This window comes from Amblyraja radiata, chromosome 7, assembly GCF_010909765.2.
Source record: "Amblyraja radiata isolate CabotCenter1 chromosome 7, sAmbRad1.1.pri, whole genome shotgun sequence".
In the NCBI taxonomy this organism is placed as follows: domain Eukaryota; kingdom Metazoa; phylum Chordata; class Chondrichthyes; order Rajiformes; family Rajidae; genus Amblyraja; species Amblyraja radiata.
The window spans coordinates 34,878,706-34,935,016 of record NC_045962.1 but is presented as its reverse complement, the minus strand read 5'-3'; the positions used below and the strand labels follow the sequence as shown (position 1 = coordinate 34,935,016).

General features: G+C 44.6%; 1 protein-coding gene across 2 annotated transcripts; it reads right to left on the bottom strand.

Moving 5' to 3' along the window:
* Window positions 1–10,950: 10,950 nt before the first annotated feature.
* Window positions 10,951–52,759, bottom strand: tank (TRAF family member associated NFKB activator). 2 transcript variants are annotated; one of them, XM_033024144.1, is made up of 11 exons: window positions 52,195–52,759; window positions 48,808–48,810; window positions 45,327–45,456; window positions 44,673–44,757; window positions 43,183–43,337; window positions 39,502–39,684; window positions 33,269–33,345; window positions 26,129–26,244; window positions 22,978–23,528; window positions 19,965–20,030; window positions 10,951–11,491 (listed from the first exon to the last, which is right to left on the bottom strand). In XM_033024144.1, exons 3-11 carry the CDS (start codon window positions 45,423–45,425, stop codon window positions 11,300–11,302), a joined length of 1,524 nt encoding a protein of 507 aa, XP_032880035.1. In that variant the 5' UTR covers window positions 45,426–45,456; window positions 48,808–48,810; window positions 52,195–52,759; the 3' UTR covers window positions 10,951–11,299. The 2 variants fall into 2 exon arrangements, with proteins under 2 accessions (XP_032880035.1, XP_032880036.1); XM_033024145.1 differs by lacking the exon at window positions 19,965–20,030 and having other exon boundaries at window positions 52,195–52,757.
* Window positions 52,760–56,311: the final 3,552 nt, after the last annotated feature.

Sequence of the window (56,311 nt, the reverse complement as noted above, 5' to 3'; positions counted from 1 at the left end):
CTATAAAAGTCTCATCTTGTGTGTGTGGTGTGTGTCTGAGGGATGATTGTGTTGAATGCCGAACTGAAGTCAATAAATAGCATTCTAGCGTGGGTGTTTGTTTTCTTGTCTATGTGTGGGAGGACTGCGTGGAGGGTGGAGGAGATGGTGTCTTCTGTGGAGCGGTTAGGGCGGTATGCGAACTGGTGGGGGTCTAGTGAGGTGGGGAGGCTATTCTTGATGTGTCCCATGACTAACCGTTCGAAGCACTTCATCACGATGGGGGTCAGTGCCACGGGATGTCAGCCATTGAGGCGGGACACAGATTACTTTATTGGCACTGGGACGATGGTGGCGGCTTTGAAGCAGGTGGGAACGGTAACCTGGCTCAGGGAGATGTTGAAAATGTCTGTGAGGACGTCCGCCAGCTGGTTAGCACATTCCTTGAGCACATGACCAGGTATGTTGTCTGGTCCTGGGGCTTCCCGTGGGTCGACTCTGGTTAGGGCTCTCCACACGTCGGCTGAATCCAGGATTATTATCTGCTCCTCGGTGGTACGGATGGACTTCCTCCCAGGCTGTTAAGCACCTCAAAGCGCGTATAAAAGTCATTTAACCTTTCTGGAAGTGAGGCATCGCTGTTGTTGCAATGTGATGCTTCTTTATAGTCTCTGATGGACCGGATACCCTGCCACTTACATCTGCTGTCCCTGGTGTCACACAAGTGGCCATGGATTTTCTGCGCGTAGGCCCGCTTTGCTCTCTTGATGGTCCGGGAGAGTTCGGTTTTTGCAGGCCTGAGGGCTGCCTTTTCCCCATTCAGAAGGCAGCGTCCCGGGTCTTCAGCTGCTTACCACGGATATTTTTAATAACAGTGACGCCCTTTATGCATTTATTGATGTAGCTGGTCACAGAGTCGGCATATTCTCCAATGTCAGTGTGGGTGTCATATGTGGCTGCTTCCCTGAATATGTCCCAATCTGTGGTTTGAAAGCAGTCTTGTTGTGCTGTAGTAGATCCTGCCTGCCACACTCTGATCTGTCTATGTGTTGCTTCTGCCCGTTTATGTAGTGGTTTGTATGAGAGGGCGAGCATGATGGTGATGTGATCTGAGTATCCAAGGTGGGGGAGGGGGGAAGCCTCATATGCTTCCTGAATGTTTGAGTAAACCAGGTCTAGTTTGTGGCTAGGGTGAAGCACTTCCCTCTGGAATGTGACTCCAGATCGTCAAAGCTGCCACAGCCAGATATAAAAACTGCTTTTTTTCACGAGCAGTAGCTCTACTCAATAACCAAAAGTCTGTAGCCTCCTTTTGCTCTGGTATTTTATTTCATTCACATGTTTAAAATATAATGTTTTATTCTTAATGTTTTATTCTTAATTGTTTAATGTATGTCATGTTGTTACTTGCGAGCGGAGCACCAAGGCAAACTCCTTTTATGTGTACACACTTGGCCAATAAACTTATTCATTCATTCATTCATTCATTCATTCATTCATTCATTCATTCTCCCATCTGGTTGCAAAGTTGATGTATTGGTGGAATTTGGGTAGTACAGTTCGTCAAAGATCCTAGAGCATGATTGCGATGGGCTGATATGTAAATAATTAGGCATGTTAGCAGGATTTTATTCTTTATTGCTGGGCGATTGAAAGTGTGGGGATCATGTTGTATGGAACATCAGTGGGACTTCACTTGGCGAACCAGGCACAGTACTCATCTCATTGTGGAAGGAAGTATATTAATGCAATATATACTGATTTATTAGGAACAGCTTAAGGGGCGACCTAATCTGCGAGTTTAGAAGAGTTTGCTCTCGGCTCAAACTCGCAGCATGTTCGACACGTGGTCCTAGGAAGTCCTATGAGGTCACTGGAACTCTCCTTCATACTCGATGGAAGTTCCCGCCTACTTGCGACCTCAGCTAGGTCGCAGAAATTTTTTCAGCATGTTGAAAATTTTTCCGTGAGTAAAAATTGGTCGGCATGGTTCTTTTGAACTCGTAGTGCAGTGGAGTGGGGTCGGTATTTAGTTACAGGCAGTCAAGGGCAGCCGCAGGCAAGCTCCTTCGCTGACCATTTTGATTGGCCCATTGGAGTTTTCAGGACCCAGGAAAACCGACCGTTAGGTTAAATGCCCGCTTAACTTAATTATGCTTAAGTGTCTCCCCTCCTTCTCCCCCCCCTCTCTCTTCCCCCCCCCCCCCCCCCCCATTTCGCGCTCTCTAAAGGACTTACTGTATACTGTGGCAGCCGTCTTTCACCTTCCTCTTCATCGTGGGTGTGAATTTCAGACAGCGCTCCCCCACTTTCCCTGGCCCCCGCCTTTGCACTGTGTGTGTGTGTGTGTGTGTGTGTGTGGTCGGTCGATCCAGCTCGCGGTTGTTCAGGCGAGTGCCCTCGAGCTTGAAGGTCGGAGACACTCTTCTGAACTTGCGGATTAGGTCGCCGCAGTGGGCCAGCCCATTTAGAGATGTTCTGCAGGACTGATACCTGAAATAGGCAAGTTAATGTATACGGATAGATACAAAAGGCCAGAATAAATCAGCAGGTCAGGCAGCATCCCTGGAGAACATGGCAAGGTGACCTTAGAAGAATGTACAAACTCCCTGCATACAGCACCTGAGGTCAGGATCGATCCCGGATCTCTGACGGAGTGAGGCAGGAACCCTACCGCTGCACCACTGTGTCACCCTTACAATAATAAAGCAATACTGATTCATATTCTGCTGGGAATGTGCTGGAACTTCATATATCTGGAGAAATATGGATGAGCAACATAGTATAATCTAGACATCTCAAAGAAACACTTGAGACAACGCGTTGGCGAGGCCACCTTTGGAGTATTGTGTTCAGTTTTGGTCAGCCTGCTGTAGGAAAGATGTCATTAAGCTGGACAGAGTGCAGAGAAGATTCACGAGGATGTTGCCAAGCCTCAACGTCCTGAGCTATGTGATGAGGTTGGGCAGGCTAGGTCTTTGTTCCTTGGAGTGCAGGAGGCCGAGTGATGATGCGGATAGGTCATGTTACCTATCCATTTTCTCCAGAGATGCTGTCTGACCCGCTGTTAAACTGGCATTTTGAGTCTTTCCTTGGTGTAAACCAGTATCTGCATTTCCTTTCTATTACATTAATGTACAAGGGTATGTTAGACAGTTCAGGCTTGTATACTCTGAAGTTTGGAGAACCCCCCCACAGTGCCTCCCCCAGAGCCTCCCTCCACCGTTTTCCCTCTCTGACCCCCGCCCTCACCCCTGTCGTGTTTTCACCATCCCCCCTGATCTCAATATTACAGATGCAGAACTTTCATGAGAGGCCTTACCTTGAAAACCTCTCCATGTTCTCCAGGGGTGTTGCCTGACCTAATACGTCCATCACCAATTTTCTGGCACCCTTGGTTCCAGAGCCTTTCTGGATTATCCATTTTGCTGGACCAACAGCCTCCGAAAGGAATGTAACGGTACTGGAACGATCAGCCTAGGCTGCCGAGGAGCCGTGATTCCGTTCACAAAGAATTCTTGCGCAAAAAATTATTTTGAGAGCTGAGACTCTTTGAGGCTCTCTTCCTCAAAGGACAATGGAAGCAAATTTAAACTTTTAGACTTTAGAGATACAGCGCATAAACAGGCCCTTCGGCTCACCAAGTCCGCGCCGAACAGCAATCACCCCCCGTACACACTAGCACTATCCAGCACAACTTACCAAAACCAATTAACCTACAAACCTGCACCTTTGGAGTGTGGGAGAAAATCCAGTCACCGGGAGAATGTACTAACTCCATACAGGCAACCCTGTCGTCAGGATTGAACCCAGGTGTCTGGTACAGTGAGGCAGCAATTCTACTGCCATGCCACTGTGCTGCCCCATTCATTGAGCATTTTTAAAGCACATTAAAATAGATGTTTGCAAAACAAGGGCGCTGAACGTTGTGGAGACAAAAAAATGCATATGCAGGAATCTTGAGCAAACACAAAGTGCTGGAGGAACTTAACGGATCAGGCAGCACATCTGGAGGAAATGGACAGACGATGTTCGGGCTTGGACCGTTCTTCATTGGCAGACAAGACTTGCAGGGTTGAGGTTAATAATCAGTTAAGCCATAATCTTAATAAAAGGCAGAGCAAGCTTGAGGGACAGAGTTCCTACTCTGAATTCATACAGACTGGTTTAAGCGGAAGCCTTACCCCACTACTCAAACCTCACGTCAAAAACATCGGCGTGATATTTGACTCAGCACTGAAATTTGACAAACAAGTCAATGCCGTGGTAAAAGCTAGCTTCTTTCAGCTTCGGACGATAGCTAAAATAAAACAATTCCTCCACTTTGATGACCTCGAAAAGATCAACCACACATTTATCTCCTCCTGCCTAGATTACTGCAACTCTCTTTACACTGGCATCAGCCAATCTTCCCTGTCCCGCCTGCAACTGGTCCAAAACGCCGCAGCGAGACTCTTGACGGGCACCCGAAAAAGGGACCACTTCACCCCGATCCTGGCCTCTCTCCACTGGCTCCCTGTGCGGTTCCGTATACATTTCAAGACCCTCCTCTATGTCTACAAAGCCCTCAATGGGCTTGCCCCCTCCTACATTAAAAGTCTTCTCACCCACCACTCCACCTCCAGGTCCCTCAGATCGGCCGACTTGGGGCTGCTGAATATCCCGCAGTCTAGGCATAAGCTTAGGGGCGACCGCGCCTTTGCGGTAGCAGCTCCTAGACTATGGAACAGCATCCCCCTTCCCATCAGAACTGCCCCCTCCATCGACTCCTTTAAGTCAAGACTAAAATCTTATCTATACTCCCAAGCCTTTCCTGACGTCCACTGAGCGAGGGCTATATGTATATAGTTTGTTTGTTTATACTATTCTTATAACAAATGTAAAGCACTTTGGCCAACGATAGTTGTTTTTTTAAATGTGCTATATAAATAAATGTGACTTGACTAAGCGAGTGCTATAACTAGAGACAATTTAAGTTGGGTCAAATGAGCTAGTCGAAAAGGTAAATGATTTATTTTACAAAACTTAAAAATTACAGCTAGATTCCAATCTTATTTTCTGTTGGTGCTGGGAAGAAGAACTAATTCAAACTCAACTTTCAGATACTTTGGGGTGGGCACAGTGGCACAACAATAGAGTTGCTGCTTCACAGCACCCGAGTCCCAGGTTTGATCCTGACTACGGGTGTTGTCTGTACATAGTTTGTATGGTCTCCCTGTGACCACGTGGGGTTTTCTCTAGGTGCTACAGTTTCCTCCCACATCCCAAAGACGTACACGTTTTTAGGTTAGTTGGCTTTGGTAAGATGTAAAAATTGTCCCTAGCGTGTGCAGGTGTACGGGATGATCATTGGTCGGCGCGGACTCGGTTGGCCGAAGGGCCTGTTTCCATGCTGTATCTCCAAAATAGGTTTAGAACACATTTTTGGAATATCAGATACAATATTCCTTCCATCTTAGGTCACAGGCTAGAGCATTGCGATAAATATCGCTTTTTAATGATTTATTTTAAAGACTCTCAATCGTATAAAACTTCAGCAAACTCTTCACAATTTTTTTTCCACTGGCATTAAATTGGAAAATTCGTACAACTTCAAATAGATGCAGAAATTGTCACAAGTGGACAAAAGCTTTGGAGGTTCGTTTAGGCATGTTGTGCAAGTATAGTAAACCCTAATAACGGACCATGGGGGAGGGGAGGGAGGGGAATGGTGTTCGTTATTGGTGACTGTTCGCTATAACCAAGTAAGGGGTTATCATTGTGCAAGTAGTAGAAACAAAGAACTGCAGAAGCTGGTTAATGCACAAAAGTGCTAGAGTAGCTCGTCAGGTCAAGCAGTACCTCTGGAGAAAATGGATAGGTGATGTTTTGGATCAAGACCCTTCTTCAGACTGTCGATCAGGAACTGGGCCTGGAATCCAGGTGAGTTGACAGCCTCGGCCTGCTGGGGCTGGGTGAGAGGCGAGGATCGGCGGAGTCAATGGTCACGGCCCACGGGCGACTGGAGTGCAGGTAAGGGTTGATGGTGGCGGCAGGTGCGGCCTGGGAAGCTGTGTGGGCCGGCGGTGGCGACAGCTTCCCACACAGGAAGCGGCCGTGGAGGCGGTGCAGCTTGGGAGTGGCGTTGGCAGCCTGGCCTGGCGATGAAGGTTGATAGGTCCATCTGCTATAACCAATATCCATTATAAAGAGGTCCGTAATAACGAGGGTTTACTGTATTGTGAAAGTGTGAAGTTGACACTCGATGTCAAACTGTGAAAGGCAGCCAGACCTGAACAGCATGTTTCATTTATTTGAGCCTTTGGCTCAGCAATAAAATCCCAAACACTTCACAGAAGCGCTATCAAACAAAACATCGATGCTGAGCTACATACAGAGATATTACAGTGGCAGACCATAGCTTCTATAAAGCGGCAGGTTTGAAGGGGTACAGGAATAGGGGAGAGGTGCAATGTATATGGAGGGCACAGTTCAGAGGGGGAATTCATCAGCTGAGAACGGATATGGGAGCAGTGATTATATGGGTCGGGAGAATGGTGAATTAAGAGGCTAGATTTAAAGGGGCTATCGGTATCTCTGAGGGTGGTTGAGATTCCGAAAGAGGGAAGACATGGGGTAGGGGTGGGGGTGGGAAAAAGCTTGGGCGAGGTACTGTGGGAGATGATGGCGGCTGAGAGGGGAGGGTGGTGTGAGGGGCAGTGCAATGGTGGAGAATCTCCTCAACATCTGAAATGGTTCAGTAGAAACCTCACAGATTTTCCAAACTTCAGATTACACAAGCCTGACATGTCCAACATATCCATAAGTCATTGGAGCAGTATTAGATCCTTCGGTCCATCGAGTCTACTCCACCATTCAATCGTGGCTGATCTATCTTTACCTCTCAACCCCATTTTCCTGCCTTCTCCCCATAACAGGTGGAATAATGGGGGGGGGGGGGGAGGGGGGGGAGTGGGGAGAATTCTCCTGACATGAAGTAGAGCACAAACAACAATTTTGGATGACGTGAAACTTAGTATACGTTGGAACAATTCCACCGAGAGGTATTGGAAGAAGCATGTTCCGGAAGTGGACAAGCATGGACAGTGGAGAAGACAGGTATTTATCTGGGTGGAAAAAGGACACCACAAATATCCCCATTCATGGATAGTTCAAGAACCAGGGAGAAAAGATTTAAAACTTTGGGCAAGAAATACAGGGAGGCGAGAGGATTTTTTTTCAAACTCTGAACAGTTACGATCCAGAAATCACTGCCTACTAAAGTGGTGGAAACAAAATGAATCAGTCCCTTTAAAAGAGATTTGTGTAGGCATCAGGAAAATAGGCACACATTGAAACTTGCGGAATAGTGAAATGCCTGGATAGAGTGGATGTGGAGAGGTTGTTTCCACTGGTGGGAGAGTCTAGGACCAGAGGAATAAAAGGATGTAATTTTAGAATGGAGATGAGGAGGAATATCTTTAGCCAGAGGGTGCTGAATCTATGGAATTCATTGCCACAGACGGCTGTGGAGGCCAAGTCATTGGATATTCTTAAAGCAGAGATTGACAGGTTCTTGATTAGTAAGGGGTTCAAAGGATATGGGGAAAAAGGCATGAGAATGGGATTGAGAGGGAAAAATAGATCAGCCACGATTTAACAGTGGAGTAGACTCGATGGGCCAAATGGCCTACTTCTGCTCCTATGACATGAAGTCAAAAATGACAACACCAATATTATGAATAGTGCAAATCAATTTCCAAGAGTAGCCAGGAAGATGGCAGCAGTGACTGAGGAACGATGCTTGCGATAGGGATTGAAGACTAAGGGTATTGGGGTGGAACATATTTTTTCTCACTCAGTGCAATTTGTCATATTAACGGTCTGACAATGTTTGTGACAGTGCAACTTTCAGAGGGGGGGGGGGGCGTGAGGTTCAGTTGAACAGTGTTAACTTGCATGTAGAAACCTGCGCTTCCTGGAGGCAGTTCCTGGATGAAATAAAGGCTGAGTGCCTGGAATATATCCGGAGCAAGAGTCCAGATATTGGACAGGAAAATCAGTAGCTGAAAATGGAGAGGAAAGAAGGGAAGCAATTCAAGGGGATTCTACCCAGCTCTGCACCACCTGCAACACCACTTTCCTTGAAAGTAGCATCACGGGGAGATGGGGTGGTCAAAAAGGCTTTCAGCACTTTGGCATTCATCAGTCAGAGTATTGAGTACAGACGTTGTGGGGGGGGGGGGGGGGGGAGTCATGTTGTAGCTATATAAGACGATGATGAGACCACATTTGGATGCTGTCAAACTGGAAAGAGAAGATTTACGAGGATGTTGCAAGGACCAAGGGCCCGAGCTATAGAGAGAGATTAAGCAGGTCAGGATTCTATTCCCCGGACTGCAGGAGGATGAGAGGTGATCTTATACAGTGCCCTCCATGATGTTTGGGACAAAGACCCATCATTTATTTCTTTGCCTCTGTACTCCACAATTTGAGATTTGTAATGGAAAAGATCACATGTGGTTAAAGTGCACATTGTCAGATTTTATTAAAGGCCATTTTTATACATTTTGGTCTCACCATGTAGAAATTACAGCTGTGTTTATACATAGTCCCCCCATTTCAGGGCACCATCATGTTTGGGACACAAGGCTTCACAGGTGTTTGTAATTGCTCAGGTGTGTTTAATTGCCTCCTTAATGCAGGTATAAGAGAGCTCTCAGCACCTAGTCTTTCCTCCAGTCTTTCCATCACCATTGGAAACTTTTATTGCTGTTTATCAACATGAGGACCAAAGTTGTGCCAATGAAAGTCAAATAAGCCATTATGAGACTGAGAAACAATAATAAAACTGTTAGAGACATCAACCAAACCATAGGCTTACCAAAATCAACTGTTTGGAACGTCATTAAGAAGAAAGAGAGCACTGGTGAGCTTACTAATCGCAAAGGGACTGGCAGGCCAAGGGAGACCTCCACAGCTGATGACAGAAGAATTCTCTCTATAACAAAGAAAAATCCCCAAACACCTGTCCGACAGATCAGAAACACTCTTCGGGAGTCAGGTGTGGATTTGTCAATGACCACTGTCAGCAGAAGACTTCATGAACAGAAATACAGAGGCTACACTGCAAGATGCAAACCACTGGTTAGCCGCAAAAATAGGATGGCCAGGTTACAGTTTGCCAAGAAGTACTTAAAAGAGCAACCACAGTTCTGGAAAAAAGGTCTTGTGGACAGATGAGACGAAGATGAACTTATATCAGAGTGATGGCAAGAGCAAAGTATAGAGGAGCGAAGGAACTGCAAAAGATCCAAAGCATACCACCTCATCTGTGAAACACGGTGGTGGGGGTGTTATGGCCTGGGCATGTATGGCTGCTGAAAGTACTGGCTCACTTATCTTCATTGATGATACAACTGCTGATGGTCGTAGCATAATGAATTCTGAAGTGTATAGACACATCCTATCTGCTCAAGTTCAAACAAATGCCTCAAAACCCATTGGCCGGCGGTTCATTCTACAGCAAGACAATGATCCCAAACATACTGCTAAAGCAACAAAGGAGTTTTTCAAAGCTAAACAAGGGTCAATTCTTCAGTGGCCAAGTCAAATCACTCGATCTGAACCCAATTGAGCATGCCTTTTATATGCTGAAGAGAAAAGTGGGTACTAGCCCCCAAAACAAGCACAAGCTAAAGATGGCTGTAATACAGGCCTGGCAGAGTGAAGACACCCAGCAACTGGTGATGTCCATGAATTGCAGACTTCAAGCAGTCATTGCATGCAAAGAATATGCAACAAAATACTAAACATGACTACTTTCATTTACATGACATTGCAGTGTACTAAACATTATGGTGCCCTGAAATGTATAAACACTGCTATAATTTCAACATGGTGAAACCAAAATGTATAAAACTGGCCTTTATTACAATCTGACAATGTGCACTTTAACCAATTTGATTTTTTCTATTACAAATCTCAAATTGTGGAGTACAGTGGCAAATAAATAAATGATTGGTCTTTGTCCCAAACATAATGGAGGGCACTGTAGAAGTGTACACAATTGTGAGGGGAATTGATCAGGTAAATGCAGTCTCTTGCCCAGAGTAGGGGGAAGATTTAAGAGGAATCTGAGGAGTAACTTTTATTACACAAAGGGTGGTGGGTGCATGGAATGAGCTGCCAGAGGAGGTGGTTGAGGCAGGTACTATCACAACATTTAAAAAACATTTAAACAACTACATGGATAGGATAGGTTTAGAGGGATATGGGCAAAGTGGCAAAGGTGGGACTAGTGTAGATGAGGCCTGTTGGTTGGCGTAGGCAAGTTGGGCCAAAGGGGATATTTTTACACTATATGACTCTTTGACCAACTGTATGCAAACAAAGGAATTTTGCTGTGCTTAGGTACACGTGACAAGAAAGTACCACTGAATCATTGGTAGATTTGAACAAAATGGTTCAATAGCCAAAGAGAAAGAACTGAAAATAATGTAAACTAACAAAGGGAAGCAAGATGTCATCACTTTAGTGGGATGTCAGTTAAGGGAATGAAGATGAACAAGATGAGTCAAGAGCGATTGGGGAAACAAAGAAAGATGAACATTTGTGTACAATAGGATTAGGTAATTACCAAGCTCAATGGGTTGGTCACAATTAAAGTATAAACAAAATGACAAAAAGACAAGCTAATAGAAGGACATAGCTTTTGAAAGAAGAGGAGGAATTTCTTTAGTCAGAGGGTGATAAATATGTGGAATTCATTGCCACAGATGGCCGTAGAGGCCAAGTCATTGAGTGCTTTTAAGGCGGAGATTGACAGATTCTTGACTAGTAAGGGTGTCAGGGGTTATGGGAAGAGGGCAGGAGAATGGGGTTGAGAGGGAAAGATAGATCAGACAATATTGAATGGCAGAGTGGTCTCAATGGGCCGAATGGCTTACTGTGACATAACATTGTCTCTAAAAAAAAAGGATAAAGATCACAAAATTTACAAATCACTGTACTTATGCCAGCAGATTCTCTTTCACACCTTGTGCAATAATCTGTGATTTTGCTTTAAATGCTGATTTGGACAAATTACAATTAAATGGCCCAAAAGGACAATTAGTTTCAAATGATCTTGTCAAAGCGTTTCTTTATAAATTATCTGACATTGTTCCAGAGTTAAAAAGTTCCTAAGAGGATAGAAAAATTCTGAAAATATGTTACTGTACCGTCCTTAAAGGATGTCCTTTTGAAATTTATAATCCCACCACTAACAAGAGATATTTTGGACACCATGTTAAGTTCGCATTGCTGGTTTCTTCATCTCAATTGCAGAAAGGTACAAGCATTAAAATCCATTTTTAGTGCCACGCACAAAGTGTGAATTAAGATGCCTGAGGAAGTCTTCCCTGGATGTGGTGCTGGCCGGGAAACGTGCCTGACAGAATTCACAGATTTCGGATTTTCGGTCGGGGTCAGAGTCACTGGATGCTTGAAGCAGCAATTTCCCCTCCTTATTGTGGTAAGGACTCCACACAGGCTGCAGGAGAGAGAGGAAACATTTTTCATTACCAAGCATGCTGTGTAAATGAAAAAACACACCATATGTCTATAAAAGTCAGATTATAATGCAACAGCTTTAGTGGAATAATCAGCCCTTATGGCAGTCTAGAAAAATACATTCTGATCAACCCTTTATATGCTTCAGTGCTGAATATAAAGAGACCAGCTCAAAATGCCCATTTTACAAAATAGATTTTTCTACAACAATGACTCAGCAACAATAAATGCACACATGTACCAAAGATTACTTTAGGCTGATGAAAATTAATCATTTGTTAAATTACAACGTGCAAAATATTCAATAACAGGATCAATAAAAGCGATGCACTGTTATTCAATGGTGACTCCATTTATTCCAAGTCCAGAGATTTCAATAGTTAGCCATTTAAACCTCACGGACTTGAATTTTCATGTAAAACAATAATTTAAAAAGATTAGGGCAGCACAGCGCGCAGCTGGCAGTGGCACAACTGGTAGAACCACTGCTTTACAGCGCCAGAGACCCAGGTTCGATCCTGACCTGGGGCGCTGTCTTTGTGGAGTTTGTAAGTTTTCCCTGTGAACGTGTGCGTTTTCCTCAGGGTGTTACAGTTTCTTCCCACATCCCAAAGGTGTGCGGGTTTGTGGGTTAATTAGGCTCTGTAAATCATCCCTAGTGTGTAGGCAGTGAATGCTAAAATGGGATAACATAGAACTAGTGTGAACGGGTGGTGGGTCGAAGGGCCTGTTTCCATGCTGTATCTTTCAATTACGGTAATTCAGTTCAAACTCCAGAACTTAAGGCGTGTGAACAATTTGATAGGCAGAATGTTTCACTTGCCATCTTGCCATTTTGGAGCTTGAAAATAAAATTTATTAACCATGTGATATCTTCAGTATCGCGATTTGAACTATAAATTTATTCTGTAGCCAAGTACATTCATTCTAACTGCAGAGCTGGGTCACTATCAATGCATATTAATATCCTAATTTTAAGCGTAATGGCACTGCTTCCTGTTGTTAATAAACATTTTGCTTGATGTATGTATCTAGCAGTTGGTGCAAATTGCACATTAAGTCTGCCTAGGTGTAGACAGAACATTTATCTCGAGCTACTGAAACATATGTATTTGCTAAATACTGTAAATTACAGAATATAAAACGCAGATTGTAACAAGTCCCAGGAGGGTGTAATTTATAAAGAGGATCTTGCATTGCAAACAAATAAATGTTAAATGTTAACTGACTTAAGTGGTCTTTCTATTTTACTTTGGCATTGAGATTACACGGTACGTTAGCACATAAAGCAGTAGAAACGCTGGTTGCGCAGATTGCTACTGAGCTAAACGCCTGCACTTTAGTTTTGTACCAGTGGTAATAGTTAATAATGTGGTTTGCCTTTATTTTTGAAAAGAATAAACTTACTATAAAGAAAACTGTGCTGGTAGAAATGAGACACAAGGAACGGCAGATAAAAACAAAGTGCTGGAGTAACTTAGTGCGTCAGGCAGCATCTCTGGAGAAAATGGATAGGTGACATTTCAGGTCGGAACCCTTTTTCAGACTCCTTCACTCTGAAGAAGGATCCTGACCCGAAACATCACCTATCCGTTTTCTCCAGAGATGTTGCCTGAGTCGCTGCGTTTCTCCAGCATTTTGTGTCTATCTTTGGTTTAAACCAACATCTGCAGTTCTTTTTATTATCAGGAACTGCAGATGCTTTTTTTTACCAAAAAAAGATACAAAGTGTTGGGGTAATTCAGTAGGTCAAGAGTCAATAGTGTTTTATTGTCATATGTCCCAGATAGAACAATGAAATTCTTACTCGTTGCAGCATAACAGAATGTAAACATAGCACACTGTAAACAATATGATAAACTAGAGAAAAAAGTTCAGTGAGTATATATACACAGACGTACTCACAAGTATACACACATACACACACACATATGTATATCTGTGTGAGAGACCCGATCTAAAATGTCACCGATCTATGTCCTCCAGAGGTGCTGCCTGACCCTCTGAATTACTCCAGCTCTGTGTCTGATAAAATAGACCCAGATCTAATTTTCTGTCAATTTAGCAGAGCTGAACATCGGGAACAAACTGAACCTTCACCATTCCATATCTAGTGGTATGAGCTTCCTATTCGCGTGATGATTACAAATCACTGAGAGGAAGCTTCATACTGCTGAGAGAGAATCTGCACCAACTACAAGAGCAAATATTGTGCCTAAGATAGACATAAAGTGCTGGAGTAACTCAGCGGGTCAGGTCTAGAGAAAAGGTATAGATGACGATTTGGGTCGGGTATCTTCTTCAGACGAAAAGTAGGGGGCGACTCCTCCTCAAGGAATGCCTACTTTGAAGGCGTTCACTTCCTCTCTTCAACACCCCCTACTTTCAGTCTGACGAAGGGCCTCGACCCGAAATGTCACCCATCCTTTTTCTCCAGAGATGGTGTCTGACCGCTGAGTTACTCCAGCACTTTGTGTCTATCTTTGGTATAAACCAGCATCTGCAATTCCTTTCTACACAAATACCGCGCGTCCTTCATTGGAAAAGCAACCAACAAAAACAATGCAGGAACGGGATCTGGAGTAAAACTGAGAATTACTGGCACTGAGAACTTGTCCAAGGAGGGCACCGTTAGCCAAGACTCTCCTCATCCAGTGACCCCTGTTGGAACACCACATGTGTGCATGCAAGGCAGGGGCTTAATTGGGCTCAGCTGCCACAGCCCTGGTAGCAGAACAGCATCCTTACACTCACTGCAAAACCTAACACCTTTATAATAGCCACTTGCTGATGCATCAGAGCCCCCTGGGACATGTATATCTCTGTCCCAGCAAGGATTCAAACGTCTGTGGCAAAGCAGAGAAGAAATTTGGCGAAATAACATTTTGATTTATTGTAAAATGGGCGAAGCTCGGATTTACACAAAAAACATTCTGAGCGTGGTCGAGTGATTAAAATGGTACAAAGCATATATACAGACATACTTTGTTAAATTTATTATGATCCCAGTTAAATATTTTGAGTATGCAGGCACCTCGCATTTCTTGAAATAACGCACTTGTGCCTTCAATACCGAAGCTTAATCGACACACTGGTATTTTTGGAACAACGCGCTCAAAATTACTGCTGACAGCGTATACGTTTAATTTACTCGTTGTTGAATTATGCGCTGCTTTTCAAGCACGTAGCCCCCGTGTAAAATGTGAGATGCCAGTATTGCAGACCCAAGCAACCAAAATCCATTGTTCTGAATACAATTATGCAATATGGTAAGAATTTTCCTGTATATTGCGTATACTCGGTCGGAAAATCAAACAGATGGTTGGAAACTTAGGAACAGAGAGAAGCAAAAAGCGATGCCACCCCAAACGGAAGGCAACGATGTTAAAGGAATAGTTGATGATGGCAAATGTCGTCTTTTTTTTCCCCATTTAATTTCATTAATTGTCTTGGGGGGAAAAAAAAGTTTTCGGAAATTACAAAGTTAACGAAAGATGGAATGTTTGCTTTTCTGTTGACATCAGTTTCAGAGACATTTACATGACTCTATGTATCTCAATTCACAGAGCAGCAATTTTTATTTTGTACATTTTAAATTCCATATTAAGATGATCAGTGGTATATATCAGCTGCTTCATTAGCTTCTGTACACTTCTGCACTGTATAAAGCAGGGTGCCATTTACTGAAAATAGATACTCTGATAACTAGTAAAAGAACAATCCAATGAGATAATAGAAAAAGGCATTAGTAACAAGTAATGTGATAGAGTGTGTGTGTTTCACAGCTCCACAGGGCTTCTAAGCAATAGAGGAAATAGTGTAATTTGTTTTTGCTAAATCTCTTACAACAGCATTGGTGATAAACATGATGCAAAAGAATTAATATACTGTACGGTTTATACAGCAGGCAACAAAACTTGCGCCTACACGCTAGGAAATCCTACGGGCAATACATTTTACTCCAACAATAAAATTGCATGAATTTCTTTGGTTCTACTGGGTGCTTTGTTGATTTTTATTCACTTCTAAGATTATTTAACGTTGATATCGCAAATTAGAATGTTATACTCCTTGATCTCCTCCTCCAAATACCATTTGCTACATAAAAATACAGTGGCTGCAGTGCCAGAGACCCGGTTTCGATCCTGACCTCGGCTACTATCTGTATGGGGAGTTTGCATGTTCTCTCTGTGACCTCGTGGGTTTCCACCGGGCGCTCTGGTTTCCTCCCACATCCCAAAGACATGCGGGTTTGTAGGTTAATTGGCTTCTGTGAATTGCCTGTAGTGTATAGGGAGTAGATGAGAAAGTGGGATGACATAGAACTAGTGTGAAGGGGTGATTAATGGTCAGCGTGGACTCAGTGGGCCGAAGGGTCGATCTCCTTGTGGTATCTTTCAATCAAAAATGGCAGATCGGTAATCACGAGCGCTATATCTCGGACCCAAACGTGGGCAAAATATACGCTAAAAGGTTGATCACATAGGCAAAGAAATCACGGAACAGTGGCTGTTCCTTTCTCCGTAAAGTTGTAGAAATTGAATGAAACCTGTCATTGCCCCGAAACCAATCTCCATCTCACCTGCTCTCCAACCAATTCCTCCCTCTCTTAAGTATTTATTTCAGATGTCCAGTATCATCCAAGCTTTGTGTGAGGATTACAGTCAAAGTTGGACAACATTTTTTATAGAAATAAATGGGCGGCACAGTGGTAGATTTGCTGCCTTACAGCACCAGATACAATTTGGTGTTCGATCCTGATTTTAGCAGCTCATTCTAGATACGAACTACCCTCCAAGTGAAAAGGTTGTCCCTGAGGACCTGCTTAAAGTGGCACAGTGGTAGAGCTGCTGCCTTATAGTGCCAGAGTCCCAGGTTCGATCCTGACTACATGTGCTGTCTGTACGGAGTTTGTACGTTCTCCGCATGACTGTGTGGGTTTTCTCTGGGTGCTCCGGTTTCCTCCCACTATCCAAAGATGCACAGGTTTATAGGCTAGTTGGCTTCGGTAAAATTGTAATTTGTTCCTAATGTCAAGCATAGGGCTAGTGTAAGAGGTGATCGCTGGTCGACGCGGACACGGTGGGCCGAATGGCCTGCTTACACATTGTACCTCGAAAAAAGAGGAGAGGCAGCGGGGGGGATGACGGAGTAACATGCAAAGAGATTGCTGCAGCAAGAAATAATTTGATTATTCCGTTGTCGGTACATGTAACAATTGAACACTCTTGAAAAAGATTATTTGGGAACAGCTGCAGTGACCACCCTACACCTTCAACCCTGTGCCATCGCCAGGACAACAGGCTAAGACGGTGGGCTGAAGGGTCTCTTCCCACTCTGTTCCTTGAACAGAGGGCGGTGAATCTGTGGAATTCATTGCCACAGATGGCTGTGGAGGCCAAGTCATTGGGTATTTTTAATGCAGAGATTGACAGGGTGTTTACAGATTGATTAGTAAGGATGTCCAGGTTTATGGGGAGAAGGCAGGAGAATGGGGTTGAGAGGGAAAGATAGACCAGCCATGATTGAACGTACAGCTCCAACAGGACCTACTCTCAATATATAATAAAATGGCAGTTACATAGGTTCCTGCCCTTCCTTGTCCACTTAGTCCACTAGCAAGCACAGAAATTAAAAATGACATTATTAAATCAATTAAAGTGGTCTAAAACTACCAACACATCGCTTTATTCTTTGTAAAGACTTTGAGCAGATCCCCCACACTAGTTAGTGGGAAAGATAGGCACAAAGTACTGGAGTAACTCAGCTGTTCAGGTAGTATCTCCGGAGAAAAGGGTTGGGCGACATTTTGGGTTGAGACCCTTCTGAGGTTGCTTTAACTTCATGCTCTGTGAGATACCAAGAACCACAATCAGGATGTTTTGCCCTGCAGTATTCATGCACACACATGCACTCAATTATGCTGGAACTAATTTGGGAAAATGGTTAACCATGAAACCGTTAGATCTTTACTCCAAAATCCGAGTTATTAAGTTGCAGGATTTATGGGTGCATGCTTTCTGTTACTGCTCAGATCCCTCAAATTCCAACACGGTTTACATGGGTCTTAGGTATACAAGTTTGCAAGTCTGAAGAGGAGTTCCGACCCAAAACTTTACCTATTCCATTTCTCCAGAGATGCTGCCTGACCCGCTCAGTTACTCCAGCACTTTGTGTCTATCATCGATGGAAATCAGCATTTGCCATTTCTTCCTGCACATGTTTGCACTCTTGTGGTTAGTCTCCAAGTAAATGTCTTCCATAAGTTGCTCTACTCAACAAGTATGCTGCCTATTATAACATTAACTGTGCAAGGAACAATACTGGACATAAGGAACTATACTATAACATTGAAAGGAAATAGACTGGACAGTTGTTCTGAGTGTCTCGGCAAGCAGTGCTCGCCAAGGACTTGGGATCGCTCGGCACGGACCAAGGACCCGTCTGCTGCGCTCTGCTTGTTGTGGATTGAGGATACCTCGCCGCAGACCAGGGATCCACCTGTTGGCCTGGCTCGCCCACCGTGGACTCCCGGAATCGGCCCCGAATGATCGGCATCGATGGGAGCCGCGCTGCCGAGAGAGAGGAGGGATTGTGAACGAGGCGGATGTCGAGAGCGAGCTGGAACACTGAGAACAATGGAGGGACCTGGCGTGGGGCTGCTGAGAACACTGGGGGAGCCAGTGGGGAGGTGTTGAGAACGAATGGAACGAAGAGCGAATGGAGTACGAATGGAACGAACTGTTGTAACTGTTGACGCCTAAACGTGGCGACACTGGCGTACTGCCTAGGTTGCATGCAAAACAAAGCATTTCAATGTACCAAGATACATGCAACATCAAATATTATTCATTCATTTGTTCAAATTCTGAAATCTATGTCCAATAACAAGCTGACCAGTTCTTATCCTAAGATCTATGGTAAATAAAGTTGCTCAACATAAATCCAACTTCGTATGTAGATTATTGAGAAGCAAATTGAAGAGATTTCTTCTTTCGCATGAATCACATTGACCAGACAACGTTATACACATATAATTGGAAAAGGCACCACTTACACTATAACATTACACTAGATAGCATCCAACAATTTATTCCACTGGAGAATCTTCATTAGTTGGTGAGCAGTCTGACGTTTAAATACTGCTGTAGTACCTGCCTAAACCATCTCCTCTGACCCAGCTCGCCGTGCAAACCAAGTTGCCCCATCAAAGCTGCTCCCAATTGCTACGATAGACACAAAATGCTGGAGTAACTCAGCGGATCAGGCAGCATCTTTAGAAAAATAGGTGACATTTCCATTTACTCCAGAGATGCTGCCTTACCCACTGAGGTACTCCAGCATTTTGTGTCCATCTTTAGTATAAACCTTCTTTAAACTGAATATAAAATAAGGTATTTAAAAGAATAGAAAACCACTTTATGCCTTTGCTGAATCTATATTCAGGTTTAGTTTAGTTTAGTTTAGAGAAAAAGAATGGAAACAGGCCCATCGATCACCTGTTCACACTAGTTCTACGTTATCCCCTTCTCATCCACCTCCCTAAATACTAGGAGCAATTTACAGAGGTCAATTAACCTACAAACCTGCACATCTTTGAGATGTGGGAGGACACCGAGCTGTCTTAAGAGCATGATGGAATTGATGAAGTTTAGTGTACTTCAGTTAATTAAAATGTAATTATCATTTGATTAGTTTAGTTTAGAGCTACAGCGTAGAAGCAGGCCCTTCGGTCCACCGAGTCCATACTGACCAGCGATCACCTGTCCAGTAGTTCTATCCTAAACATTAGGGACAATTTACAGAAGCCAATTAACCTATAAAGTCTGAAGAAGAGTCTCGACCCGAAACGTCACCCATTCCTTCTCTCCAAAGATGCTGCCTGTCCTGCTGAGTTCCTCCAGCAGTTTGTGATCTACATTCAATTTAAACCAGCATCTGCAGTTCTTTTCTACACATAACCTATAAACCAGCTTGTCTTTGGAGTGTGGGAGGAAACCAGAGCACCCCAAGTAATCACAGGGTGCATTTACAGACACTGTACCGACAGCACCTGTAGTCGGGAACTCAGGTCTTTGGTGCCGTAAGGCAGTAACTCTACTGCTGCCCCACTGTTCCACCCCCATACTACCACTGTGATGTTAAATTGTTGTTTAATTAAAAACGCATTCATGATTTTAGTTCGGTATTGAATAATGCACTGTTTTCTAATCACGGAAAAATTCTTTTTTTTTTCCTGTTAAAATAAAAACTAAAATGATAAAGGTCTCTCTGCGGTTTGTTAATGATTGGGGTGGGGTTGCAGATTTATCTGGCAGACACAGGGTAGTCAGGTGGCGTGTGTGTGCTTCACCAACCCTTCCTGGGCAGGTGGCCGAACTGATTTGTCTGATCAACCCCTATTTAAATGCAGAAAGTGAGCTGCCAACGTGCTAATCCTGCTGTTTACTGACAGTTCGCTGTTCGAGGCAGCAGGAAATGATGGCGGCGAAGTGATTCCATGGAGCTTGCAGCAGCACCTGGAACAACAGATAGTTAAAACAAGGTTCAAGTGAGGGGAAGGGGATGTGAGGCAGCAAGAAGCAGCGGCAGAGACAAAAAAGATATATAATCAGGAGCAAAGCAGTAGCAAAGGGATACACATCGGAGATTTAAAAGCTGCAAAAATAATGAGGGGCAGCATCTGAAAAACATGTAGAAACAAAGAAGTGCAGATGCTGGTTCCCAAAAAAGATACACACAAAGTGTTGGAATAATTCAGCGGGTCAGGCAGCATCCCTGGAGAACGGATAGGTGATGTTTCAGGTCGCAACCCTTCTTCAGACTGCTGCTTTGATAGTTTGCTGTTTGAGGCAGCAGGAAGTTATGAACCTCCCACCACCCCAATCAATCTTAAGCAGGGTTCTGACCTGTAACGTAACCTATTCATGGTCTCTCGAGATGTTGCTTGGCCCGCCGAGTTACTCCAGCACTTTATACCCATTATTTATCTGAAAAGCATCTTCCAGTAACATTTCAATGCCACTTGTGATGCCTTCTTGTCATGAGCAAAGACTGGGGTAGCATGGTGGCACAGCGGTAGAGTTGTTGCCTCGCAGCACCAGAGACCCGGGTGCTGTCTGTGCAGAGTTTGTACGTTCTCCCTGTGACCGCGTGTGTGGGTTTTCTCCGGATGCTCTGGTTTCCTCCCACACTCCAGAGACGTACAGATTTGTAGATTAATTGACTTTGGTAAAGATTGTAAATTGTCGCTAGTGTGCAGGATAGTATTAGTGTATGGGGATCGTTGGTTGGCATGGACTCGGTGGGTCAAAGTGCCTATTTCTGCGCTATTTCTCTAAACTAAACTAAAACAACACTACAACAAGCACTACAACAATGAGAATATCTCAAAAATGAAATCGAGTGGATCTCAACAGAACACAGCATTGGGTGATTTCATTGTATAGATCCTAAAATTTCAGATGGGATATGAACTACTAAAATTAAGTAACAATGATGGGCAGCCATCAGTGTTTTTATCAGCTGCAGTTTTCTTCCCAATATCACTCAGTTAATGCTGTGAAGCATGGTTGTTGGAAAATTCTTTGCAAATAACTCTTTACAAATTCAGAACTTAATGGCTCTGGGTTTGCAGTAGTAATGAAACGAGGAGAGTTCATCATCATTACTCCGAGCGACTAACAGCAACTTCAAGATTTTCTCACACATAAAGCATAATGTAGAAATTCCAAGTTTCCATCAGTAACGCAGCACAACTTCACTGGTTGCTCTGTCTAAATACAATCTGTTCAAACTGAAGTACAATAGGTAGAGCAAAGAGAACATACAGAGTGCAGAATATAGTTCTCAGCATTGTAGCGTGTCGGTTCCACAGACAAACTCCAATGACTGCAATGGGGTAGAGGTGAATTGGACAGTACCCTAGCTTATGGCAAGACTGTTCAGAAGCCTGATAACAGAGGGGAAGAATATGTTCCTGAGTCTGGTGGTGTGTACCTTCATGGATCTGTACCTTCTGCCAGACAGGAGTTGAAATGTTCACTCTCTCAACCTCTGGAACTAGAGAGTATGCACTGTTCACAAACTCCAATCATCCTAGGCTACTCCGACACCAGTTCTCAAACCATAAGGGATAAGGACAGAGGCACATGGGAATACAACCATGTTCAGCTTCTCCCAGTCATCCTCTGCCCTTACTTGAAAACAATTGTTCCATCTTTTAAGAAGAGCCCTGATCGGAAAGGTGGCCAGTCCGTTTCCTCCATAGATGCTGCATGGCCCACTGAGTTCCTCCAGCACTTTGTGTTTAGCTCAAGATTCCAGCATCTGCAGATCCTTGTGTTCCTTCATCTTTGTTGGGATCTGATCCAGTATCACCACAAACATTAACACCAACCACCAGGTATAATAGCATCAGTTTGCAGCTCACCACTAACTTCGTAAGATCAATTATGGATGGGGTAATAAATGCTGATCTTATCAGCAACAATTCCTTGATGTACTTCAACTATTTTCACAAGTAGATACAATTGGCAAGTTCAGTCATGACGTGAAAAGGTATCATACATACTTTCACCAACTTCTACAGATGCGCCGGAGAAAGCATTTTATCGGGATTCATCACAGCTCCATCCAAGACCGCAAGAAATTGCAGAGAATTGTGCACGCTGCCCAGACCATCAGGCAAACCAAACTCCCTTCTATTGTCTCCATCTATACTTCACGCTGCTTCGGCAAGGCCACCAGTATTATCAAAGACCAGTCTCATTCCGGTCTCTCCCTTTTCTCTCCTTTCCCATCAGGCAAGAGGTATAGAAGTGTGAAAAAACACAACTCCAGATTCAGAGAGTTTCTTCCCAGCTGTTATCAGGCTACTGAACCATCCTATCAACAACTAGAGAACGGTCCTGAGCTACTATCTACGCACTAGAGACTCTCGGACTATCTTTAATCGAGTCCAACTGTACTGGAACCATTCTCCTAGGCTGCAGGGGAGCCAAGACACTGGCCCACAAAGTCAGCCTCAGAAGTCGGCCGCAGGAACGGATTGTTGACTCTGGGAACAGATCTGCCGGCTCCGACTGGGCTGGAGATCCAGAGCCCCGGCCGCAGGGGGCAAATTTGACCCACCGATCGGCCGCAGAAGTCCCGATGAGGTAGAGATCGGCCGCTTCATCTGGCCTAGGCGCCATATTTTCAGGGGACTTCTGGGGGGGGGGGGGGGGGGGGGGGTGGGATTTCAAGTGTGCTCTCATAATTTTGACCAGATTAAAGGAGGCACTGGACCACCAGTTGCCGGAAAATCAGTGGTGGACCTGTACTATGTAAGCAAAAATAAACACGGCCGCTGTTACTTTGAGACTAAAATCTGACCCAATTGTATATATGAACTATAACACCAAGTAACCAATAATGCAACTGGCATACATTATGCATAGTGCTTGTTTTGTAATGGTGACCTACCTGTTGTGGCCCTCTTATCTCTGTTGATGGAAGCTTAAGGTTAGATTCTTCAACCTTTAGGAAAAGATCTGGAGGTTCATGATCTGAAGGGCTCGAAGGACCTCTAAATGGATTTCTGTCCACTGCGGATGTATTCATATTTGCACCCTTCCCTTGCTCGCCACAGAAAAGATCGGCGGACACTTCATTAGTTGGTTCCTTGTGGCAAATTTCAAACGAAGGCCACTCCTGCTTATTGCATATTTTACTGTCAAGGTCCTGGACATTATCTTTCAACAGCTCCTCTTCAACTGTACAAGTAGGAGCTTCAATAGGAAGCTTCACTTCTGGTTTATCTGGTGTACTGTACAGGAATTCATAGTCATTACCCGAGGGTGGGAACTTGATATCTAGCGCAGACAATGACTCAACATCAGGAAGTTGTCCCTGTTGAGCTCTGTGCCCTTGTGATGCAAAGTCCTTTGTTGCACTTCCATCCTTCACAATGGCATTTACAACATGTTCGTGTTCTCCTTCATCTGTGCATTGTACAGGCATCGAGAAAGGCATGGCTATAATTGGAAAAAAAAAAAAAGCATTTTTGTTATTGGTATTCTTATCACAAATTAGGGACATCATAAACAGATGGCTTTAGTTCATTTTATTGTCACGGTGAAAATCACTGGTTAAGAACTATCCAGGCAGAGGAAAGACCAGACATTATTACAATCGAGCCGTCCACAGTGATACACAGAGATACAGGATAAAGAGAATAACATTTAGTGCTAGATAAAGTTCAGTAAAGTCTAATTAAAGATAGTCTGAAGGTCTCCAATGAGGTAGATGGGAGGTCAGGACCTTTCTCTGGTTGTTGAGAGGATGGCTCAATTGCTTGATAACAGCTGGAAAAAAACTGTTCCTGAATCTGGAGGTGTGCATTTTCACACTTCTGTCCCTCTTGCCTGATGGGAGAGAGGAGAAGAGGGAGTGACCGGGGCTAGACTCATCCTTGATTATGCCGGTGGTCTCGCAGCATGGTATAATATGGAGTCCAGCTCCCAGACCATTGAGCCTGGCCCACCATTCACTACAAAAGTGGCAGGCATTTTAAATCTCAGCAACCCTGATACTGCAGTATGCAGGGAAAATTAAATCCTGTGTTCATTATCTCACTAGCCACTTATCTTACGTCACCAGGATGAAATCTTTCAGGGCCTAGAGATTGGTCAGCCACTAGCTCCAACAATTTGCACAGCATTTTCCCCAAGGTAGAGGAAGTAAGAACCAGAGAACATAAGTTTAAGATGAGACGGGAGAGATTTAATGGGAACCGGAGGGGTAACTTTTTTCACACAGTGGATGGTGGGTATATGGAACGAGCTGCCAGAGGAGGTAGTCGAGACAGGTACAATAACAGCATTTAAAAGACATTTGGACAGGTACATGGATAGGAAAGGTTTAGAGGGTTTAGAGGGATAAGGGCCAAACACGTGCAAATGGAATAAAATGTGTTCAAAAGGAACTGCAGATGCTGGTTTATACCAAAGATAGACACAAAATGCTGGAGTAACTCAGCAGGTTCAACACAAGACAGGTACATGGGTAGGAAAGGTTTAGAGGGATATGGGCCAAAGGCAGGCAAGTGGGACTAACGTAGATGGGGAATCTTGGTTGATGTGGATGAGTTGGGCTGAAGGGTCCGCTTCCGTGCTGTACGACTCAAATTTTGTTGATCACCTTCCAATTCCAAATTCACAATTTGTTTCTGAAAATTTACCTGTATCTTCCATAATGAAGACTGATGCAATATGCCTGTTTAATTTAAGGTTGTCTGGCATTTAAGAAACGTTTGCATGGGCACGTTGTAGGATATGCAGGGAATGGTGAGATGTGCACCACGTACGAACAGATAAGAGTTGGTCTTGGCATCGTATTCAGACATTATGGACCAAAGTTCCTGTTCTGTAGTTTTATGCTCTGTATTTTTTGCATCTCCTTGTTTTCCATTACTAATCTCCCAAACTCACTATCTATATATGAGATTGGGGGATGCTGATAACTTCCTCAAAATTCTATAGATACTTTTATTATTTTTAAATTCTTGATAAATTTAATTATATACTCTACTTATTCCTTTATTAATAGTTTAATCTTTCTCAGCTATAATACCAAACGATAAATGTGGATTGTTTGGACAGAGGGTAGCACAGTGGCGCAGCGGTAGAGTTGCTGCCTTATAGCGCCATAGACCCAGGTTCGATCCTGACTTCGGGTATTGTCTGTACAGAGTTTGCACATTATCCCTGTGAATGCGTGGGTTTTCTTTGAGTACTCTGGTTTCCTCCAACACTCCAAAGATGTGCAGGTTTGTAGGTTAATTGGTTTCTGTAAATTTGTTAATTGTCACTAGCATGTGTCCAGGGTGATCGCTTGTCGACACAGACACAATGGGCCAAACGGCCTGACTTCATGCTGTATCACTAAACTAAAATAAATTAATGTACTAAAATTAAACCAGTGTTTGGCCTATATTTTTGATCATTTATCAAATAACTCTTTTTTGCAAGTTTCTTTAATAATTGAGGTAATTGGGGTAGTTAATAATTAAAATATATTGATGTTTGGTTATTATGAATTAAGAAAGGAAAATTTTACACCCACTTATGGATTTTACACCCATAAATATAATTCTAGCAGCATTTCACCATCATGAAACTTTCGATAATTTAATTTTAACCTGTGTTTTCCTCCCTTTACACGATTTCAAGTATTAGAAATTCATACTTCGAATGCTGAAGTTCTTGATCGTTGCACAGAAGCAGCAGAAGGCTTTAAGAACGAATACAAATTAAAAAGGTGACATTTTTTTTTTTTACACAGCATGGCAAAATCAATAAGCTGTTATCTGAACTGAATTGCAATCTCACCAAGAAAATCTTCAAAATCTCCCTTTGGAATTAAATGTTTGCCCATTGCTTGTGACAAAGGCTCATTACAGTTCAAAAAATGGCAAAAGAAAGGTAAATCGACATAAAGGGTGTCAGATAGCAAAATAAAAAAAAGATTTTCTGTGGAGGTTGTTACAATAAAAATAATCAGGTCTTCAGTTTTACAGAAATGTCATTGATCCCCTAAACAATTGATGTATAATACGAATGTGTACGATACTCACTTATTACTTCTTTGCTGTAGATACATTTACCAAGAAGTTTTGTTTGTTTCTTGGTCAAGGCAGACAGGTGTTTTAATTCTTGATAAACCCCCTGAAAAGCAAACTCCATGGTCTCTCTGTAATACAAGTATAAGTACGTCAAATAAAATGGCTCAATGTTAATATCGCTCAGTATCAGGCACACTACACAACCTTCTTTGGTAAAACAAGGGATAGTTTTGATCTCGGTTGGCCATGACTATAATCAATGCTAATACGTGATTAGCAGACAGAAGGTGTGCTTGTAACAACACAAAACAGCCAATTTTCTACATCTCTTGAACCTGCGATCATCTGGTTGGGAGGAAAGCCACCAGGTGGAGAAGAGAATCATATTTTGAACGAATGGCTTCTTACTTTGTGCAGGTATGAATTCTAACACCCTCTGCTCCAGTTTCGATTGCAGATATAATGACATTTATTGCAGTGTAACCTTTAATATTTTGGATCTACGTATTAGTTTCATGGGAGAAAATCACATTTTGGAACTAATTCCTCAACACAGAAGTTGAATGTTTTATAACCAGTTTATACTGCCAAGTTTGTGTCCAAGTTAATCTGGCATTTACAGAGATCCAGCACTAGATTGGCACTGTAAATCCTGCTGAATTACTGCTCCAAACTTATACCAGCATGGCAAGATAATCACCCCTTCAGGGGTTGGTAACATGCCAGTAGCATTGCAGAGGTACTTCACTGAAAGCGCTGGCAGGAATGCAAACTGGCTTTGTTAATCTGGCATCATATGCACTTATCTGTGAAATATCTATTTTCCATTCAGTATGGTTTACTGCCACTGGTTAATGACCCAATAAAATGACCTGCTCAACTATATCATGTTCCAATTACATATGCAAAATAAAAAGGAATTTAATTTCATTTTTTTTTTCATTTCAATCGTCAATCTCAAGAACAGTTGCAACGGTTTGTATAATTAGCCCAAGAGGGCTTTCTTTCCAATGTACATGTCAATGGACTTATCAAAAGTGATGAAATCATAACAAGATGAATACTCTTAGGGTCATAGAGTCCTTCGGCCCAGTCTGTCCATGCCGACCAAGATGTCCCATCGACACAAGTCCCTCCTGCCCCCATTTGGCCCATATCCATCTAAACCTTTCCTTTCCATGTACCCAAATGCATCTTAAATGTTGCGATTGTATCCACATTGTATCTTAGAGTCATAGAGTGATACAGTGTGGAAACAGGCCCTTCGGTCCAACTTGCCCACACCAGCCAACAACGTCCCAGCTACACTAGTCCCACTTGCCTGCGCTAAGTCCATATCCATCCAAACCTGTCCTATCCATGTACCTGTCTAACTGATTCTTAAATGATGCGATAGTCCCAGCCTCAACTACCTCTTCTGGCAGCTTGTTCCATACACCCACCACCCTTTGTGTGAAAAAGTTACCACTCGGATTCCTTTTAAATCTTTTCCCCTTCACCATGAACCTAAGTTTTCTGGTCCTCGATTCCCCAACTCTGTGTAAGACCGTGCATCTACCGATCTATACCTCTCATCCTCTCATCTTATACCTCCAAATTTTGTCATGGATCATTGGACGGAGGTTTGGGACAAGAATTTGTGATAAGAATTTGGGATATCTTCTTCCAACATGCCAAGAATTCTACTGTAATAGCTTAATTATGCAAAATGAACAAGAAGCTACAAGATGCTGGAATCTGGGGCAACCAATAAACTGTGAGAAGAATCAGCTGGTTAAGCAGAGAAAGAGCTGAACCCAAGATCTGAAAGTCAAGTACATGAAGAATGTAAAAAGGGGATTTTAAATTAAATACTCCAAATGCATGCGCTGCAAGTCAGGAGATTAATTTAGACACAAGGAACTGCAAATGGTGGTTAACAAAAAAAGACACAAAGTGCTAGAGTAACTCAGTAGGTCAGGCAGCATCTCTGGAGAACATAAATAGATAACATTTCAGGTCAGGACCCTCCTTCAGATTGAGTGTTATAGTGGGAAGAAAGCTGGGAGAGAGGTGAGAGAGGGCAGGACAAAGTCTAGTGAGTGATAGGTGGATACAGGCGAGCTTGAGTGGGTTTGATTGGCAGATGATTGGACAAGATCCAGAGATGAAAAGTCAATTGGTGCGAAATCAGGAGACATGTGATAGAAAAGTGGGACTATCGTGTTTGAAGGTAGACAAATCTCCGGGGCCTGATCAGATATATCCGAGGACATTGCGGGAAACTAGAGAGGAAATTGCGGGAGCCCTGGTTGAAATTTATGAGTCATCCTTAAATACAGGAGAGGTGCCAGAGGATTGGAGGGTGGCAAATGTTGTGCCTCTTTTCAAGAAGGGCTGCAGGGAAAATGCTGGAAACTATAGGCCGGTGAGCTAAACATCTGTAGTTGGTAAGTTACTGGAGAGTATTCTGGGGGATAGGATACACAGGCATTTGGATGGGCAAGGGCTAATTAGGGACAGTCAGCATGGTTTTGTATGTGAGAGGTCGTGTCTCACAAATCTGATTGATTTTTTTTGAAGACGTCAGCAAAAAGGTTGATGAAGGCAGAGCTGTAAATGTTATGTACATGGACTTTAGTAAGGCGTTCGGCAAGGTGCCACATGCTCTGGAAGGTTAGATCATGGGATCCAAGGAGAGATAGCTGAATGGATAGCAAATTGGCTCCATGGAAGGAAGCAGAGGGTGATGGTGGAAGGTTGCTTCTCAGAATGGAGGCCTGTGACTAGTGGTGTGCCACAGGGTTCGGTGCTGGGCCCGTTACTGTTGTCATCTACATCAATGATTTGGATGAGAACATACAGGGCAAGATTAGCAAGTTTGCTGATGATGCAAAAGTTAGTGGTTTTGCAGATAGTGAAGATGGTTGTGAACTATTGCAGCAGGATCTGGATCGATTAGCCAGGTGGGCGGAGGAATGATTGATGGAATTTAATACAGAGAAGAGTGAGGTGTTGCATTTTGGGACATCGAACAAGGGCTGGACCTGCAGTAAATGGTAGGCCTCTGGGTAGTGTTGTAGAGCAGAGGGATCTAGGAGTACAAGTACATGGTTTCATGAAGGTCGAGTCGCAGGTAGATAAGGTGGTCAAAAAGGCTTTTGGCACTTTGGCCTTCATCAGTCAGAGTAGAGAAGTTGGGAGGTCATGTTGCAGTTGTATAAGACGTTGGTGAGCGCATTTAGAATATTGTGTTCAGTTCTGAGCACCATGTTATAGGAAACATATTGTCAAGCTTGAAAGGGTTCAGAAAAGATTTACGAGGAGGTTGCCAGCAAAGATCCGATAGCAAGCAAGATAGTGCACTCCTGCTAAAACCAATGAGCTGACGTGTAGTACGCAACGGAGTGGAACGTCAGCCTTTTCGTCGGCCATTTCAGTAAACCCGACCCGACTTTGTATATCCCTCTCGCAGTGTAATCAGCCTTGTGGGGGAACAATTTGTGTGTGTGATATAGTGTTAGATTCATGATTCATAATTCTGTTACTTTTTGTTAATGATTAATATGTTAATAAATTATAATTCTGTTAATTTTCTTTTTTAATGTTTTGGATTCAAAGCCTCGGGATTAGGATCGGACTGTGCAAGGGTAGAGGGGGCACTGAGACTGTGCTCACATGGCAGTGTAAAAGGGGAGACCTTTCCAATCCACGCTTCCCTCTTTCTGTCTCCGCTGTGCCTTTTCAAAATTAGTTGTTTATTTTTTCCGCAAAAAGAGCAGACCGGTCCAGAGTTTGGGAGCCGGACAGCGAGTGTGATGGGGGAAGAAACCGAAGGGCCGTCTGTTCTCAGCTTCGGATCTCATGCCCGCCCTCTTTACCCCCGTCAGTGAGTCTCTTTAACGGGGCAGAGAGAAAATGAGGAGAAGATTTTCACCAAAGATCTTTGATTTTTAAGAGGATGTTTCCGTAACCGGCTTCCGTCTCCGCACTAGTATCTTTGCGCGGACAAAGATGGCGGAGAAGAGATGGCGGAGAAGGAAGCCGGTTACGGAAATGGTGCCGAAGATTACCCATCAACCTACCCATGACCGTACTACGTCTTTTTCGTCGAGTGCTCTATCGTGCTTGCTATAGGATCTTTGGTTGCCTGGACTAGAGGGTGTGAGCTATAGGGAGAGATTGAGTAGGCTGGGTTTCTATTCCATGGAGCGCAAGAGGATGAGGGGGTGATCTTATAGAGGTATACAAAATCATGAGAAGAATAGATCGGGTGGATGCAGTCTTTTACCCAGAGTAGGGAAATCGAGGACCAGAGGACATAGGTTCAAGGTGAAGCGGAAAAGATTTAATAGGAATCTGAGAGGTAACATTTTCCACACAGACGGGGTGGGTGTATGGAACAAGCTGCCAGAGGATGTAGTTGAGGCTGGGTCTATCCCATCGTTTAAGAAAAGTTGGACAGGTACATGGATAGGACAGGTTTGGAGGGTTATGGACCAAGTGCACGCAAGTGGGACTAGGGTAGCTGGGACATTGTTGGCCGGTGTGGGCGAGTTGGACCGATGGGCCTGTTTCCACACTGCATTGATCTATGACTATGAGTTGCAAAATGGTAGGAGTATAGGTGGAAGGAGAAGGAGGGGGGCGGGGGGAAGGAGAAATGGGTGCACATCCAGGTGGGTCACAGGAAAGAGGGGATCCAAGTGGGGCACAGATTAAACTTACTTCTGTTTGGGTCTGACTACAAAGGAAGGAAATGAATGAAATATAGGAAAAGGATTTTAAAAAGGTTGCACATGAGAAAAAAAATTCCAAGATACAAAGCACAAGTGGGCCTCTGGAAACAAACAGTATTGGAAATAGAAAGATAGATTGACTTTGAGAATATTTAAAAAAATCGTATCAAAAACAAAGAACTGTATGTTCAGTTAACCCAGAGCAAAAATAGAACATAAAGCTACACAGCACGGGAACAGACCCTTCGGCCCACAATGTTTGGTTTAGTTTAGAGTTCAGGTCAGTTTAGTTTATTGTCACATGTACCAAAGTACAGTGTAAAGCTTTTGTTGCGTGCTTAGCGGAAAGACAATACATAATTACAATCGAGCCATTTGCAGTGTATATAGATACATGATAAGGGAATAGCGTTTAGTGCAAGGTAAAGCCAGCAAAGTCCGAACAAGGATAGTCCGAGAGATACAGCATGGAAACAGGCCCTTTGGCTGACCGAGTACACGTTGATCAGCGATCCCCGTACGCCAGCACTATCCTACTGTCAGTGCCGAAATTATGCCAGGACCAACAAATGGCAGGCAGAAAGACATTGAATGAACAAATGTGGTCAGGCAGTAAATGAAGTTGCACCCTTTCATGTTGTTTGTTATCTGGGAGATCTTTGCTGTTGCAAATTTCAGCTATTTAACATGCTTGCCTTGTTTACTTATAAAAGCTTGATTTTTCCAACTAGATTTATTATACCTCTTACAGAAATGTGTTATGTAGTACGCAAAGTTCTTAATTATAGATATTTATTTCAAGTTAATTGGGTGAAAACAAAAGGTATTGGTTGATTGTGATGTCGCTGTCTATAATTAGGCTTGCTTTTAGTGCAAATATTAGATACCACACTTCACAACCACAACATGAGGGACAAACTACCTTAAATTTTCAAAATAAATGATACAGAAAGCATATTAGATATGCAATGTTCACAAAAACGAAGTGAAAAAATGAACTAAAATGAGACAGACATTAGCAACCAAAGAATCGTCAGAAAGAAGCGGCACAGTGGTAAAGTTGCTGCCTTACAGCGATGGAACCCGGGTTCGATTCAGACTACGGCTGATGTCTGTGTGGAGTTTGTACATTATCTTTGTGACTGCATGGGTTTTCTCTGGGTGCTCTGGTTACCTCCCACACTCCAAAGATCTTTGCAGGTTAATTGGTTTCGGTAAAATTGTTAATTGTTTCTAGTGTGTGGGATAGTGCTAGTGTACAGGGTGATTGTTGGTTGGCGCAGGCTCAGTGGACCGAAGGGCCCGTTTCCACGCTGTATCTTTAAAGTCTTTATATTGCTTTGTTCATTTACTTCAACTGTCAGGTCCAAACCGTTGTTAAAAACCAATTGTTAAAAGGATTTAAAATTTTTTTTTTTAAATAAACCAACTTGAAACTACACTACATGTTCTTAAAAATATCTTTAGGTTTAGCATTCATTATTGTTACATGTACCGAGGTACAGTGACAAGCTTTATTCTGCATGCTCTCCAAACAGATCAGATATACCACACATTTTCAAGTCAAACTCAAGTACAATAATTAGAACAATGAGCAGTGATTGTTTAGTTTGGAGATACAGCATGGAAACACGCCCTTCAGCCCACTGAGTCCATGCTGACCAACTGTTCGCACCAATTTATGTTATCCCACTTTTTAATCCACTCCCTGCACACTAGGGACAATATATAGAGGGACAATTAATCTATAAAACTACCACTTCTTTGGGATGTGGGAGGAAACCAGAGCACTTCAGTTTCAGCAGGTGGCAAGTTTCCTCTCACTCCACATAATTTCATGTTGCATTTATCAAACCCAACAAACTCATTTCTGCTGCACTGAGAAGATACAAATTCATATTTTACAGAGCAGAAACAGGCCAGAGATACAGAGCAGAAACAAGCCCATTGGTACACCAGCGTTCACTATCATACATACTAGGGATAATTTACAATTTTACTGAAGCCAATCATCTACAAAACTGAACGTCTTTGGAGTGCAGGAGGAACACCCGGAGAAAATCCACATGGTCACAGGGAAAATGTACAAACTCCGTATAGACATCATACGTAATCAGGATCGAACTCGGATTCTCTGTTGCTATAAGTCAGCAGCTCAACCGCTACGCCACTGTGCCGCCCACAGTGTCTTTATTGATCTTTATTGAAGAACTATCAATCTTTATTGAAGATGAATGGAATTTTCAAGAAACCTCCTACTGATGCTACCATACTTTGTTATAAAAATATTTTTAATCAGCATTATGAGAAAGTGCCTGATTTTCCAACTGATGTAATCTGTTTTTTTTTTTGTTGCGTTTGATAAATCAAGAGTCTAGAGTTAACAAATGTTATTTGTAGAAAACAACAATTTAGCAGGGGAGAGAAAACGTACTTGTATGGAGCACAGTGATCTGTCTCTGCCAGAGGGACATCCTTCTTTAATGGTGTTTCCGTCAACTTCCAGTTTGCCTTGAAATATAAAGTTTTATTGTGATTAACTAGATTTTACTTTGAAGCAGACATATATTTAAAAATAAGCAAGTCACCTTACACTGGGATGGCATATCATGAGGATAAACGTTTTTATAACAAGCAAGAGGTTATAGCTGCCAATTCCAACTGACTAAGCATGTTCGCGATCAGTGAGCACCATCTGCTGAAATTGTGCAAGACTACAAGTATTAATCTAACGTCGAGCCTTTGTCTGTGTGGGGCATTTAAAAGATTTGCAGGACCACCAAGAAGGGCATACGAAAAGCTCAAATCCGCTCTCGGAAGAGTTTGCATTGCAAGTTGCTGGCACGAGAAGATCTTGCAATTTTAATATGCAATGTACTCACCGATGACAACAGTATTAAGATCAGCTCCCTCCCAAATCTAGGCCCAAATTAATCAGGCAGAAAAACACGTAAATAAGAGACCCAGCAAATGCCTATCAGGGTAAGTTAAGGGCCTGTCCCAATTAGGCAAATTTTTAGGCGACTGCCGGCGACTAGGCTGTCGCCTCATGATCGCCAGGGTGTCGCCTGTATGGTCGTGAGTAGTCTCCTCAGTCGCCCAAAGAGACGAGGCGTTTTTCTAATCGCTGCTGGATTTTGAAATGTTGAAAACTTTTCGGCGACAGTCGGCGACCGTGGGCTTGTCGTAGCTTGTCTTCTCCTGACGTAGGTCTCTCTTCCTGGAGTGGTGGACTTCCTTTTGTGGTGGGGGCTGTTTGCTGCTGGTCTTCAGATCATGTCGTTCTGCCATGGTACACTGCCGAGTTTGGAGTTGTAGTAATTGTAGAGAAGGTCTCTCTGGTCCTTGGGTCTCTTGTTGTAGGTGATTCCTGGAAATCTCTCCAGTGCCACCATCAATGCAGCCTGTCCTACAATTCTCCATGAGCCTGCAGTGATGTTGCATGTCTGGTTGTCCACACGGTCACCCTCCACCATGGCTACTGCACTTCTGGCATGGATCAGGTTGTGGAGGACACATGCTGCATAGACATTGGTCTCCACATTCTTGGGCTCCTGCTCCATCGTAGTCAGCAAGCATCTGAATCTGCTAGCGAGGATGCCGAAGGCGTTTTCCATGACCCTCCTAGCCCTGGACAGTCTGTAGTTGAAGATCCTCTGCTCCCTTGACATCCGCCTGTGCGGGTATGACTTCATCATCCATGGCCTCAGTGGGAAGGCGGCATCACCAACCAGTGTGTAGGGAATGTCAGAGTTGTCTTCCCCCGGCAGAGGTTCTGGATTAGGAAAGCCTGCTCTTTCTTCTTCCAGTACTTGCCCAAGGAAGGTCTCTCTCTAGATCCCACCATCTGCGGCACTGCCAGGTGTGCCCACATCCACAAATAGGAAGTTGTAGTTTGCATCCACCACAGCTATGAGTACGATGGAATGGAACTTCCTGTAGTTAAAGTACATAGAACCTCCCTCGGGTGGACACCTGATGACCACATGCTTGCCGTCCCCTGCCCCTCACGTATGCAAGAAGTTCCATCTACCATCATAGCTCTGCGCCACTCTCTTCCACTCATCTGGTGTACTAGGGCAGTCCATGACTTCATCTTCATAAGCATTGATGATGGCCTCGCAGGTCTCTTCGAAAAACCTTGCTGATGGTGTTGTGGGCCACAAGAAAGTTGTAGGAGAGGCTCTTGTAGGAGTCTCCTGATACCAGTTAGCGGAGAGTGATGGCTAGGCGCAGGCCTGGTATCAGTGGCTTCCTCATGGAGGTCTCCTTTTTCTCCAGGAGAGGGCCCACCCGTGTCTTCAGCTCCTGAAACAGGTCAGGGGGGGAGCCTAGTGAAGTTTCTGACGGCAGCCTCATCTTTTTGCTGGAGTTCAGTCAATAGAGTTTTCATACTGGCCCAACCTGTGTTTCTTCAGGGACAAGGCCTTCAACCACACAGACCTCTTCTTGGGCTTCTTCCTCGCCATTCTTCTTGTCCTTCTGTCTTGCAGATCTTTAAGCAAGAGGGCTGCTGCGAGCAGCAGGGCTTCTTCTTCTTGTAATAAGAGCAATGCCCTCTGGTGTTGTTCCATGGTAGTCATGGTGCAGAATGATTCAAAACCGCACCCTTTAACATACGAAAACTGGGTGAATCCATTGTTTTGGAGGCCAAAATAACGGCACATGTCTTTAGTTGTCCTCAGTTGTCGCCGACAGGGTCGTGGCTTGTCGCAGGTGGCGTAGGTTATCGTAGGTGTCGTCATAGGTTGTCGCAGGTGTGGTTGTAGGTGGACGTCCTAAGTCGCGATGGTCGGGTCAACGGTTGTTGGTAGCGTGCCATAGCTTGACGTCGATTAGGTGGTAGGATGTTGTAGCTCGTCGTAGACCTTGTCATAGGGGGGTCCAGTCGCCGGTTTTTCAGTGACCTGCTACGATTATGACAGTCGCTGGCAGTCGCCAGAAAAGTCGCCTGTGGCGACCTAATTGGCGAGTTTAGAAGAGTTTGCCCTCGACTCATACTTGCAGCATGGTCGACACGAGGTCCTAGGAGGTCTTTGTAACTCTCCTTCATGCGTGTGTGCGTGTGCGTGTGCGCGTGCGTGTGCGTGTGCGCGTGTGCGTGTGCGTGTGTGTGTGTGTGTGTGTGTGTGTGTGTGTGTGTGTGTGGTGTCGATCGGCTCATGGTTTCATCGCTCACGGTCGATCCAGCTCAAGATTTTTCAGGCGAGTGCCTTCGAGCTTGAAGGTCGAAGACAGTCGCTGAAAAGTCGCGTTAGTGGGACAGGCCCTTTAATGCAGACTGCACATTACATTCTGGTAAAATCTACAGATTCTAGTTTCAATTCACTGATTTGAGATTTCAGAAAAAAAACATCCCAGCTGGCCACATTAGAGGGGCCTGAGCTATAGAGATAGGTTGTGCAGGCTAGAATTTTATTCGTTGGAGCACAAGAGGATTGGGGGGTGATCTAATTGAAGTGTATAGGATCATGAGGGGAACTGATAGGGTGAATGCACAGTCTTTTACCCAGAGCATAGAAACATAGAAAATAGGTGCAGGAGTAGGCCATTCGGCCCTTCGAGCCTGCACCGCCATTCGATATGATCATGGCTGATCATCCAACTCAGTATCCCATCCCTGCCTTCTCTCCATACCCCCTGATCCCTTTAGCCCCAAGGGCCACATCTAACTCCCTCTTAAATATAGCCAATGAACTGGCCTCAACTACTTTCTGTGGCAGAGAATTCCACAGATTCACCACTCTCTGTGTAAAAAATGATTTTCTCATCTCGGTCCTAAAAGACTTCCCTCTTATCCTTAAACTGTGACTACCTAGTTCTGGACTTCCCCAACATTTGGAATAATCTTCCTGCATCTAGCCTGTCCAACCCCTTAAGAATTTTGTAAGTTTCTATAAGATCCCCCCTCAATCTTCTAAATTCTAGCGTGTACAAGCCGAGTCTATCCAGTATTTCTTCATATGAAAGTCCTGCCATCCCAGGAATCAGTCTGGTGAACCTTCTCTGTACTCCCTCTATGGCAAGAATGTCTTTCCTCAGATTAGGAGACCAAAACTGTACGCAATACTCCAGGTGTGGTCTCACCAAGACCCTGTACAACTGCAGTAGAACCTCCCTGCTCTTATACTCAAATCCTTTTGCTATGAATGCTAACATACCATTTGCTTTCTTCACTGCCTGCTGCACCTGCATTCCTACTTTCAATGACTGGTGTACCATGACACCCAGGTCTCGTTGCATCTCCCCTTTTCCTAATCGGCCACCATTCAGATAATAGTCTACTTGGTTTAAACTCTCTAGAATTTAGGAGATTGAGAGGGGATCTTATAGAAACTTATAAAATTCTTAAGGGGTTGGACAGGCTAGATGCAGGAAGATTGCTCCCGATGTTGGGGAAGTCCAGGACAAGGGGTCACAGCTTAAGGATAAGGGGGAAATCCTTTAAAACCGAGATGAGAAGAACTTTTTTCACACAGAGAGTGGTGAATCTCTGGAACTCTCTGCCACAGAGGGTAGTCGAGGCCAGTTCATTGGCTATATTTAAGAGGGAGTTAGATGTGGCCCTTGTGGCTAAGGGGATCAGAGGGTATGGAGAGAAGGCAGGGATGGGATACTGAGTTGGATGATCAGCCATGATCATATCGAATGGCGGTGCAGGCTCGAAGGGCCGAATGGCCTACTCCTGCACCTAATTTCTATGTTTCTATGTTTCCTGTTTTTGCCATCAAAGTGGATAACCTCACGATCGAGAGGGCAGGTTTAAAGTGAAAGGGGCAAGATTTAATAGGAGCATGTGGGGAAATCTTTTCGCTCATGGTTATATGGAAAAAATTGACGGAAGTTGAGGCAGGTAGTACAACAGCACTTAAAAGACATTGTACTGGTACAATGATCGGAAAAGTTTAGCGAGATATGGGCCAAACATGGATAAATGGGACTAGATAAATTTAGACTTTAGACTCAAGAGATAGAGCGGAAACAGGCCATCGGCCCACCAAGTCCGCGCCAACCAGCCTTCACCCCTGACACTATTCTACACACACCAGGGACAATTTTACAACTTACCAAAGCCAATGAACCTACAAATCTGTACATCTTTGCAGTGTGGGAAGAAACTGGAGAACCCGGAGAAATCCCACGCAGTCACAGCGAGAAAATGCAAAATCCACACAGACAGCACCCCTAGGCTGGATCGAACCCGAGTCTCTGGTGCTGTGAGGCAGCAATTCTACCGTTGCGCCACTTTGCTGCCCCTAAAATGGCACACGGATATGCAGGGAATGGAGGGATATGGATAAGAGTTTGTCTTGGCATCATGAGCGGTACAGATATTGTGAAACCGATGGGCCTGTTCCTGTGCTGTAGCTTGATGTAGCTCTCCATCTTGATGTTTTCACTGACTTTTATTTGTCACACCTTGGCCAGGGAGATATAAAAGAGACTATAAATTCTATTGACACAAAGTGCTGGAGTAACCCAGCGGCTCAAGCAGCATCTATCTCTGGAGAACATGGATAGGTAACATTTCGAGTCAGAGGCCTTCTTCAGACACTGAAAAGAGGAGAACTTCTTCAAAGTAGGCATACATACATAGGCATACATAGAGGAGATTTTGCAGTGGGAAATGTAGAAACAAGGAACTGCAAGTGCCAGTTTACAAAATAAGACACAAAGTGCTGGAATAACCTCAAGAGGTCAGGCACCTATCCATGTTCTCCATGAGGTCACCTATCCATGTTCTCCAGAGATGCTGCCTGACCCGCTGAGTACTCCAGTGCTTTGTAACCCAGCTTCTGCATTCCTTATTTCTACATATTCTATTGAACAAGATGTTACCTGGGTTTTATTTTCATTTCAATTCTAATTTTATAAAATACTAATACAACTGACAACATTAACAGTTGAAGCGTCAAAGCACTAGAATGAGTGAAAAATAAACAACAGAAAAATGTAGTACAAAGTTCCCCAGGAAAGTTAACCTGTAATTGTAATCTGATTTACGAAAATCAGATGAGAGCTTTCAGGAAGAAAACTGCATCATGTTGTTTATTGTTCTTACTGTAACATTAAAGTTGAACCATATTATGATACTAAAACAGAAAAGATATCCGAAATAAAAACAGATCAGCAACTAAAGGGCAGCAAAGTGGCACAGCTAGTAGAGCTGCTGCCTCACAGCAATAGAGACACGGGTTCGAACCTGACCTCCTGACACATAATAAAAATAGTTCAGTATATAGTTACGTTGTGTGTGTATGTTTACATATATCTTTTTTCCCATTTATTATATTGTACACAGAGCTGTTGTGCTGCTGCAAGTAAGAATTTCATTGTTCCGTTTGGTACAATTGACAAGAACGGGTGATCAATGGTCAGCATGGACTCAGCGGGCAAGACCTGTTTCCATTCAGTATTTTTCAATCAAAAAGCCCAAAACTAAAAGTGTGCCTCAAACAATGAAGCAGAATAACAGCATGGTGTTTGGTCCCTTGATTCATTGGGCAGCATTTCCAGAGGGAAGGATGGTTTCTTCTTTAAAAGCAGTTTATTGCTTTTAAAGAAGAAGCCATCCTTCCCTTTATAGAAGGTAGATGCTGTGTCACCTCTAGCCTACCATCAAAGATATTTGAGGGAATTGTTTGGTATCCTATTTCTACATCTTACCTCCAAGACTGGCCGACCGTGGAGTTGTTCAATATTTGTGAACTTAGTGCACTCCTTCAATTCTTTGCTGAGCAGCCTCAATTGATGATCTTTTTCTTCAATGTTATTTTTAAACTCTGTTTGCTTTTGCTGATAATCCTTTATCTGGCCTTTCAACCTACTGTTTGCAACTACCAATTGTTCCTGCGAGTGTAAAGGAAATAAAACGCAACTGAGAAAGAAGTATGAATTAAACATTCACCTGGTGATAAAGACAATTAATTTATACGTCTAAAAAAAAAAACACAAAGTGCAGGAGGAACAGCGGTCAGGCATCATCTATGGAAGACAAGGAGAGGTGACATTTTGGGTCAAGAGATGCTGCCTGACCTGCTGAGTTACTCTGGCACTTTGTGTCTTCTGTTTTGTAAACCAGCATTTGCAGTTCCTCGTGCCCATAATTTGTCTGTCCTCTATGTTCACTAATTATTATCACATCAGCAACATAGCAATTACCAAACGCATTTCCCATCTCTTTTGCAATTTCCCTCACACAAGACATGTATCTTGCAACATGCCTCCTAAACAAGCTTCATTCATGTGTTAGACTTGGCAAGACACAGCGCTCTGAAGTAAAGTGAGACGTCTGTGGGTCCAGGACCCATTCTGGACATTTAAACACCTAATATCGGCAAGGTGCAGTACTGAAGAAACAATGTACATAAAAAGGTGCCGATTTTTGGATGAGACATTAAATAGAGGAATACCTGGCTCTCTGAGTTAGATGTAGATTCTGTGCAAGAGCAGGGGAATTATACCAGTATATATTAAACCCCCCCATCTGCATCCACCTATCACTTGCCAGGTTTTGACCTGCCCCCTCCTTTCTTCAAGCACTCGTCCCTTGACTGCAATCAGTCTGAAGAAAGGTTCCAGAGATGCTGCCTGATTATTCCAGTACTTTAGCGGCTCTTTCTTTCAAATTACTCTTTCCTTTTCAAATTCCTGATTGACCCCATCCACCTACCTTGCCTGCATAGAGGGGATCACAGTTGCTAGCTACGACGGAAGGGACAGTGGTTTTCATGGGTACAAAATAATGTACGCAATAGATCAAAGATCAGGCACTTATGAAATCGAAGATCAAATCAGAGAAACAAGGTGTGTAAACATTCAGATTATAATTCCAAGTGCTCTAGATTTGTTTTTTTTCTCCCTGTGCCTCTCCTGGGAATGTGCCTCAAATGCACCCGAATCGTCTCTTCCTCAAATGCAGCCTATTGTTTTACCTGGACCACACCCAGTCTCAGCCCATTCAAATGGACCTTCCTCTTAGTTTGACTTTGGATTGCTCCATCTCCCTTACTCCAACTGATCTGAATTTGTTATGATTTCCATCTCCCAAATGTTCCCCTAGCAAAACCTGGTGAACTTGACCAACTTCACTCTGCAGAACGAGATCCCATAACGCCTCCTTCCTTGTAGGTCCAGAAACATTTAAAAAAATATCTTCTTGCACATTCTTCATTCTCTCTACGCCTTTAACAATCGTGCTATTACAGTTTTTGATCAGCGGAAGTGCAGTCTCCATCATAAAATCCCTTTAATTTATGCTCTACGTTTCCAGCATACTTGCTCTTCTGTATTTCTCCCACTCCTCGACTGATAGAATACACAGTGCACTGCTCTACTGTTCCTGAGAATAATTCAACAGATTCTCTCTTTGACCCCTCTGCCTCATTCTTTCTTTTTAGCACTGTAATACATTTGATATCAACAATCCACACCCCAAACATCCTGAGCACTTTGTATCCAGGAATAAGAAAAACAAGAATCTTTACTTTGATCTATTGGCTAATTATACTAATACTTGCATGTTCTGTTCCTTCCCAATAAAGCCTGGTTATCATTTAGAGAGACACAAGGAACTGCAAATGCTGGTTTACAAAAAAATAAAAAAACATTGCTGGAGTAACTCAGCGGTTCAGGCAGCATTCCTGGAGAACATGGATAGGTGGCTTTTCGTGTTAAGACCCTCACCAGTATCTGAAGTTTGTACGTTCTCCCCGTGACCTGTGTGGGCTTTCTCCAGGAGCCCCAGTTTCCTCCCACACTGCAAAGATGTGCAGGTTTGTAGGTTAATTGGCTTCGGTAACAATTGTAAATTGTCCCTAGTGTGTAAGATAGTGCTTGTGTACGGGTGATTACTGGTCAGCGTGGACTTGGTGGGCCAAAGGACCTGTTTCCAAGCTGTATCTCTAAACTAAATGTCAATGTAAACTCCAGCTCAACAACTTTAAGATTGTCAGGATGAAGACATTTCCTGCAAAAATATTTGCTGCAGATCCAAGTGATCTCAATCAACCTAGTTTTTGCAGCTGTAATACTTTAACTGTCCTGCTCTCTGCATTGCTTGATACCAGTAAGCCATGTGATAGAAGGATCGAGAGGAGCTGCAGTCAAACCAGACAGCAGGTCTGGCTCGCCTGCCGCGGAAACAGGAACCTACCCATATGACCCAATGGGCCGCGCGTCCTGCCACAGAAATACCCGGCGGGCCATGGCCTGTAGGGGGAGCCGCCAAGCCCAGCCCTGCTCGTCCCCCGAAGACCGGAGAACTGAAGAGGTGGAATTTAAGAAGGAACTACAGATGCTGGAAAATCGAAGGTACACAAAAATGCTGGAGAAACTCAGCGGGTGCAGCAGCATCTATGGAGCAAAGGAAACAGGCAACGTTTCGGGCCGATTTCGGCCCGAAACGTTACCCGTTTCCTTCGCTCCATAGATGCTGCTGCACCCGCTGAGTTTCTCCAGCATTTTTGTGTACCACTGAAGAGGAGGTAGCTGGTAACAACAGTCACAAGGAGCAAGGACCAGAAGGAAAGGGAAACGGGGTCTGGCCTTCCACGCCCTCAAGATCAGCTGCAGGAGGCGTCCCTGGGGCACACAGGTGGATGGGCAAGAAGAGGGATGTCGGTTCGTTGAATGATTCAGACAAAGGCTGGGGGCCCTGCAGAAGCCTGGGGCTCGCCTGGATCAGGCGCCGCTCCACAAGGCTGGACTGAAAAAAATGTCACTGCATGTTGTACGTGACAATAAAGTACCATTGAACCACCCCTCATTCTCCTACAGTCCAATAGAGTCCTAACCTGCCCTCTCCCTACAGCTCAGGCCCTCGAGTCTCGGCAACATTCTTGTAAATCATCTTTGCATTCTTTCCAGTTTAGTGATGTCTTTGCTATAGCAGGGATCATTAAACCTGAACACAAATATACCAAGTGCTGCCTCACCAGCATCTTGTACAACTGCAATACAACGTCCCAACACTTGCCCAATCTGAACATATTAGGTGTTCAATGCCCTGACTGATGAATGGCCAAACAGTATTTTCACTACCTTGTCTATCTGTGATGCCACATTGATAATAATTAAATTATCTAAATACTGTTTCTCCACCATTCAGCCTTTGATGAGCTTTAAATTATGCCACCAGCATAATCAGGTTAAATTCTCAACTCGGTCACTCCCTCTTCTCCTCTTCCCCATCAGGCAAGCGGTACAAAGGTGTGAAAATGCACACCTCTAGATTCGGGGACAGTTTCTTCCTACTCATTATTAGGTAACTGAACCATCCGACCAACAACTAGAGAGAGTCCCATTTACCTCATTGGAGATGCGTGGACTGTCTTAAATTAAGTTTACCTTCCAAAGTCTTTCCCTTTCTAACACCTCTTTCAAATCCTCTGGTGAATCCGATGCTGTGGAATGTTGTGCCTCATTTCTTCTGAGTTTCAGTAAGTCACTCTCATTTATCTGTGGCAAAGTATCCAGAACCTGAACTTGACCAGCAATGTTACCTGCAAACAGTTTAGAACAAAAAGGTGAATGTGAAAGCGACCATAATCTGCTGTTGGCAGATCAATATTGACTGATATAGATGTGTCCATTTTTTTTTACATTTAACAAATAATTATTTTTTAGTTCAGGGAATATTACTCTCTCACAATAATCCAGTACTCCCAGTGATCCAATACTGCCGACACGAATTGTCCTCTGCCTAAATAAATTAAACTTCAAAAAATGTAATTCCGGGTAAAATGTTGCACCAAGGTTGCAGTTGTGTTTATCAGGTTGTAGTGACGAAGAAAGATGAAGTCAGTGCTAAGGGAACAGAACTTAAGATAATGACTTTGGTGTTCTTGAAATTTCGATGAGGGAAATTTTTCACTGGCTTGAATTATAAGTTGGACAGAGTGTCACAATTTAAAGTCAGCAGAGTATCAAGTGGAGACTAGGCACAGAACAGCAACAGGCCCTTCTGCCCACAATGTCCATGCCGAACATGATGCCATGTTTACCCAATCTTTTCTGCCTGCACGTGATCCATTTCTCGCCATTCCCTGCATATCCATGTAACTACCTGTATCTACAAACCTCTGAAATGCCACGGTTGTGCCTGCCTCCACCACCACACCCAGCAGCACATTGCAGGTAAATTAAAACTTGCCCTGCACATCTTTCACATTTGCCCCTCTCACTTTAAAGCTGTGCTCTCTGTAGACATTTCCACTCCAAGAAAATGGGTTCTGACCAGTGTGTGTATCCAAATCTAGATTTTTCCAATGAAATTGCAATATTGTAATTGCAATATAAGGCAACATTGTATGTGTTCAACACAGCAGGTGAGACTTTCAAATAATAAATGTGAACAAATAACCTGGAAACATTCTGCAAATAATTTAAGTAAATGAAGACACTTATTTACACCGAAGTCAATCAAATAAAACTTTTTCTGTGGAATTTGCCATAAACAAAGGAAAAAATTGCTCTAGTGCTACCTTTGAACACATCACCCTGAAACACCCCTCTTTAACTGGTACAGCAACAAATTGAGAAACATTTGAATAGCAGCAGTTAGAATAATTATTAATAGAATTCTTAAATCTAAAAAGGCAACAAGGAGGTCAACATTCACGAGATGGAAATATTTCTAACACCAAAAACTTCAAGGACAAATCAAGGTTAGCAAATGAAAAATACAGTTCGGAAATGCAATTTTTCAAGAGACTATTTACAATGCAAATAATAAATGAAGAATAACTCCAAGTGGGCTGACACAGGGGCATACCTGATTGAATATTAGTGGTGGTGGTGTACAAATTATTCCTCTATAATTTATAGTTATAACTTACCTCTGGGGGTGGTAGACGCAGCCTGTAATTGCAATTTTGCAATAGTATTGTCTTTCTTTTCCACAGTTTGTTCCAAGACATAAATCTGAATAAAAAATAACATTCATACAAATAATTATTTTAACTTGCATTATCTACAAAAGTCTATTCTTTAATATTATGGGTAGTTGGAAGATTCTGTGGTATCCAAACAGTTACTAAAGATATGGATTTAGCTATTTAAGTTTACAGTTATTATAAAATTATTTTTTGTCTGAGATTGAGGAGGAATTTCTTTATAAGAGTGGTGAATCTGTGAAATTCATTGCCAGAGACAGCTATGGAGGCCAAGACATTGGGTATTTCTAAAGCAGAGATTGATAGGTCCTTGATAGGGAAGGGCTCAAAGGTTACGGAAAGAAAGCAGGAGATTGGGACTGAGGGAAAAATAGATCATCCATGATCGAATGGCAGAGCTGACTCGATGGGCTGAATTGACTAATTCTGCTCATTGCTTATGGTCTAATTGTTATAAGTCACAAGCAAAATTTAAATTACCGTGGAAAATCAACAGAGCCTTATCTAGGTAAGGCAGATAGTATATGAGTTTTCACTGAAGTGTACATAATGTACACCCAATTTTAGCACACAATAATCTGTTCACAGACAACATACCCGTTGCTCTAAAGATTTCTTGATATTGTCCCTCTCCACACAAGCCTGGCGATATGCATCAAATGCCTTGTTGAGCTGCTCGCCAATATTTTTATCCATATTTACCAAAACAATATTACAAATCTAAAATCTGCAACACAAAAATAATATTTATCATCAACAATTGCATATCAACCTTCAGAACAATGTGCAAGTCTCATCACCTTTCACCATAAGGCAGAAAGAAATAGACCCAAGAATGTAAAAAAGTCACAACGTGTTGGGATAACTCAGCGAGTCAGGCAGCATCTCTGGAGGACATGGACGGATAAGCGATGTTTTAGGTCAAGACCAAGGTCAAGTTTTGGTCGGTGGGCGGCGCGACTCACGTCGCAGCGGCCTCTGCAGTCCGTCTGTCTTTTTATTATTTTTTGTCTCGTTTGAATGTAGTTTTTATTATTATTTTTTGTGTATGTGTGTGGGTATGTGTGTGGGGGGCGGGGGAAACTTTTAAAATCTATCCCCTGCATGGAGAACCCGACCTTTTCTCTGTCGGGTCTCCATTGTCGTTGGGGCCTAGCACCGTGGAGCGGCCTCCAGCAGGAACGACCTGGGGCTCCAGTCACGGAGCTGCGGACCTACTCACCATCGTGGAGCTGGCCGAGTTCGGAGCGGGTGGAGCTGTGGTGGCGCTCGGCTGCGACCTGACCCCGGAGATTCGGAGGCTTACCGCAGGTCTGGTGGACAGTGACACCGGGAGCCCGCGGGTCCCTGCTGGGAGACCGCTTTTCGGGGCTTCCGCAACGGCGACTTCACCCGCCTGAATTGCGGGGTTGAAGAGTACCTGGAGCGGGGCCTTACATCATCGCCCGGCACGGCTTGGAATGGCTGTGGGACTTTGCTAGCGCCCGCCGGGGGCTCCAACAACAAGACCCGGAGCGCGGCCTTGCATCACCCGGCGCGGCGTTAATGGCCGCGGGACAATTACCATCGCCCGCCGGGGGCTTTGACTCTGACATCGGGAGGGGAATGGGGAGTGCAGGGGAGAGATAAGTTTTTGCCTTCCATCACAGCGAGGAGGAGATGCGCTGTGATGGATGTTTGTGTAAATTGTGTTGTGTCTTGGTTCTTTCTTGTGTGTATGACTGCAGAAACAACATTTCGTTTGAACCTCAATGGGGTTCAAATGACAAATAAATTGTATTGTATTGTATTGTATTGTATTGTATTGTATTGTATTGTATTGACTTGGTGGGCTGAAATGTCACCCATCCATGTTCTCCTGAGATGCAGCCCGACCTGTTGAATTACTCCAATATTTGTGTCTTTTTTTTGTAAACCAACCCCTCTGCAGGTCCTTGTCTCTCCATTTCATAGAAAGATATTGGGATGAGGTTGGAGCTGGGGAAGGAAGCCAGGGAGCACTTTAGACTTTAGAGATACAGTGCGGAAACAGGCCCTTCAGCTCACCGAGTCCGTGTCGACTAGCGATCACCCCATACACTAGCATTACCCTACACACTAAGGACAATTTTTAGAAAACCAGAGCACCCAGAGCAAATCCACACAGTCATAGGGAGAACGTACAAACTCCATACAGACAGGACCACAGGTCAGGATCGAATGCAGGTCTCGGGTGCTGTAAGGCAGCAGCTCTACCGCTGCACCACTGTGCTGCCCTTCTTATACTCACATTTTCTTGTTGTTTATTATGGGTGTGTTTACATATCTGTGGTGCTGCTGCAAGCAAGGATTTCCTTTTCGGGACATATGACAATAAAACGCACTTAACTACATCCGTATAATTTCTGACAGTAAACCCTTCCCCACTAGCGGGTTGAAAGATAAAGGCTTTTAATTGTCACATGTATCCATTAAATTTTTATTTGCAACAGCTAATAATAGGCAGGTAAACACAATACATAAATATTAAATCCAATCCAATAAATTAATAACCACGACATTAATGCAACTTCCCATCTATTGCCCCCGGCTGGTTATGATTCTCTCGATGTTCATCCACAATCTCCTACCAGGACACCCGACTCTCTCTGCTTCCTTGAACAGATTCAACATCAGTCCAAATCCGAGACCAGTCTCCGTTACCTGGCTCAACTGGTTCTTACACCGAACAAACCTTTCCCACCACTCCATTCATTTCCTTCAAAACAAAAACACAGTTGTGGGAAGTTGAAGTTCTGGCCGTAACCGAGGCAGATGGAAGGTTACCTGTATCGGCGTCACTCCACCCACCACCTGTTTTTAGGTGTACAGAGCGTAGCAGTCACTAGACTTTCCCCTGCATTAAATTTAAAAATCATTAAAATCCCCTGTATGTGATTACCTTCACTGCCAGTTCCTGACCTACACCTACCTTGGACATGCACCTGGTACAGTCCTGTCTCTCCCCTTCCCCCACTTCTTGATTTTCAATACAGGGGCAAATTGGGTGACTAGCATCCTCTGTAAACCTACAAATTCCACACAACTGCCTGAACTCCACTTCTTGCTGCTCTACTTTCTGCAAGGACTCCATTATATTCTAGTCCACCACATCGGTGCTGACAAAGCCATTTTCGATATCGCCTATCTCCATAAGTTGTTCCTTTTTTTCTCAATGTTGAGTTCCCTTCTGCTAATGCAAACAAGGCCCACAACCTGTTCCACTTCTCACACACCTGCTTTTATTCCTTTTCGTCACCATCAGAACAAAATATTCCCCACATCCTTACCTACCCTCCACCCAAAAGACATAGGAGCAGAATTAGGCCATTCGGCCCATCGACTCTGCTCCACCTTTCAATCATGGCCGATCTATTTTTCCTCTCAACCCCATTCTCCTGCTTTCTCCCTATAACCTTTGATGCCCTAACTATCAATCTCCACTTTAAGAATACCCAATGGCACCATCTGTGGCAATGAATTCCACTGGCTAAAGAATTTTCTCCTCAACTCCATTCCAAAGGAAGTGAGGCTGTGGCTTTATTCTGAGGCTGTGTCTTCTGGTCCTAGATTCACCCACTAGTGGAAACATCCTCTCCACATCCACTCTACCCAGGGCTTTCATTACCACTGCTTCTCCTAACACATCCAGCATGATACCTTCTACATCAACTTTTCAGCATCCTAAAGGTACCATTCCTTCTGAAATGCCGAGGTCCTCTCTTGCACTCCACCAGTACTTCCTCCAGTAGACACTTCCCCTGCATTCAAAGGAGCCATAGCTGCCCTTCCAAAAACAATTTTCAGATTTCTCACAAGCTGGAGTGCAGTCCTGACCTCGCACCTAACTGTGTGGGAAGGAACTGCAGATGCTGGTTTACACCGAAGATAGATACAAAATGCTGAAGTAACTCAGTGGGACAGGCAACATCTCTGGAGAGAAGAAATGGTTGACATTTCGCGTTGAAGTTTTGGATCTGAAGAAGGGTCTCGAGAGATGCAGCCTGTCCCGCTGGGTTACTCCAGCATTTTGTGTCTACCTCATTGGTGACCTTTCAACTATCTTTAATCGGATTTCAACGTTATATCATTGCACTAAATGTTGTACCCTTTATCCTGTATCTGTGCACTGTGGGCGGCTTGATTGTATTCATGCCTTGTCTTTTCTTTGACTGGACAGCACCCAAACAAAAGTCTTTCACTGTACCTCGGTACACGTGAGAATAATAAACTAAATGAGACAACAATTTCCTTGCACTTTCAATTTAGTCCACCATACTCATTTCTCATGTGGACTCTTCTACATTGGAAAAGCAAACACCAAATTAGTAACAGCTCAGCAAAATGAATATAATTATCGCTCAAGCTCATTGCCTTAGATCGCATGGGATCGAAGGAGAAATAGCTGAACGTATAGAAAATTAACTTCATGGAAGGAAGCAGAGGGCGATGGAAGGATGTTTTTAGGAATGGAGGCCTGTGACTAGTTGTGTGCCTCAGGGTTCGGTGCTGGGCCCATTGCTGTTTGTCATCTAGATTTAGATGAGAACGTACAAGTTTGCAGATGACTTTAAAGTGGGTGGTATTGGAGATAGTGAAGATGGCTGTCAGGAATTGCTTGATCGGTTGGGCAGGTGGGCTGAGGAATGGTTAATGGAAATTTAATGTGAAGAGCTGCTTTATGGGAAGTCAAACAAGAGCAGGATCTACACAGTCAATGGCAGGACTGTGGGAAGTGTTGTCGAGCTTGGAGATCTAATTGTGCTGATCACCATGTTATAGGAAAGATGTTTATCAAGCTGGAAAAGGTGCAAAGAAAATTTACGAGGATGTTGCCAGGACAAGATGACCAAGGAGGATGAGGGGTGATCAAAATCATGAAGGGAATAGATCGGGTAAATGCACAGTCTATTGCCCAAAGTAGGGAAATCGAGCACCGGAGGACATAGGTTTAAGGTTGAGGGAGAAAATTTAATAGGAACCCGAGGGGTAACTTTTCACATGAAGTGTGGTGGGTGTATGGAATTAGTTTCCGGAGGAGGTAGTTGAGGCAGGTACTCTTGCAACATTTAAGAAACATTTACACAAGTACATAGTTTGGATAGGTTTGGAGGGATATGGGCCAAATGCAGGCAGATGGGACTAGTATAGATGGGGCATGTTGGTCGGCGTGGGAAAGTTGGCCGCAGGACCCGTTTCCAAGCTGTATGATTCTTAAGTGTGGATTCAAGCTCTCAGTTCCCTGTAATTTCAGTCTTCAATCCAATTCCACTAGAACCTAAAGGTGCAGCCTCCAAAGCTACATCAAAGCCAACTCAAGCTCACAACTGCATGGCCAAATGCCAAAATTGGCTTCATGTTTGCAGACTACACCACTGTGGTAGACCAGATAACGAGCAATGACAAGAGTACAGGAAGGAGATAGAGAACATAGTGGCATGATCTCAAAATAATAACCTCTTCCTGAATGTCAGCAAGGCAAAGGAGGTGGTCATCGGCTTCAGGAAACGTGGTGGAGTACAAGTCTCAATCAGCATCAAGTGGAAATGGTTGAGAGCTTTAAATTCCTTGGGGTTAATATTACCAATAATCTGTTGTGAACTAACCACATTGATTCGACAGCCAAGAAGGCACATGAACGCCTCTATTTCCTGAGGCGACTGAGGAAATTGAGGATGTCTTCAGCGACTCTTACAAACCTCTACAGATGCACGGTAGAAAGTATACTGTCAGGTTGCTTCACAGCTTGGTTTGGGAACAGCTCTGCCTAAGATCATAAGAAATTGCAGAGAGTTGTAGATGTACCTCAGTCCATCACGCAGATCAGACCTCTGCCGTTGCATCGACACTTCACACTGCCTTGGAAAAGCAGGCGACATTATAGTGAAAGGCCTGGATAGAGTGGATGTGGAGACGATGTTCCCACTAGTGGGAGAGTCTAGGACCCGAGGCAATCAAGAATCAGTCATTCTGCATCTTAAAAATTCTCAATGACTTGGCCACCACACCCATCTGTGCCAATGAATTCCACATATTAACCACCATGTGACTCAAGAAGTGCCTCCTCATCTCCAGGAGTATGCGTGTCCTGTTTGGGAGAGATCATCCCATGCCAAGAAATTAGACCCAGCGTTGAATAACACCTGCCGCTCAATCACTGGCTGCTTGAAGCCCACCAACATAAACAACCTGCACCTCCTCGCTGGCATTGCCCCTGCTGATGTGAGACGGGAAGTCGCCAGCCGAGTAGAGATGACCAAGACCACCAGTGATGAACGCCACCTCCTCTACGGACGTGTACCCCCGGCCCAACAGCTGAAGTCCAGGAGAAGCTTTCTCAGCCATGTCCAGCCCCTAATAGCATCACGGGAAGAAACCAGACTCCAACTATGGACAAAAAGGCTTGAGGACGACCCCCCTCCTACTGACATGGGTATCCCTCCTTCTGAAGCCCTCCCTCCGGGCTCAGAAGCACCATGGGTCCAGTGGAAGACGCTCAACCTTTAGTACTTTAGTTAACTTTCCTCCTACACTTGTAGATGAAAATTTGACGAAAGTGACTACAGACACAAGGAGCTGTGATGCTCTACAAACTACATTGCTCACACAGTAAAAACACAGCAGAAAGTAGTTTGTAAAGGATTACAATTCCTCATGTCTGTTATAATTTATGTCAGACTTTCCACCTACACTTCATAGATTAATACACAGTAAAACCACTCAGGAGAAAGCAGTTCGTAAAACATCAGAGGTCCCTGTACCTGTTGTCATTTCAGTGAACTTTCCACCTGCACATGTAGATGAAAAGTTGGCTAAAATGACTACACACATGGGGAGCAATGATGATACTCTACAAACTGGGGTGCTTATGCAGTAAAAACCCAGGAGAGAGCAGCTTGTAAAGGATCACAGTTCCTTGAGCCTGTCGTCAGTTCAGTGAACTTTCCACCACACTTCATAGATATTTTACATAGTAAAAAAACAGGAGAAAGCAGTTTGTAAAGGATTACAACTCTCTGTGCCTGTTGTCGTTTGAGTGAAGATAGGCACAAAAAGCTGAAGTAACAACTCAGCGGGTCAGGCAGCATCACTGGGGAATGGGAATATGTGACGTTTCTGGTCGAGACATCTTAGTGACCTTTCCACAGATCTTTCACACAGTAAAACACTCAGGAGAAAGCAGTTTGTAAAGGATTACAGTCACCTGAGCCTGTACTCGCTTCTAGTGAATTTTCCACCTACACTTTATAGATCCATTACACAGTAAACACACTCGGGAGAAAGCAGTTTAGTTCCTTGAGCCTGGTGTCATTTTAGTGAACTTCCACCTACACTTGTCGATGTAGAGTCGATTAAAATGACTACACAAACGGGGAGCTGCGATGATGCGCTACAAACTGATGCTTATGCAGTGAAACACTCAGGAGAAAGCAGTTTGTGAACTCACCAGCAGGCAGGTTGCAGGGATGATCGAGGGCAGTTGTGGTGTAACAGTGCTACTCCCTCCCCTCTCCTCCCCTCCCCAGGGAGCCGGCCCAGCCACCTTCCCTAGGCCTCAGCCCGTCAGCCGAGCCCCAGCAGCGGGGAGAAACCTGACGCTGCCCTGCCCTGACCTCCCCGCCCGCCCGGCTCGGCTAGGCCCGGGTCTCGCAGTCCCCTCGTCCCCCGATGCCGGTTCCCTCAGGCCCCGGCCCTCGCCCCCCAGTCCCGTCCCGACCCGACCGCTGCGCTACAGGTTGGGCGGCGCCGCTCATTGGCTGCCGGCGGAGGCCGTGGTGGCTCGGAAATCCCCGGCCGGGGAATCCCCGGGCTGGGCCGGGCCTGGGCCTACTTCCGCCGCCCGCCGGGCACTCGGAGCCGGGCCGCGCCCCCCTGACCCTCCCCTCAACACGGGCATCGCCTCATCATGGGCTCCCTCTGGCCTGAGCCCCCTCCAGCCCTCCACTCAACCTGGGCACCGCTCAACACGGGCTCCCCACAACATAGGCATCCTCCTGCCCACCACTGAACTCGGTCACTACCAAAGATTATAGAGGAGCTCCTCTATAATCGTTGGTCAATGCTCATCCTTGGCACCCTCCAGCCCACCACTCAACGTGGGCTCCCTGTAACCCAGGCTCCCTCCAGCATGGAGTCCCTCTAACATGGGCTCCATCCATCCCACCGCTCAACATGGAGTCCCTCTAACATGGGCTCCCTCCAACCCACCGCTCAACATGGAGTCCCTCTAACATGGGCTCCATCCAGCCCACCGCTCAACATGGAGTCCCTCTAACATGGAGTCCCTCTAACATGGGCTCCCTCCAACCCACCGCTCAACATGGAGTCCCTCTAACATGGGCTCCCTCTAACATGGGCTCCCTCTAACATGGGCTCCCTCCAACCTGGGCTCCCTCCAGCCCACCGCCCAACATAGGCTCCCTCTAACATGAGCTTCCTCCAGCCCACTGCTCAACATGGAGTCCCTCTAACATGGGCTCCCTCCAGCCCACCGCTCAACATGGAGTCCCTCTAACATGGGCTCCCTCCAGCCCACCGCTCAACATGGAGTCCCTCTAACATGGGCTCCCTCCAGCCCACTCCTCAACATGGGCTCTCTTTAATCCTGACTTTCAACAACCCACTGCTCAACATGGGCTCCCTCTAACCTGAGCATCCTCCAGCCCACCACTCAAAGTGAGCTCCCTCTAACCCAGGCTCCCTCCAGCCCGCTGCTCCACCCAGGCACTGCTCAACATGGGCTCCCTCCAGCCTACATGGGCTCCCTTTAATCTGGTCACTCAACAATCCACAGCTCAACATGGTCTCCCTCTAAACTGGGCACTACAACCCACCATTCAACATGGGCTCCCTTTAACAAGGGTGCCCTCCAGCCCACTGCTCAACATGGGCTCCCTTTAATCCGGGCACTCTACAACCCACCTCTCACCATGGGCTCCCTCTAACCCGGGCTCCCACCAGCCTACCGCTCGACCCAGGCACCACTCAACATGGGCTTCCTCTGACCCACCTCAACAGGGACACCCTCCTGCCCTCTGCTCAACTCGGGCACAACTCAATATGGGCACCCTCCTGGCCACTACTTAACTACGGCACCACTCAGCATGGGTGCCCTCTAACCTGGGCACCCACCAACCCACTTCAACACAGTCACCCTCCAACCTTCCAACTCACCACTCAACCAGGGCACCCTCATGCCTACCACTCAACTTGGGCATGCTCAACGTAGGCTACCTCCAACCCACCAACAATTCAACACAGGCATCCTCCAACTCACAACAACCTGGACAGTACCCAACATGGGCTCCCTTTAGCCCAGGCACCTTCCCACCCACTGCTCCACATACCCATCTCCAACCCACCACTCCTAGGGCATCTTCTAGCCAACGACTCCACTCAGGCACTGTTCAACATGGGCTCCCTCTAACTCACCACTCAACACAGGCACTCTCCAACCCAGCGCTCAATGTGGACATCCTCCAACTTAACATGGGCACCCTACAACTCAACATGGGTGGCCTACAACTCAACTTGGGAGTCCAGCAACCTGCCACTCAAACCATGCTTTTCACAAAAACTTGAAAAGTAACTACAGTAAATCCTCGTTATAACGGACCACAGGAGAGGTCAATGGTGACCATTAATGCAGATTGTCTACTCTAAATGAATAAGGAATTACTGAGTAATGGATTCTCATTGTATGTGGTGGAAACAAAGAAAAGCAAATACACAAAAGGACACTAAAAGTTGGAGCAACTCAGGTCAGGCGGCATCTTTGGAGAACATGGATAGATGACGTTTCAGGTGGAGATCCTTCTTCGGTCTCTCGGTCTGGACAGGGCCTGGAATCCAGGTGAGTTGACAGACCCGGCCTGCTGGCGGCTGGGGAAGAGGCGAGGATCGGCGGAGTAGATGGTCGCAGCCCGCGGGCGGCTGGAGTGCAGGTAAGGGTCGGCGATGGCAGCATGCGTGGCCGAGGAAGCTGTGTGAGCCGGCTGTAGGTCCGACGCGGAAGCGGCCAAGGAGGCAGTGCAGGTCGGGGGTAGCGTCGGCAGCCGAGCTTGGCAATGAAGGTCAGTAGTTCCGTCCGCTATAACCAAAATGCATTATAAAGAGGTCCGTATAAATGAGTGTTTACTGTATTATAGAGAAATGGCAATGCAAGATAGAAGACACATGAGCAAAGTTTCATATTACAAGCTGTAAGATTAGGCACAAAACTTTAAAGGATATGGGCAGGGAAGGCAGGTTTTTTTACACAGTAAAAAAACATGAGCAGGGTGCCTGGAACGTGCTGCCAGGGATGGTGGAGGAGGCAGATACAATAGTGGCATTTAAAAGGCTTTTGGATCACCGCTTAGCATGTAATGATTCTGGACTGAGGAGCTTCAAGAAAATGGCTCATCAATACCTTTTCGGGGGCAATTAGCATTGATCTATTAATGTTAGATTCTATTTTTTTAAATATTTTTATTTTATTTTATACATAACTAAAATTCTGATCTTGTGCTCTTCTAGTTTGCACAATTTTTGTATTTGCGCAAAAACGGTACGCGACAGCGCTACGATTCTTCGCCAGCTCACTCACCTCTCTCCTGTGCTGCGAGTGCAACAAGTTTCGTTCCAATCGGTGGTATATTGAGAAAGTTAACGAGGTTTAAAAATCGTAAAAACCGCACGTGTGCAGATCAATCTCCTTTCTTGCCAGTCAGCGCCGCGCAGATTAGTCTCTTCTCTTCTCACTCCCCGGGACGGTCCGACCCTTCCTGCGCCATCGCGTCTTTACTGGAGCTGAGGGACACTGTTGATGGCCAGAGGAGGTCTCCAACCGGACACAATTTTCGGAGGGACCGGTAGTGGCGCGGAGTCGGAGAACTCGCCAATGTAGCCAAACGGAAAGCGGAGACTCTGTTCCTGGCGGAGGAGAATGGCCAGCGACCAGCGCACGCTGTGAGTCCCCATCTGCTGCAGCCACCTCCCCCTCTGGTCCCCCTCACTGGCTCCTGCCCCCATCCCCCGTGATACCCCCCTCTCCCCAAGGCTCTTCCCCTATCTTTTCTCCCAGCTCTCTCCCCCTCCCCGCCCACACACCCTCCTGCCCTCCCCCTACCCACCCCCCCCTCCCCCCACAATCCCCAGCCCACACATCCCCCTCCCTTCACCACCCCCCCTCCTCCTCTCATCAAATCCCTCCTTCCCCCCTCCCATACACTTCCCGCCCACATACACACCTCTCCTCCCATCCCACACCCCCCACAACAATAATAATGGTCTGATTGAGAGGGTTTGTGAGGAAATTGTCAGAGTAGATTTTAGACAGCACTGAAATAGGCCCATTGGCCCACAGAGTTCACGCCGACCAACGATTACCCCATACATTTAACACTATCCTACACACTAGGCACAATGAACAACTTATAGAAGCAAATTAACCTACAAACCTGCACGTCTTTCGAGTGTGGGAGGAAACTGGAGAAAACCCCCGTGGTCACAGGGAGAACATGCAAACTCCATTTAGTCAGCACCCAAGGACAGGATCGAACCCGGGTGTCTGGTGCTGGAGG

Excerpts from the sequence above, each read along its gene's own strand:
- tank (XM_033024144.1), bottom strand. The coding sequence starts at position 45,425 with ATGGATAAAAATATTGGCGAGCAGCTCAACAAGGCATTTGATGCATAT. Across the intron at positions 44,758-45,326 it reads AGAAATCTTTAGAGCAACGG|ATTTATGTCTTGGAACAAAC; the intron begins GTATGTTGTCTG and ends TTTTTTATTCAG. Across the intron at positions 39,685-43,182 it reads AAAGGGAAAGACTTTGGAAG|GAACAATTGGTAGTTGCAAA; the intron begins GTAAACTTAATT and ends TTACACTCGCAG.